Genomic DNA, 68,419 nt, shown 5'->3' with positions numbered 1-68,419 from the left:
CTCCACAGGAAATGCCTATGCCTCAAATCCTATAATGTCTGAGATGGAAGGGCCTCCAGCTTGCCTTGGTTAGGCACTTCCTGTTCAGGCTGGGGCTCTGGGGCCCAGAATGGACGGGGCTCACTCAGGGAGTCTGGGGCAGAGTTTGGCCTGGAGTGCAGGCCCCTGACCCTCAGCCCAGTATATTTTATTTTATTTATTTTATTTTATTTGTTTTTATTATTTCATTTTATTTTATTTTATTTTATTTTATTTGTTTTTAAAAATTTATTTATTTTGAGAGAGAGAGAGAGAGAGAGAGCAAGCGAGCATGAGCAGGGAAGGGGCAGAGAGAAGGAGAGAGAGAATCCCAAGCAGCCTCTGCACTGTCAGTGCAGAGCCCAGTATAGAGCTTGAACTCTTGAACCACGAGATCATGACCTGAGCTGAAACCAAGGGTCAGACGCTTAACCGACTGAGCCACCCAGGTGCCCCTTTATATTAACGTTAGAGAGAATGGGCTTGGAATAGGACTCTATTTTGAAATAAAACCTGAAGAATGGGCACTCCTGGTTTACTTGACACGGACAGGGGGTGCGGATCTTCTCCAGGGCTGGGCCGCCATGGAGTGGGGTGGGCAGATCCTTGAGGTTGTGCTGGGAGGTGAGCAGCTCTGAGAGTCCCAGGTTCTCTTCCCTGATGCAGGCAGAGCATCTGCTGCACGTGGATCTCACTTCGTCCTGTGGTGGCCCCTGCTTCCAGGTGGAAGGGAGCAGAGCAATTCCTCCGTGAGGCCCCCTCCACACTTCCCTCTGAGGGGTGGCCTCACAGTCTACAACATGGGGAAAGGCAGAGGACCGAGAGCCACCAAAAGCCCATCTCTGGCCCGCTTGTCGCCTGCTCCAAGAGAGGTACGTGCCTCTTCTCATAGCCTGGGAGACACCTGCCTGGACTCTGGCCCATGGCAGCCGCCCTGATGCACAGGCTGGGAGTGATGGGAACAGAGCAGCAGACAACTGTCTACTCGGCTGCCACGAAGGAAGCCTAGAATCATCTTCGGATATGAATTGCTCAGTGGAGGGGTTAGAAAAACCAGAAACTTCAGATGCCTGGTAGCCAGAGGCCCCAGAGAAGAGCCTTGCCCAGCCCGGGAAGAGCATGCTGTGTCCCACATAGGTACATTGAAGCTTGGGTGCCTTAGGGACTTGCCTGAGTGGGCCCCACAGTGACAGCCAGACTCTGCACCAGTGGTCCTAGAAGACAGAGGGTGGGGGGGGGGGGTCGGGTCAGAGTCCTTGTCCTGTCCTGACAGTCTGTGATTGTCAACTGGGGGCGGTTGTGCCTCCCAGGGGATCTTTGGCAATGTCTGGGGGACATCTTGGGTTGTCACGACTGGGGAGACTATTGCTACTGACATCTGGTTGTAGAATCCAGTGATGTTGCTGACAGTGTACAGTGTACGGGAAGCTCCCCACTGCACCTCATAAAGAATTATGTAGTCTACGATGTCAGTGCTGAGGTTGAGAATCCCGGAGACAGCCTCGTCCCAGGCTCTGCCAGCAGCGCAGGGAAGATGGGCCGCTGCATCCAGAGCTCTGGGGACCTAATGTCCCTGCTCTCACTCCTTGGGGGGGGGGGGGCGCTGCTCTCAGGCATCCTGTCGAGGTGTCCACTGAAGTGGGTGAGGCATGAACACCACAGCCAACCCTCCTGAGTAATTTGAGAGAGAAGCTTATAAAGCGTTTTAAGAGGTTGCTAAATTACAACTTCAGTAGCACATAAATGCTTCCATAAACGCCAGTCTGTGTGGGAGAAGAGGAAGCAGGTTGCCTGAGCCTTGGGAAATCCCACTTGGTGAGGCGGCAGACGGAGTTTACCTCTGGTGGTTAATTCTCAGGCGCTCCTCCCAGCTTGTGTAACTATCTGGAGTGCTTTGTTTATTTGTATTATTCCTTCCCTGTCCAAAGCGTCTGCATTGACCATCTCCGGTCATCTGTACTGACCCATCTCTCAGGGACTAAGGGGCCAATGTAGGCTGCCCCAGGGTCCTAATTCTACTCTCCTAGGTTCAGAGACCTGTGGGTCACAAAGGAAACTGTCCCTTTGAGGGCTCACATTGGCGATCCTTAGTCTGTCACAACTATAAACCATCATCAAAGATGATCCTGTGTAAGCAGTATTTCTAGAGCACACAGCGGTTCACAAAATACTCTTATGTCTGTTCCGTTTGATTCTCCTCGTATCTGTGGGAAGAGGCAGGGCAGGCTGATGACCTCCACTGCTCTGATGGGGACATGCCAGACGGTGATGGACAGTGATGGGCTCACATCACAGGGCTGATGATCTGCAGAGCCACCATTTGGATCTAGATTCTCTGGGTCCTAGATTCTGGGTGCCTGCACTTGACCTTGGATATGTGAGAGAAGCAGCGGGGACACCAGAGTATAGGGTTTGGGTCTGAGAGCCCTGGGCTCATGTCCAAGCTCTGTCACTCACTGCCTGTTCACCTTGAGCAAGCTAATTTTTAGCCCTTCTGAGTCTCTGTTTCTACGTGGGTGAAATGGAGACAGGACCGCCTGCCTCCCGGGATGGCTGTGAGGTATAAATGAAGTAACTCTGGGCCCTGAACATGGTAGCTCCGTGAATTGTCCTTCCCTTTGCCCCCTTTCAGCCCTCCCAGGGGCGCAGGCGCGGGAAGTGGATGGAGGTGACGAGTGGACAGACTGGGCTGCTCTGGGGAAGGCATGCGGAGAGAGCAGGAACCAAATGTCATGTGTGGGGCCACTCCCGATTTATGGGATCTGGTGCACAGACTTTGAAGAGGCAATAAAATTCATATTCTGACAGGAAATGACAACAGACAAAAGTCCTGACTTAGCAAACAAAATTCAAATTTTTTTTTATGAGGTAAGGAATTCTGGATGGGTAGCAAAAAAATCACGTTCTGATGAGATTAGCTTTCTGGAATAAGAATAGGCTTTCCCAAGAGAAACATGCCAACACCCCGTGGAGACTGTATATAAACACTCCAGAGAACCTTGAGAATCTAGAACCTGAGCTCCTCACCTCACTGTGACCTGCCTCTGCTAGGATCATGGCCACCCAGCTCTGCTCCCCGCTCTTCTCCTGTGGGTCTGTCAAGGGCCTGTGTGGCGCCGCAGGCGGCATCTCTCGGGTGTCCTCCGTCCGCTCTGTGGGCTCCTGCAGGGTCCCCAGTCTTGCTGGTGCCGTGGGGTCGGCCTCCTCTGTCAGGCTGGGCCTCTCCAGCCTCGGGAGCTGCTTGCCTGGCTCCTACCTGGCCGCTGGCTGCTACCCCTCTGGCTTTGTCGGGAGCGGGGGCTGGTTCTGCGAGGGCGCCTTCAACGGCAATGAGAAGGAGACCATGCAGTTCCTGAATGATCGCCTGGCCAACTACCTGGAGAAGGTGCGCCAGCTGGAGCGGGAGAATGCGGAGCTGGAGAGCCGCATCCGGGAGTGGTACGAGTCTCAGATCCCGTACATCTGCCCGGACTACCAGTCCTATTTCAAGACCATTGAGGACCTCCAGCAGAAGGTAATGGGGATCTGCCTTTCCCCAGCATCCCCAGCCCTAGGTGGGGGTGGGGTGGTGGTGATGGTTGGGGGGTAGATTCTGTCTCATCCCAAGGGACTACAGACAGATGGCAGCTCTTAGGGACTGCTCTGTTCAGGGCTAGGTTTTCTGGTGGGGGGGACCCAGACCTCTCTGTGAGTCTCTCGCTGTGTGTATCTGCCACCTTCCCCCTCCTCCCCTGGCTGTCTTAGCTACAGGAAGGGCAATAACATGTCCCCAGCCTCTATCGGATGCAGGCACAGCGCCTGATGCTCTCCCTTCTGTCGGATTACTTAGTCCTCATCTTGGTGAGATGGGTATTACTGGGCCCATTTAACAGCTGCAGAAGTTAAATATCCGGGAGTTTCGTGCCCAAGATCGCATGGTGATGTGAGTGTTAGATGCAGGATCTGAATCCAGGTTGGCTTGGTTCTTTCCACCTCACCCAGCAGCCTCCTGCTGTGCCATTCCAGGGTCTGCTTCGAGTGATGCCCTTCCTGGGGCTGATGCTCCCTCCATGTCTGGGCTCAGGGCTCAGGGCTGGGTGTGCTGGTGGTACTGAGAAGCATGCCCTCTGTGAGCTGGCCCTTGCCCAGCTCCCGGGACACCCTTTGTTCCCCAGATCCTGCTGACCAAGGCCGAGAACGCCAGGCTAGTCCTGCAGATTGACAACGCCAAGCTGGCTGCCGATGACTTCCGGACCAAGTGAGTGGGCCTCCTCGGGGAAGGTCCGTTGTGCCTTCCCTTGCCTCTGTCCCCGGCCTTGGGAGCTGGGGAGGTGGGAGTAAGGCCAGATGGAACTGTAAGTGGGAATGCGGCACAGGCCCTGGATCCCTTCCGGGTCAACGGAAAGGCCCATCGTGCCACGGACTCCAAATCAGTCACTGCAGCTGATGGAGGGCGGGGGACCCTGCCTGTGCGTGGCTCCTTCGCTGCTGACCCAGTAGGGTTGTGTGTGTGTGGGCAGGTACGAGAGCGAGCTGGCCATGCGGCAGCTGGTGGAGGCCGACACCAACGGCCTGCGCAGGATCCTGGACGAGCTGACCCTGTGCAAGGCTGACCTGGAGGCCCAGGTGGAGTCTCTGAAGGAGGAGCTGCTGTGTCTCAGGAAGAACCACGAGGAGGTGAGGTTGCTGCCAGGTGACCTTCCAGGGTCCCCTGGTGACCCTAGGGGCTAACAACTGTGAGAGCCACTCCCCCGGGAGCTCCTACTGACATTAGTTGACGTCACACTGTGTGCTTGGAGCTGTTTGAAACACTTTACATTTCATTCTCCTTTCATTTCGTCCTCACAATGAGCCCATTTTACAGTTGAAAAAAACGAGACACAGAGGAGTTAAGTCACTTTCCTAAGGCCACACAGATCAGATTCCACACTCCTACCCAGGACACTAAATCTCGCTCTGGATGCTATTGCCTGATAACATTTATTCTATTTGCCTGACATTTGCATCCTCTCACCCCACCCTCCCGAATCCCTAGAGGAGGCATGTGTATGCCTGTGAGGGGACCGAGGCCCAGAGAAGTTAATATCTTAACGTTACCCAGCCAGCATCTGAGGGAGGAGGGTTTGTACCCAGCCACTTGAACCCTCGATCTGGCACCCTTTCCACACCCCTGTGCCATCCTGCCTCCTCTCTGCAGGAAGTCAACACGCTCCGTTGCCAGCTCGGGGACCGACTGAACGTGGAGGTGGATGCTGCCCCGCCAGTGGATCTCAATAAGATCCTGGATGAGATGAGATGCCAGTATGAGGCCCTGGTGGAGAATAACCGTCGTGACGTGGAGGCCTGGTTCAATGCCCAGGTGGGGCTGGGGCCGCCGAGGGTGGGGGCCACAAGCTCCCGGGGCAAGGGGTTTCCCCTTTAAAGTGGCTTCACCTGGTCTGACCATGCTCTGGGCCGTCAGACCGAGGAGCTGAACCAGCAGGTGGTGTCCAGCTCGGAGCAGCTGCAGTGCTGCCAGACGGAGATCGTCGAGCTGCGACGCACGGTCAACGCCCTGGAGATCGAGCTGCAGGCCCAGCACAGCATGGTGGGTGGCGTCTGCCCTAGAGACTGGCCACAGCTGCTGGCAAAGCCCTGACCCCCTCAGCCTCAGCATGCGGGTTATCGTGGGGGTGTGAGCACACAAGATATGCAGATGCCCAGGGCTACAGGGTCCCTGGCTGGGACTCCCTCCATTGGCAGCTCTTCCTCTTTCCCCACACAGAGGAACTCCCTGGAATCCACCCTGGCGGAGACCGAGGCGCGCTACGGCTCCCAGCTGGCCCAGATGCAGTGCCTGATCAGCAACGTGGAGGCCCAGCTCGCCGAGATCCGCTGTGACCTGGAGCGACAGAACCAGGAGTACCAGGTGCTGCTGGACGTCAAGGCCCGGCTGGAGTCGGAGATCGCCACCTACCGCCGCCTACTGGAGGGCGAGGACTGCAAGTGAGTGGCTGTGGGCCCCGGAGAGCCAGGTGTGGGGACAGGGACCCCGGGACCAGCCCTCAGTGCCTCAGAGAGGGTATCAGTCTGCAATGGACGACAGGGGTGGATCCAAAAGCCTCTGCCTTGAGATCCCTTCCCATCCCAGCTTCGTCATCACAGGGGGATAAGCCGCCCCCCACCCCCTCACCCCTCCCACAGTGCTTTCCCAACCATCGAGCTTAGCTGGGAGTTCCTTGTCTTCACCCCTGCAGCCCTTGGGGGGGTTTCAGGGGCACCGAAGCCATCGATTGTTGTCGCCCACCTGTCCTCACTCTAAATCCGTTGAACATGAATCTCAGTCCGATGCCCCGACGTCAAGTGCACTCTGATATGATTTCATTTCCTCAGGCTGCCTGCCCACCCTTGTGCCACGGAATGCAAGCCTGCAGTTAGGGTACCTTACGTCCCGAGCGTGCCCTGTGCTCCGGCTGTGCCCTGCGGTGTGGTTCCCCAGGTCAGCACCCAGATCCGCACCATCACCGAGGAGATCAGAGACGGGAAGGTCGTCTCCTCCAGGGAGCACCTACAGCCCTGCCCGCTGTAGACAGCCCCCCGGAAGGACACCCTGTGGCTCCTGGCTCTAAATGACCCCCTCCCCCATTCCCTAGAGGAGTTCCCCGCTCAGCAGATTTTTTTTCTACCAAAATAACTTCTTGTGTTGTGTCTCTGGACTTAGCTGCCTTTATGCTATGCAACACTAGGTTCCCCTGGGATTATACCCAATAAACTGTGTTCTCTTGGCATCACAAACTTGACTGTGTTCTTATGAGGTTAGTTCGTGGGATGTCTGGTCAATGGTTACAGTGAAGCTGTGGGGTCTGGTTTCAGGTCTGTCTTCTCTGGGTCTGAGTGGTAGGAAGGGACAGGGTGATTAAAAATATTTAATAATGGGGACACCTCATGCCCTGGCCCATGAGAACAGACACTGACCCAATCCAGATGGGCACAGCCATTACCCACAGCCTCAGCCCTGCCCATGGGGACCCACCTGGGTGGCCCCGCAAGGGGCAAAGGCTCTCTCCGTGGTCACCCTGCCTGCCTCTGGTGTTTCCCTCTCCTTCCCTTTAGCTTCTCCTCCTCAGTCCAGCTTCCGCTGCCCTGCTGGGCCACCCTCAGGCCCAACACTGGTGACAGTTCAGGAGAGGGGTTTTCCAGGACCAGCCAGGGAGAGGCAGATGGCAGGCAGCGAGCCTGGGCAGACCACCTTGGGGAGGGGAGCTGGAAGATGAGGGAAGGGGGCAGGTGACCCTCTGTCCCCAGTCCTGGATACAGGGCTGAAGTGAAGGGTGGCAGAGACAGTGAAGTATGGGGGGGTCAAGTATGGAACAGAGGGGACGGAACCTCACTGTGGGGCAGAGGTCAGAGTACCCCAAAGCCTGCTGGCTGAGCTGCACCCTTCTAGGCATCCAGCCTATCTGTGCCAGGACCTGGGCATCCCTCTGGTCAGAGAAGCATGGCCTATGAGAACTCTGAGGGCCCCATGTCTTCTTTGTCCCCCTGATTTGTTCTTTAGCTGAGAAGACAGGCCCAGAGAGGACAGTGGCTTGCCTGGGGCCACACGGCAGTGAGTGGCAGAGAAGAGGCCAACGTCCAGCTATTCAATTCTGACTGTGGAGCTCTTCCCAGTGCATAGTGTCTCGCCCCACCCCTACCCAACCTGAATCATTGCTACCTGCTGGACAGGCCCCGCTTCCCTCTGTGCTCTGCGCTCCTGCTCTGGGGCCTGATGTCTGCCACTCCCCACTCTGGCCTGAGGCTCTGGAGACGGTGGGCGGAGAGGTGGGCAGCCGGGTGTGCACAGAGCACATCCCAGCCTTGCTTGCTGGCTCAGGGAGACGGCCAGGGAGCGGGCGGCCGCTGAGCCTTCTGTTCCGGCCGCCGCTCGAGTGGCGCTGCTATTGCAGGCCGACAGGCCACACCGGGTCATGTCTTGGCAGATAATCACACTGTCAATGCCTCGCTCTGTACAGCATGTCCCCTTTAGGTATGCACTCGACAGTTTGTGGAGAGCACTGACAGCCTGGTCTCAGGCACTCAGATTGCCCTGTGTGGTTGTAGGGAGGTGCTTTCTTTTCTTCTTGTTTTAAAGTTTATTTATTTATTTTGAGAGAGGGAGAGAGAATCCCAAGCAGGCTCCACCCTCAGTGTGGCACCTTATGTGGGCTCAGTCCCACAACCGTGAGATCATGACCTGAGTGGAAACCAAGAGTCAGTCACTGGGGCACCCAGGTGGCTCAGTAGGTTAAGTGTTTGAGTTAGTCTCAGGTCAAGATCTTGAAGTTCATGGGTTCAAGCCCCATGTTGGGCTCTGTGCTGACGGCTCAGAGCCTGGAACCTGTTTTGGATTCTGTGTCTCCATCTCTCTCTGCTCCTCCCTTGCTGTGCTCTGTCTCTGTCTCTCAAAAATAAATAAACATTAAAAAACAAAAAGAAATTCCAGAGCATCTGCACTGGTTAGGGAGCCCCTCCTATTCTCGACCTCATGCCCACACTTAACGGTGCTCCAGTTTAAATCACCAGCCTCTGTGCAAACCAGAACTCAGCACTTTTGCTCAGCACTACTGGGGACCGGCATTGGCACCCGAGGGGCAGGCTTCGGACATCCCTGCAGACTTTTCGACTCTTATGACATTGCTCTTTTCTCGACACCGAGAGAGGTGATACCAAACATTACATTTTATCAAATTTCCCCAGAGTGAACATAATCCTTTATTTCAAGGTGGTTCTGAAATTGTTTATACTTTGCAGAACTGGTCTCTGGCTATCTTTCTTCTTCACACACACTCCAGTCAATTAATCAATCATCACCTTGTGCTTGAAAATCCCAGTGCTAATGCAGGGGTACATCCAGGGAGAAGTGGGAGCAGGTGGATCAAATGGTGGGTCACAGGCCTCCAGCCCTCAAGAAGCCGACAGTCCGGCTGGGGGACAGCCACACAGCACCAGGCATGGCGGGTGTGGGTGTGGGGCAGGCTCTCAGCTTCTCAGGATGGGGAGGGATCACTGAGAGCTGGGGGGTTACAGAGATTTGGAATTAATGGAGCCTTTGAAGGATAGGCAAGCAGGATGGAGGAGGGCAAAGGGTATTTTAAAGCATAGCCAAGTGTACCCATGGCATGTTCTGGGGACAGTGCACAGCCCATCTCAGTGGAGTGCACGGGTCCTGTCGGGAAAGTAATTAAGATACTTACTGAGCAACATTCATTCTTGCTGATAAGGGGTTCTAGGTCATTATTTCGTTTTAATAAAAAGAATGCTGAGGAAGAATGGAAATAGACCAGAATGACTTAGAGGCTACTTCATAGCTTTAAAAATATTACTTATATGTCTTATAAAATTATCTAAAAAAAAACTTATCAGGAATGTTAAGCCCCAGAACAGGCTGGTGGGCCTGTCTCCTTTTGGCCCAGAGAACACTTTGTCAGTGTTCGAACGGGCAGGTGCTTCTCCCTACACAGAGCTACCCAATCTCTTTCCATCTCTGAGCCTCAGTTTCCCCATCTATAACAGTAAAGATAGTAAGTCTGGCTTTGGAAGGTTTTTCCCCCTCCCAGCTCCCTACCCAATTTTTTCCTCCTTCCTTCATTATCTGTCCCCCACCCCTCGCCCCTTTTATGTTCCTTTTCTCTCAAAATCATTTCTTTTCTTTCTCACTTAGCACAATTCACCATGGGCAAAGCATTCATTCATTCATTCATTCATTCATTCATTTATTCTTTCATTCTGAGACATCTGGGAGCTGGCTCCATGCTTGAACTATAGAGATTTCAGAAGAAGTCGGAGGTCTATCCTTGTCCCCCAAAACTTACAGTCTCCCTGGGAATACAGGGTTCAGACACAAGACAATTTGAGGGTACCAGTGAAGGGAGGGCCAGCAGATCAACCAGCAGTCACTGCCATGGGCGCGCAGAGCCAGTAGGGCAAAGCAAGCCTGGAGCAGGGGTAGGCTCCTGAAACATTCCAAGTCTCAGTTTACTCATTTACTAAATGGGGGGATATTGGCGATGCTAATCTCATGAGATTGTTGTAAGCAGTGAATGAAAGAACACCTGGAGAGAGCTCAGCATGGGACCTGGCAGGTACTAAGTGCTTAGTGAATGATGGCTGGTACCATCAGCCTCGCTATTAATAGGGCTCCATCAGGAGACAAACCCCTTCTGGGCAAAGGCCTAGGAACCCATGTGACCCCCAGGGGTCACATGTATAAACAGCATGGGGCTTCTCAGGCCTTTTTTACTGTGGTTTCTCTGGGCTCTCTGCATCCAGGGTGGCCCTTCAGCCCAGAGCATGGGAGGCTCCTCAGGGTTTGGGTGGAGCCCTGCACTCACATGATGGGAAACACGAACACCAAAAGGCTCATCCAAGTTCTCAGCTAAGCTGCGTCCTTTGCACTGAGGCATGGATTTCCAGGGAGGAGAAGGTGAGGCAGCCAATAGTCCCTGGAACTGTGTTGGGCAGGTACTGGTCACACCAGGCTCCTGGGTGTGGGAAGGGCAGGGTGACTCATGAAAGTTTTATATCTGAGGGCCCCCAAACGCATGCACCTGGCCTGTGGGATGGTGGCCTAGGTGTTCAGAGCCCATCTACACTCCCTAGTGACAACTTCTTAGCGTTGTTAGCTTGAGCACAGCAAGACTCCGCCCATGTGGTGACCGGTGTTCATAGCAGTTGGCGTTCCTGAGCACTTACCATGAGCAGGTGCTGTTTCTACATGCTTTTTAATCCTCAGAGCAGCCCTAGGAAGTAGGCATTGTTATCTTCTTTCCATTTACAGAGGAGGAAACAGAGACATGGGGAGAAGTTCAAGCACGCAGTTGGTACATGTTGGGGCTGGGATTTGAACTCTCAGAGTTCTGAGCTCTTTCTCCTGCGACTCCAGAAGCTGTTGGCCATCTGGTGGAGCCCACACTATCCCTCTTTCTGTCCTTTGAAGAGCCCAGCCACACCTGGCAGCCAGGGAGGGGTTCCCAGCAGAGGTGGAGGTAGGTGGTGTGGCGGAGAGGCCATCTTGGCTCTGCCAGTCACTAGCTGGTGGCAGTTCGGCAAGCTCTTATCATCCCTGGGTATTGGTGTCCTCAGCTCTGAGGTGGGGATGACAAGCCTGGGCTCACAGGGCAACATGGGGGTGAAGTGAGGCTTCATGTACCCAGAAGGCTGCCGGCGCTCAGCTCACGGCCATTCTCTAGATGGGAAGGTGAAACATGTCCCCAGAAGAGTAAGTGGGACCCCAAACTGCAAGGCAGACTGGAAGGCCGGTCCCACAGGGTTCTACCTGCCTGCTGGCTCAGCTCCCAGCCCCCACTCCCAGGCTTCACTTGCTTGGCAGATGGGATGTTCTAGAAAAATACACCCCACCCCTCGACACCAGTGCAGACAGCTCCTGCAGCAGGAGCTCTGAGGGTCAGACTGTGTCTCCAGGGAGGTCTGTGAGCTCCACCTCTGCCCCCAGGCAGCCAGCAAGAAAGGCTTCTCTGCTTTTCAGCCAGGGTGTGGGAAGACATACTTCCCTATACATGGGAAGTGTGACCGCGGACAGGTGCTCAGTAGGCTGACCTCTAGGTGTTTTGGCTGATAGTGGGGCTATACAACCAGCCATGTTTCCTGGTGAGGGAGGGAGTGGGGGTCTCACCCCAAGGCTCTGCTCTGTTTGGGGTGCCCAACTCTCCCATTTTGCATGGGACCGAGGGCTTTCCAGAGATATGAGGTTTTTAGCACTAAATCGAGAACAGTCCTGTGGAAGTTGGGGTCATTGGTCACTATTGCCATATTTCCTGGGCCATTCTAGAACCTTCTGTGTCCCCTTGGTGATGAGGTCTTTGTTTCCTGCAACAGCCAGGCTTGCTTTTCTAGCACCCAGGGGCCAACCCAGAGGCCTCTTCTGTTCCCCTGGGCCCATAAAAGGAGATAATGCTGGAGAAAGTCAAGATCATGGCTGTGTGTTCCCACACCTCCTAAGGTGGAGGCTGAGGCCTGGGCCGGGATGACAGGCCCCTTTGAAGAACTGACGGATACTTGGTCTTCCCGGCAACACAGGGTGAGGGAGATGTCTCGACGTGGCCACCAGTTCAACGGAGCTCCCATTTTATGAGGCCGGGAAATGTTCGCGGGAAGCTAAATAACAGGGTAATGAGGGGTTCTTCTAGAAAGTGGTATTAACTTTAATGAGGACAAAACCCTTTGTAAAGGCCAACGCCCACTGGGGCAGAGATATAAACATGGGGTGAAGAGCTGCTTCTCTGCATTGGGGGGCGCCTGGCCTTGAAGACCTATCGCTTGTGTCTGGGCTGCCGAGACCATGGCTTCCAAGTGCCTGAAGGCCAGCTTCTCTTCGGGGTCTCTCAAGGGCCCAGGAGGGGTTGGTGGAGGCTCCACTCTCGTGTCCACAATGTACTCCAGCAGCTCTTGCAGGCTCCCGAGCCTCTCGCCTGGGACCCGGAGTTTCTCTGCGTGCTCGGTGGGGCTGGGCCGGAGTGGCTGCAGGACGGCCAGCTGCCTGCCCGCTCTCTGCCTCCCGTACGGGGGCTATGCCACCAGCTACAGCATGGGTGGGGGCTGGTTCGGGGAAGGTGTCCTCAGCGGCAGCGAGAAGGAGACCATGCAGTTCCTGAACGACCGCCTGGCCAGCTACCTGGAGAAGGTGCGCCAGCTGGAGCGGGACAATGCCAGCCTGGAGAGCCGCATCCGGGAGTGGTGTGAGCAGCAGGTGCCCTACCTGTGCCCCGACTACCAGTCCTACTTCCGGACCATCGAGGAGCTCCAGAAGAAGGTGAGGGGTTCAGAGTGGCTTTGGCTGCCCAGGAGTCTGATGTCACCAGCACTGGCTGGGAAGCCAGAACAGCTGTGGTGGGAGCCCTGCTCCCATGGGGAACTTGAGAGAGGTCACAGGGCATGTTCCCCTCTGTGGCCTCATTTGCTCCTCCCGGTCATCTGATGAGAGAGGTATCACTAGCCCATTTTACAGAAGACAACACTGAAGCTCTGGCTGGTTAAGTGACTTATTCGAGGTGGTCCAGATAGCAGTTGGTGGAGCCAGAGGTTGAACACAGGCTCTATGGACTGACTGTGTAACCTTTGCTAGCATGGCCTTCCTCTATGAGTTTTAATTTCTTCTCCTCTTCCTCCTTCTCTTCCTCCTCCTCCTCTTCCTCCTCCTCCTTCTAAGGTGAGGGGATCGGACTTGATTTGTTTGGCACAGATCAAGTTTTCTATAAAGAACTCAGGGAAGAAAGGGCCTATCAGACGTTTCCTTCTTGCCCAGCCCACATCCCCTGAAAGTCCCAGCTGCCTCTTGGAAGGGACCATTTGTGACGAAGGAATCACAGAGTATGCCGTTGTTCCTGACCCGCCCTGAGCCCCCAGTGGCTTGGAGACAGGAAGACGAGAGGCAGCCTTTCCCTGTCCACCTGTCCACACCAGGTTACAGGTCTCAGAGGCGCCGCAGTGCGAGAGGCTGCAGAGGCCTCCTCCTCTGCTCCCTACGGCATGCTTGTAATACACCTTCATGGAGCCTCAGAGGCCAGGAGTCCCGGGATGGCCCGAGGTGGCCCTTGCCAGCTTTGGGGAACTCCAGCCAACAGAATGTCCTTCCTTGCACTGATGTCATGTCTTTATTGCCCCAGACCCTGTGCACCAAGGCCGAGAACGCCAGGCTCGTGGTGCAGATCGACAACGCCAAGCTGGCTGCAGACGACTTCAGAACCAAGTGAGTGTCCTGCTCGCTCCTTGGTTGGGGGCTGGTAGAAGTGGACATGGGTGATGCCAGGACTCAGGGTTTTGGCTGCACTAAAGTCACTGAGGCATGAAGATGGGACACACAGAACCAGGCCGGCCTGGGGTGGGGTCTGACTTGGGCATAAAAAGGAGAGGTAGCTTCAGGCGCCCTGCTATGTGTCTGCCAGGTACGAGACAGAGGTGTCCATGCGGCAGCTGGTGGAGTCAGACATGAATGGCCTGCGCAGGATCCTGGATGATCTGACCCTGTGCAAGGCCGACCTGGAGGCCCAAGTGGAGTCCCTGAAGGAGGAGCTGCTGTGTCTCAAGAAGAACCATGAGGAGGTGAGCACAGGGGAGGAGGTGAGCTGGTGAGCATGGGAAGGAAGGTAAACATGGGGAACAGGTGAGAACATGGGGAGCAGGTGAGAGCATGGGGAGCAGGAGAGAGCATGGGGAGCAGGAGAGAGCATGGGGAGCAGGAGAGAGCATGGGGAGCAGGGGAGAGCATGGGGAGCAGGAGAGAGCATGAGGAGCAGGTGAGAGCATGGGGAGCAGGTGAGAGCATGGGGAGCAGGTGAGAGCATGGGGAGCAGGTAGGCACATGGAGGAGGGTGAGTGCAGCAGCCAGCTGGGAAAGCCAGAGCTGACCCTGATCTGTGCCATAGGAAGTGAACTCACTTCGCTGCCAGCTTGGTGACCGGCTTAATGTCGAGGTGGACGCTGCCCCGCCTGTCGACCTAAACCGTGTTCTGGATGAGATGAGGTGCCAGTATGAGACCCTGGTAGAGAATAACCGCCGTGATGCTGAAGAGTGGTTCAACACCCAGGTACGTGCCTAGAAAGTCAGTACAACAGAGCCACAAGGTGGGTCAAACAAGCCGCAAGGTGGCTCTGAATCAAGAAGCTGAGTTTGAGCCCCAGATCTGTTTTGACCTCACTATGCACGTTGGGCAGGTTGCTGTCCTCTTGGCAGTTATGTCCTCAGGGATGAAAAGAATGGGTTGGACTGGTGTTCTGGAAGGTCCTTCTTGGCTCATAATTCAATGTGGCCTCTATAGACCTCTGCAGCTGAGTCCCCAGTGTTCCTGACCGGGTCCTGTGTGTGTATGTTTCAGACCGAGGAGCTGAACCAGCAGGTGGTGTCCAGCTCGGAGCAGCTGCAGTCCTGCCAGGCGGAGGTCATCGAGCTGAGACGCACGGTCAACGCCCTGGAGATCGAGCTGCAGGCCCAGCACAGCATGGTGAGCCCGGGGGCTTGAGCAAGGCTGCTGGGGGACCAAACCTGGCAGCACATGAGCCCCCTGGGCCTCCATGCTTGGACCACACAGGCAGGCTCCAGGCGTTCAAGTTCTTAAGCATCAGGGACTTCCTGTGTAGCGGGAATGAGGTCCCAGCCCCCATTCACAAGTGTCCCAGTGGGAAAAGACAGGAGACCTGTAGCAACCAACATGTCCTGTAGCGGCTCTTGTAGATTCATTCTGAGTACTTATCAGTTACTCAGAGATGTCATTAATGGGGGAGATACTCTCTAGATCGGGCAGGCTACGGGGGCCACCTGACTATTTCAAATGAGATGCCCAACTGTGGTTCGTCCTGGCTCAAAGTGATTCTCTGAGCTTCTGTCCTTGGATTCTGAGGCCTCACTGAGACCCAGCTGGATTAAGTGCATCTCCTCTGCTCCTTCTCGGACCTCTCACCTTCGCCTTCCCTACCCAATCCTCGCCCTTGCAGAGAGATGCTTTGGAATCCACCCTGGCGGAGACCGAGGCGCGCTACAGCTCCCAGCTGGCCCAGATGCAGTGCATGATCAGCAACGTGGAGGCCCAGCTCGCTGAGATCCGGGCTGACCTGGAGCGGCAGAACCAGGAGTACCAGGTGCTGCTGGACGTGCGGGCCCGGCTGGAGTGCGAGATCAACACGTACCGGGGCCTGCTGGAGAGCGAGGATGGCAAGTGAGTGTCGCCACACGCTCCCCAGTCTTCCAAATGCGGTCGACAAAGCTCTGGGCAGGCAGCATGGTGCCTGGGGACAGCCCGGTATTTGGAGTCAGGAGCCCTGGGCTTTTAGTTCTGGTCTTACTACAAATTCATCACGTGACCCTGGCAAGTCCTTTTGCTCTCTGGGCCTCTGTTTCCCCATTGATAAAACAGGGAGGTGGGATTAGGTGATTTTTAAGGTGCTCTGAGTTATTGAAAACAGCAACTGGGAAATCACAGTAATCTGCACTTTTTCTTCCTCTTAGGCTGCCCTGTAACCCGTGTGCCCCTGATCACTCGCCTTCCAAGCCATGCCTCCCCTGTCTTCCGGCGGTCTCCTGCGGTCCCGGCGCTGTCCGCACCACCTGCAGCCCCCGCCCCATCTGTGTGCCCTGCCCGGCGGGCCGGTTCTGAGAGTGACTGGCCGTGGTCTCCAGGGCTTAACTTGGCCTCTTTTCAACCCTAATCCTAAAGCCCACCCCCCACCCCCCCTTGTGCGGAGCCCAGGGCCCTGGGGCCTGGCCCTGAGAGGGCTCCCTGCAAATACACACCTCAAAGGCTCTCCTAGCCTGTCACTAAGGCTGGTCACCCCTGAAAGCCTCAGCTCCTCATCATTTCAATGGGTGCCAGCCCATCTCTGTCCTCAGGCTGCCTCCTGGGTCAGGTTTTTCTTCTGGGCACTCTTCTAGTGGGTTCTGAAATGCAGTAGAGGTCTTATGTGGGCAGAATAATAAAGTGCATTTGCTTTGGCTCTCGATGCCTGACTGGCACCATGCTGGTATTGCTGTTTTGTGTCACTCCTGGGTGAAGATGGCTGACTCCTAGGTAGACGAATAGGGATGTTTGACCATGTATGACCCTGGGGATGACAGGGTCCCTGTGACCCTCTTTGGGGGGGGGGGTATGTGCGTACAGCGGGGTTTTTGCTCAGCTGCTCTGCTTTCCTGATGAAGACGCTTCTCCAAGGTTCTGATGTGGTGGCCCGTGTTACCAGCCCTCTCCTACTACTCTTCTTAGTCTACTTGGGAGACTACATCCCAGAGGAGGGTGGATAAAGCCAAGACCAGGGCTGTGTGAAGGATCTAGGTAGCTTTTCATTTCTTGCCTGGGGTTCTCATAAGAGCAACAATATGGAAATCCCACATCCAGGGGACTTTTGTTTCTTTCTTCCATGGCAGAACTTTCCCACAGCCCCTCAGTCCAGCAAGCACCCTAAAAACCCATACCCCATCAAAAGCAGGAGATGGGAGAGTGAGCCTGCCATTGTGCCTTCCAGCCACAGTTTAGAGATTCTTGTCCATGAGAGATTCATCATGTGCTGTGTGCCTTTGGGACCCGCAGTACCTTTGAGCATTTCCGCACGGCTGTGGGCTCTCCCAGCGTCTTGGCCCAAAGGCTCTCGTTTATGTCCAGACTGTTCTCCTCCTCAAACAGACCAGGCAGATACCAAGCTCCATGGATCCCATGGGAAATGGAGATGAAGGTAGAACTTTCTCAGGCAGAAAGGAAGGCGGTATCTCCAGAGAAGAGCCCTGCACTCTTCATGAGATGCCAAGAGCACCACTATGAAACGTTAGTGATGTTGAGAGAGTTGCAACAACACTAGGGGTGGAGAACTGATTGGGGAAAGACACTGACCAAGGTGGGCCTGAGACCCCCGCCCCTTAAGGGGGCCTGGTATAATTCACCCTGATTCAACTTTAGAGTTGTCCCCTTTCTTTTAAAAAAAAAAATGTCTGAGAGAGAGAGAGACAGAGAGTGGGCAGGGGAGAGGCAGAGAGAGAGGGAGACACAGAATCTAAAGCAGGCTCCAGGCTCTGAGCTGTCAGCACAGAGCCCGACACGGAGCTCAAACTCACAAACTGTGAGATCACGACCTGAGCTGAAGTCAGATGCTAAGCAACTGAGCCACCCAGGTGCCTGAGCCACCCAGGTGCCCTTAGAGTCATCCCCTTTCTAACCCCTGTAAAGGAGGGCCTGGGGCTTTGGTGTCTCCCAGCACCTGACCGCTAGCACCTGCATCAACTCCGCGTTGGCCTTCTTGGAACACTTGGCTACTTTGTTGAGTCTCAGCCTCCTGAAGAGGCTGATGGTCTCACAATCATTCAGTTTACTCAGCAAACCTTTGCTGGCTGCCTCCCTGGGCCAGACAGTGTGTCAGGTGCCAAGAGCAGAACTGACCCTCGTCAGTGGGAGACCTTGGGATGGGAAAGGAGGGGCACCTACTCCCTGCCTCAGTGGTAGGAGGAGGCCCGATGAAGGGGCCTTGGCGTTATGATGATGAAGACGGGCTCCAAACATGAAATCAGACCGACCTGGGGTTCAAATCCTGACCCCACCACTTATTGCCTATGGGAGTGTTAGCATGGGGTGGCCCCTTGCTGAGACCGTTTCCTCATCAATAAAACAGAGGCCATGACACTGTACGATATATAAGGTCTGTCCTGCTTCGCTGAGCATATGCTGGGCCTTGGAAAACGGCTCATGGTGTTGACTATCTATTCTAGCTGGAGGCCCGGATCGCTCTGAGGGCGGGCATCTACATTTTCCCAGCCCGGAGTTTCATTTCTGAGCTTTCCTTCCAAGCAGCCACGCCTAGCAGCCAAGGTGGAGAGGCAGTTCCATGACTTAATATTTTTTCTGACTCGGGGGAAAGTCGGGTGTAGGGCAGCCACAGTCAGTAAGCAATGCATGGGTGCTCCCTTGAGCGCACAGGCTCCAGGTAACTCTGTTAGGAAGACACATTTCCTCTTTAGGACATTCCTTGTGGTACGAACCCCTTCCAAACCCATCTTAATTCCCCTCTAAGATGGAGAGAACCAGACCCTGTGTAGTCCTGCCACTTATTATTATTTACTTATTACTTATTATTATTTACTTCAGCTTTGAATATAATGCTATTGCCATTAGGTCGGAGATTCTCAATCTTGGCCGCACATTGGAATGACCTGGGGGGTATACGGATGCATGGTTGGTCTGGGATATGGCCTGATGTTGGGGTATTAGAACGCTCTCCCAGTGATTCCAGGGTGCAGCCGAGGTTGAGGGTAAGGCAGCTGGGAGTTCCGGGAACGCAGGGCAGCTCTGACGTCACCCTGAGCGGTAGGCGACTCCTGAACTGTACTTTTGGACTATTCCTCAGCTCTGGTTTTTTTCTCTCTTTTAATTTCAAACATCTGTACTGAATTTTAAATTTCAGTTACCATAGTTTTAATTTCAAAGAGTTAGGTTTTTGTTGTTCTCTGTTCCTCTTTCATAACATTGTTTCAAGACTGCTGTTCTCATCCCCGAGGTTATTAAAAAGCATACACGCATGTACGCATGTATTAATAGATTGTCTTAAATTCTGCCTTGTTTCAGGTTCCCACAATGTCCTCTTCACCAATTTGTTTGTTGGCTTGTTGTATCTCTGTTTGCGATGCTAGAAACTTCTCTCAAATGTCTGGTGATCCTTCTGCTTATATTTGAAGAGATGACACTAAAAAGTTAATGGAAAGTGCTGTGCATATAGGCGGGTTGGCAAGCTGGCTTTTTTTTTTTTTTTTTAGTTTATTTATTTGAGAGAGAGAGAGAGGAGAGAGGGAGAGAGAGAGAGAGAGAGAATCCCAAGCTGTCTCCACACAGTCAGCACAGAGCCCAATGTGAGGCTCGAACCCATGAACCGTGAGATCATGACCTGAGCCAAAACTGAGAGTTGGATGCCCAACCAACGGAGCCACCCAGGCACCTCCAGGAATTGCGTTTCTAACATGTTCCTGAGCAATGCTGGTGCTGCTGGTCTGGAGGCCACATGTTGAGAATCCCTGGTATACTTTATTACAATAATAATTATTTTACAGGTTTTTTTTGGGGGGTGAGGATTAAGTAGGCAAATTAATGCCAAGCACCCAGCACAGTGCCTGGTACTTGTATAGATTCAATAAATGCTGGTTATGATTTTGAAGACGGGTCCAATGCGTCTCGTTCTGTTGGGTTGGTACTGTCGTCATACCTCCTCCCATCTGATTCTGTTCTCTAAATAGTTCATCCAGACAAAGGAACTAGAATTGACGGCTGGTGCAGGAATTCAAACTGAGAGATGATTTAATCGAACCCTTTCAATTTGCATGAGGAAATCGAAACCCAGAGAGGTAAAGCAATTTTCCCAAGGTCACACAGCAAATTAGAAGGTATCTTTTTTTTTTTTTAATTCTCAAGAATTCTTCCTTTTATTTGAAGACCTGTTAAAACAACATGGTCAGCCTTGTTTCTTGCTCTCCTCCTTTAGACCAAAGCCGTTCTTGCCTATTTATACGTGTGTATTGCAGCCAGGTCACCAGCCCTATGTAGCACCTCTATCTTGACTTCTCTTAAGCAACAGATTTCAGGGAACAGGGCTGCATGGCATTTTCCCTTCTCTGCCCTTTCGGCATAGAGATATATGAAAGGAAAAGACAAATGCTTACACCCAAGTATTATATTGGGAAGATTAATGAATAAATAGTGGCCATATAACACCCATGGATTAAAACGTGAAGTGTGTGAGCCTACAGGTACTGCATGTGGGACAGAAAAGTGCTGAGCTTGCACGTTGCTTTCTCACGCAATGCCCAAGGCTTCTCTACCTGGAGACGCCTGCTCCAGTCCCTTGGCTCAGCTCGCGCCAGGGCTGCAGGGCACTACTTCTCAGCGGGGCGGATTCACTCTGCCTCCGTCTCTGAGGTCCCGCAGGAGCCCTGTGATGCAGAAAGTGAAAAGAGAGCCTATTCCAGCCTGTCCACCCCTGTCCTTTCCACAGACGGTCAGTGAACTCTCCACTTCTCTGGGGGCAGTGATGAATGAAGGGCGGGTCCAGAGATGGTCAAGATAGAGTGTCTGCCCCATGGGGGGAGAACGTGATACTGATCTCCTCTCCCGAGAGTGGCATCCTCACGTCTCAGCATCATCCGGCTGAAAAGATGCCCCTGATTCTTAGGCTTCCTGCCTTGTCTTGAGTTCGTTCTCTTCTCCCTGATATCACTACCCCCCTGGGTAGGGAGATGATGTAGGTTTAGGAGCCTCTGATCGTCTGTCTCCCAGCTCCTTGGATTTATAGCACTGGCAGTATCGGTGAAGCTTCTGGAACCCACACATTTCCTCCTTAAGGGGCAGGCCTCTTCCCCCAGGGAATGCTCTCATTAAAAGGAAGAGTGGCTGCTCCACGGGACTGCGGCCTTTCTCAGGGCCGGAGCCAGTGGGGGCGCAGTGGCCGCTGGCGGCATGGGGACCAGGTGCTGTGGGGTCCTGGCAGCCCCGCCCTGGTAATGAGGGGCCAGGCACAGAGCCGGTCCTTTGAAGATGTGTCCTGAAGCTCTCCCCTGGCGATCAATGACAGGAGCCCAGAGTCCTGCTTTGGCCAAATGATTGGCTTGGCCTCTTTTATGGGGAAAGGAACTCCTCATTGGAAACCAAATTATAAATTAATTAGCAGCTTCCTCTGGGGCTGTGTATAAACATCAACACCACCCCACGGCGACTTTCTAGCACGAGTCCCCTCATTCCGGGGGTATAAAAAGGCCCGAGTGGGATGGAGTCTGTAGACCCTGGCAATCCAGGTAGCTGTGGCTGTGAAGGGGCCTCTCTGACATGACATCCAGCTGCTCACCCATTTCCATCAAGAGCTGCCCACGGCCCCCCTCTGTCTGCTCCAGCAGCATGAGCTGCCGGCCTGAGCTGTGCCTGGGTTACGTCTGCCAGCCCGTGACATGTGTGCCTTCTGTCTGCATGCCGACCACCTACCGGCCAGCCAGCTGCCTCTCCAAGACCTACCTATCCACCTCCTGCTGGCCCGGCAGCTGCCGGCCGGCCAGCGGTATCTCCAGCTCCGTGGGCAACTGCAGCTGGTACTGCGAAGGGACCTTCAACGGCAACGAGAAGGAGACCATGCAGTTCTTGAATGACCGCCTGGCCAACTACCTGGAGAAGGTGCGCCAGCTGGAGCGGGAGAACGCGGAGCTGGAGAGCAAGATCCAAGAGGCCTGCCAGTCTGCGGTGCCCACCATGTGTCCTGACTACCAGTCTTATTTCAGGACCATTGAGGAGCTCCAGCAGAAGGTGAGGGCACGCAGTGAACTGACTCACCGGGAAGGCAACCAGAAGGGCTGGCCTTCCAGATTTGAATCTCATTAGTTTATTAAGCCTCAATCAGGGGAAGAGACTTCCCTAAGGCATACGATTGTCTCATAATTGGAATGTTCAGCTAGAGTCCTTATCATGGAAAGAGATCTGGGATCTAGAATCAGTTCTACCACTGTATGGCTTTGGGAGGGGCCTTTCCCTTCCCCAGGCCTCAGTGTCCCCATCAATAAACTGGTCACAGTAATGGTTCTCACCTGAGGGGTCTGTCAAGAGGATTCCATGAGCTGCTGCAGGTGAAGTGTTTAACACAGCCTCTGGCGCATGGTGAGTTTCCAGTACATGGTAGCGTTTGTTAGGATCTGCCTGTCCCAGGAATGACTTCAGACTTGACAGCATTCTCTCCTTCCACATTGTTCACTGCAACCAAAGTGGGGTGTTTGGATTTATGAAGACCTAGGCACTTAAAAATTAAATCCCACGTTCTCCAGGGACTAGCAGTTCACCAAATATTCCCCAGAGTTCCAGGAAAGAGGGGCTCCTGCAGGAATGGCCACCAGGCTGCCGAGCCCCATCGGCTACTGGCTTCTCCTTTGGGCTCTTTTTCCTTCTCCTTCTCCTGAACGAACCCCCTCTTGTGCCTTGGCCCCCAGGTTCTGTGCACCAAGGCAGAGAACGCCAGGATGGTCGTGCATATTGATAATGCCAAGCTGGCTGCGGATGACTTTAGGACGAAGTGAGTCTGGCCCAGGGATGGTGGGGGCGCCCCCTGTTCCCCGCACCTCTTTGGGGCAGCTCTCCATTAGTTTCAGGGAGGGCTGGAAAGGCGCCAGCAGCTCCGGGTCTTCCCTGAGTGCTGCAGTCAGTTTCAGCCCTCATTTGCTGACCGCGTCCCTGGGCAGGTACGAGACGGAGCTGGCCATGCGGCAGCTGGTGGAGGCCGACACCAACGGCCTGCGCAGGATCCTGGACGAGCTGACCCTGTGCAAGGCTGACCTGGAGACCCAGGTGGAGTCCCTGAAGGAGGAGCTGCTGTGTCTCAGGAAGAACCATGAGGAGGTGAGCCCTAAAGTCAAGCTGACGCGGCCCCCAGCGTGGGAAGCATGTGAGGGTTTTGGGTCGGATGGACTTGGGGTGAAATTCCCAGGCTTGCCGTGTGCTGCTTCTGTGACTTGCCCACTTCACTGAGCCTTTCTGAGCCTCCTTTTCTGTAACACAGAGCAGCGCTATGACACGGGGCTGCTGTAAGCATTCAGTGAGGTCATGGGTATGAAACGCCTGTCGCTCGGTCCCCCGCTCAGACTGCGAGCCACCGCCACCGTCTCTTCTGTGTTTCCTGGTCTCGGGTGACTGCCAGATGCTTGTGGTGACTGCATGTGTTTTTTTCACGAGAGCCACTTTCTGGTGGCAGAGTGGTGTCTGAGGGGCAGAGAGCGGTTGTGCTCCGGAACCCACATAGAATGGCCGGTTCTGCTCTGGAAGGCTCTGCCGCTGCGGCCGACCTCCATCTCTTTCAAGGGAGAGTCAGCTGCCGCGCTTTTCTTTATTTCCTCATCCTGCCCTTCTTCCTTGCTCCTGTTTGCATATAATATACAAAATCCACACCTCAATCCTTTATTTTCTGACTTTCTCCTCATCTCCAGCAGGTCTGTGGAGGGAGATTTCTCCACCCTGGGCACCTGGGTGCTGCAAAGGTCACAGAGCTCTGGTGCGCCCCCCCCTCCCCAGCCCCTTCTCTGACTTGGCTCTCGACCTCTTGAGCTGGGATTTGAAAGAGCAAGTGCCTCTGAATCCTGGCTGGGTTTCCTTGGGCTTAAATGCGAAGGAACAATCAGTCACCACTACTCACTGGGTGCCCTAAGGTACCTGACTCATCCTACTTAAATCAGAGAATTGGGAACTGCACCAAGAGACCGCTAATGAGGCATTATCACCCACTCCGGCAGCCTCCCAGACAACTTTCTCTTTGGCAGCCAAGCCCGGAGAGGTGCCTGCCCTCACTCAGGCCTTGAACGAAGCACAGCCGGGCTCCTGCTGTCCTCCCTCCCAGACGAACATAGGCTGGGATGGTGGCTGGGAAAACAGGGGCGTGGGTTTCCCATTTTAGCCCAAGGAGGACAGATACACCCTGGGGTTGCTCTTGGCTTCTGCCAGAGTGACAGGAAGTGTGCTGGAGCGTTCCTGCCATTATGGGGGCATCTGGCCGGAGCCGGACGACCACAGGGCTGCTGCACGGATGGCAATCCTCCAAGGGCCCCTCTAACACGGACATCTTAGCATCTTTCGTTCCATCATTCTGTGTCTCCCTGGGGTGGTGAGTGGGGTCATGTGACCTCACCTTCGTGCCTTTTCAGGAAGTCAGTGCCCTGCGGTGCCAGCTGGGGGACCGCCTTAACATTGAGGTAGACGCTGCACCACCCGTGGACCTGAACAGGATGCTGGAAGATATGCGGTGTCAGTATGAGACTGTGGTGGAGACCAACCTCAGGGACGTGGAGGAATGGTTCAACATGCAGGTGGGCCTCTCACAGGTGGGCCGGGTCTCCCTAGGGTCCCTGAGAAGGCACCCCTGCCCGACTCTCGTCTTGCCCCTTGCAGATGGAGGAGCTCAACCAGCAGGTGGCCACGAGCTCTGAGCAGCTTCAGAGCTACCAGTCGGACATCATCGATCTGAGACGAACGGTCAACACGCTGGAGATCGAGCTGCAGGCCCAGCACAGCCTGGTGGGTGCTGCTGGGTGGTCTCTGAATCCCAGGTTAGGGTTAGGATTAGGGTTAGGGTTAGGGTTAGGGTTAGGTGCGGGCATCCAGGTGGGGGGAGGAGGCTCAGATTCCGCCATCAGGGATGCTTGCCCAGCTTACCTCTCCTAGCTTGAGGTTCCTCTTGAGCCCCAGCACAAAGTACAGCCAGGGCTGAAGACCACAGATCTAGATGATGCTGAAAAGGGAGGAGTCTGCTGAAGCTCAGGTCCAAAGTCTGAAGCCAGACTGAGGCTGAAGAAGGAATAAGGGATTTAGGGTCACATGGATCTGGGTTCAAATTCTAGTCTGCTACCTACTAGCTGCTTAAGCTTGAACAAGTCACTCAACCTTTCTGAGCTTCAGTTTCCACTGTGACTTAGGTAGGGAGTGGGTCATTTCTATCCCCAAAGACAGACTTGGCTCTTTTTTGGTTCTTTCTGAACCAGGAGAATATGTCTGCTCCTCAGCTATTTTGTCTTTCCTTTTGCCTTAGAGGGACTCTCTGGAAAACACCCTGGCGGAGACCGAGGCACGTTACAGCTCCCAGCTGGCCCAGATGCAGTGCATGATCAGCAACGTGGAGTCCCAGCTCGCTGACATCCGCTGTGACCTGGAGCGGCAGAACCAGGAATACAAGGTGCTGCTGGACGTCAAGGCCCGGCTGGAGTGTGAGATCAATACGTACCGGGGCCTGCTGGAGAGCGAGGACTGCAAGTGAGTGGGCCCCACTGAGGCTGCGCACATGGGTGCAAGGTTTGGAGGCGGCTATAGGAAGCAGTTGGGCTTACCCACGAGATAGAGCCCTGTTGTGATTAAGAAGCAATTAGGAAGCTGGTATGAGCCAAAGAAAGGCAGGCAGGTTTCATGCTGCCATCCCAAACCTGGCCCACTGGAGGCCACTGTGCTCCTTCCCAAGTCAACAAACTCCTTCAAGGGCTTCCCATGTACCGGGTACCACTGGGGATGTGGAGACAGATGATGACAAGGCATCCACAAAGAGAGAGAGGGAGACACAGAACCTGAAGCAGGCTTCAAGCTCTGAGCATTCAGCACAGAGCCCGGTGCAGCGTTCAAACCCATGAATGTGAGATCATGACCTGAGCTGAAGTCGGATGCTCAACTGACTGAGCCACCCAGGCACTCCCTGTAGGTGGTTTCTTATTCTGCATTCAGCTTTGCTTCTCTGTCATTCAGTCTCAGCCTCTGCAGCAAGAGCTGCGAAGTCAAATGCTTTTCATGGAGCAGGGTGCTAACGCACGTGTGTGTCGTGGGTCACGGTGGGACTCTGGGGAACCAGAGAGCGATGTGTAGTCCAGTGAGGAAGCCACCCCCGAAGAGGGCCGTTTCTACAGTGTGAGGGGCATATACAGTATTGTTGGGTCTTTTGATTGTTCAAGAGAAGCTGGGAATCTGGATGTCTTTTAAATGTTCATTTCTTCTGATTTTTAAACATTTTCAACAAATTAAAAGAGAATACAGTTCTGGCCAAACAAAACATATTTCAGGCTGGAGGTGATCTCTGCACTGCCTGTCTAGTTTCTCGGCTATTTGGCTCCCGTCTACTATCCAGGCTGTTGTTTCTGGTTTTGAGCCCACACCTGTCAGTCTCTGAGATCATCCTTTCTCCTTTAGCCATGTATTCCTTCTGTTTTAATTCCTGAGTTCATCTTATTCAACACATTCCTATTGAGTGCCTGCTTCAGGCCAGGCATGTGGGGTGTGCTTTCATACACGGCTGTTGACCTCACTGTTTAAGGGGGAGACAGACTACATAACAGGACAATCACACATCACTCTGGGAAGAGGCACATGGCACCTTTTGGGGATTTGACGAGGAGAGATCATAAAGGGCTTCAAGGAGGATGTGACAGTTGAGTTGAAGGAAGCTGCTCTCCATCTTGGCCTAAATGGGAGCCACCAAACATTTTCGGCAGGCAGCAGCACGCTTCTATTTGTGTCTGTAGAAGATCGCTCTGGCCACGAAGCTGACGGTGGTTAGGAGGGGCAGGGGTGGGGCTGCGGAGGCCAGTTAGGAGGTCACACAGGCAAAGATGACAAAGGCAGGTAGGAAGCCACATGGAGAAGGTGAGCAGTGGTTGAGTTTTCGAGGCATCTGGGGGGCAGAACCACCGCACTTGTTGCTGACTTGGGCTTTTCTCTCCCCCCACCCCATGTGCCTGTCTTCCGCAGGTTGCCCTGTAACCCATGCTCCATTCCCTCCTGTCCTCCTTGTGCGCCTGCCCCCAGCGTGCCCCGCACAGTCTGCGTGCCCCGCACCGTCTGCGTGCCTTGCGTGCCCTGTCCTCAGGTCCGCTACTGAAAGCCTCTCAGTGTCGGTGGATCCTGGGCAGACCGGAGCTGGGAGGCTGGAGCCTCCTCAGGCGGCGTCTGACTCTCCAGTTCGGTGGCCAGCAAGGGAGCCCTCCAGCTGGGAGGTGGGCTATGTGCTACACGCTCTGATCATCAGGGGGCGCCCCGGGCCCCCGCGGCTTGGGAAACTGCCTCTCACTTCCACGACCAGATTGCTGTCCCAGCTGATGTTTCTGGTTGTCTATGCTGCTTCAGGAGCATGTGCTCCTAGTAAACTGGCAAATAAAGCCTCAAACACATCTTTCTCTATTTGTCGCTTTGTGGCTGTATCCGCCAGCCAGTTCTACTCAGTTGGGTTCAAGGGGCAAGTGGCCAAATTCTGTATTTATTTTTGGGCCCCGTCTGTTTCCACAGAGGCTTGGGAGACATTCACTAGAAAGGCCTGCATGCCATAAGCTAGTTAAAGCTAGTTAAAGCTAGTTAAAGCCGGTCCAGAGTCAAGTAATAAAAGAATAAAGAGAAGAGGGAGATAATTAATGCCAGAAACCTAGGCCAAAGTACTGTAATCAAGAAGAATACTGTTATGACCCCCCCTCTTCACCTCAAGTTAAAGCTAGTTAAAGCCGGTCCAGAGTCAAGTAATAAAAGAATAAAGAGAAGAGGGAGATAATTAATGCCAGAAACCTAGGCCAAAGTACTGTAATCAAGAAGAATACTGTTATGACCCCCCCTCTTCACCTCATTACAGCTGTTACAATGGGATCATTCATTCATTCATTCAAAAAACCTTCACTAATGGCCTGCTTACTAAACCCCTGGGATCGTCCCCAAGACACTTCATTAGTGCCCCATTAAATGTTGCAAAAACTTGTGAAAAAAGGTACCATTCTTTTCTCCCCTTTGTAAATGAGGACACTGAGAGCCAGAGAGGTTAAAAAACTTGCCCAGCATCATACAACTAGTAAGTAGTGGACCCAGGACTGTTAGGCCCCAGGGATAAACAAGCAAGTCATATTCTGAGTCCTCATATTTGCAAACTACAGCTCTATGCAGGGGCTACAAAATAATGCAAGTGATCCCCACTGTCCAGATGCCTATGACTGGTGACAGAGCTGGGGCTCAGTGTGTGTAAATAATAATAACCAAGACTAGCACTTGCTGAGCACATATGGTGCACATGGTACTGCACCGAGCACACAGTATAGACCAGCCTATGCAGCTTGCCCAATCAGCATGTAAGGTAGGCATCGTGTCCATTTTAGAAATGGAAAACTGAGGAGTGCAGAACAATTGCCCGAAGTTACATGCAAGGACCAAGATTCGAGCCCAGGTCCAGCTGTGTCCTCTGAAACATGTATTCGATGCACTCTGCTGCATGGCAAATTGCTACCTAGAAAGAGCACATGCGGACAAAGGCTGGGAGAAAGTGCCAGGCTGAGGCGAGCAGGGAAGGCTTCCCGCAGCTGGTGGCATTTGAGATGGGCCCGAATGTCTACAGAGCAAAAGAGAGGTAGAGGTGCGTGGGGCCTGCATGGAAGCCAGGGTCCTGCTCCAGAGGCCCTGAGTGGCCTTGCTGGCTGGAGGGGCGGGTCCCGGTGGAAAGCTGGTGGGACTAAAGCTCATGTGGTAGGAAGGTGTCAGTCAGATCATGGGGAGGCCTCGGGTACCCCACAAAGAGCCTAGACTCCATCCTGCAGGGGGACGGCAGCTGCAGGTTCTGAGCCCAAGGATGGCATGGCCGGAGTGGCCTTTTAGAAAGTTTCACCGAGGAGTGTAAAAAGGATGGCCGAGGGGCAGGGACAGAGCTGATAACTAGTATGTGGAAGAAGCTAATGGGGTCTCAGCTCAAGTTGTGACAGTGGGAAGGAAAAACTAAGGGCTCAATCTGGAGGCTCCACCGAGGACCTGACTTGGCGAGACCGGCCATGGCGCATTGAGAGGAAAGGGCCAGAAGCAGGAATCTTGTACACCTTTCTGAACCTCAGCCTCCAAACATGCTGTTCTTCCTTAATGAGCTGAAGTGATGTTTCTATTCATGATCTGCCCTCTGGAATTGCCAAGAAATGGCGAGAAGTGAGATTGGCTCCTGAAGGCGCCTGGGGCTCCGGGGCTCTCAGGACAGGATCCTGCACGCAGACTTGGCAGGCAGGGCCGTGAGCCTGAGTGGAGACACAAACACACGGCTTAGCCAGCTGTGGCTCCTGAGTGGGGAGGTGGGGGTAGCATCTCAGTGAGCTGGAACGCCAAGGGAGAGGAGCTTCTGGCCATCTGGATAGTCTCATAACTGAGTACAACCCGGCAATCCCTCTTCAGTTCAGTCCCTGTGTAAATTTGTCTAGAATGTGCTTAGCTTGATAAACACAATAGACTGAACAGAACCAGATCTGTGGTTCTGAAAGCCTAGGCCTGTTCCGTCCTGTCCCATACAGTAGCCACAAACTGCACGTGGCTATTGAATTTTTAATGAAATAAAATTGAAAAATTCAGGTCCTCAATTATACTATCCACATTTCAAATGCTCAGTACCTACATGTGGCTAGGGGTCCCATACCAGAGTGCAGCTGTAGAATATCTCCGTTATTCCAGAAAGTTCTATTCAACAGCACTATCCTAAACTGTGAGAATCTTAAGGAGCCTTCCAGATGATCTAGCCCAGCCTCTTCCATTTATGGATGGGGAGCCTAAGGCCCAGAGAGTTGGAAAGGATGAGGTCACAGACACACAATCAACAGGTGGGAATCAAAGTAAGCGCTCTGACGCCAGCCTAGCGGGTCTCCCTGAGCCCTTTGTGTTTTCTCCAAGCACTAAGGTTTATTATTATTTCAGGCTAATAAATACTTTTCTTTTTGCCTTCTTTCCTGTCCCTAAGAACAGAGACCTTTTCTCTGAGATGCTGAAACCCCTTCCCGGGACTATAGTTCCCAGTTAAAAAAATAACTGGAAACCACCAAACTCAGAATCTCCTTATCCTTGGAGCATTTGACTCAGTAAGATCACAGACCTCAGGCTGAGGCCAGGAGGAATGACACAGGGGCTGTAGGCCAGGAGTCCAGGCTCCCTGGGCCCTCTGGGGACTTGCGCAGGCTCCTTTCCCCTCAGAGCATACTGTCCAATCCAACCTGGTCCCCGTTTCCACCCTGTGTGTCATCCGACTGGCCAAGACCTGTCTGACAACCCAAATGCCTATTAAAGCTTTTTATAGGAAACCAAGCCCCAAGGCTCAGGCCCAGCGGGTACTCCCCCCTCTGCTGGCCACGGACGGCCACCATCTTGTGTCGGGATGATACTTCCAAGCTGGGGAGGCTGACAGCTATCCTTCTGGCCCATCTCCACTTTGTGAGGGATGCAGAAGCCATGGGTGTAGACGCTAGCAAACACTTCTGCCCACCAGCACCAGGACCTCCCGGAAAGTGGACCCAGAGCTACACGTATGGGGATCCTCAGAGGAAGTCTGTCCTCATATCAAAGCATTTGGATTTAATGAACTCCAGTTTATAGGAAAACTTAGGCAGGACCACGGCAAAGTAATAAAAGCTGTCTTATTTGATGTGTGGGAGAAACTCCCACAGGGAGCAGGATCCTCCCTGAGTGGGGACTGGACAAGAAAGAGGATGTGCATTTCATAGATGAGACTTTCCCTGAGGCCATTAAGGAGACTGGTGCGCAGCCTTGGCTCTGCGTCTCACTGTCCTAGGGAGACGCCTCCTCCTGGGCGTGGGAGTGAAGGCCCACGGGGCAGAGCTGGGCTCGGGGCAGCTTGGCCAGAGGGTGACGGCTTCTAGAGAGAAAGGCCCAGCAGCTGGACACAGTGACTGGGAGCGCCACCGAGACAGTTTGTGGACTGAATTACACTGATCGGAACCCTCCCTCTTATATTGGGACCGCTTCTCCAGTATGATCAAAAAAAGGACATGCCGGGTGGTAACTGGGAAGATCATTAGCAATAAAACAATTCTCTTCCCGTGTTTCGTAAATTGTAGCACTTGAGCGTGATGATCTCAATTTTGCTAAATAGAAATTTCCTAAGGTCGTTTGCCTCTTATCCTTTGGAACAACTGGTTGAGGTAATTTATTTCCAAAGAGTCCCTCTCCCTTAGCCCTAAATAAGTGACCAAATTACACAGATGAGCCTCTTGCCGTAATGGAAACCATCAGTGACTTCGGCTTCAGAAATCCCGTGCCGCTGGGTCTTATATGGAAACCAACCTGACAATAAACTATTAAAAAAAAAAAAAGAAACCCTGTGCTGGAATCCCAGTTCTGCCGCCCCACGCCATGTGATTTCTGCAGGTCTCCTACCCTTCTGTGCCGTGTAGGCTCCTTCCCGTCTGGAAAGCGGGGTAATTCTACCTCCTTCGCCGAGTCACTGGGACACAATGCATCTGAAGTGTCTATCATGGTATCCGGCACTTATAAGTGCTCCATTAATGCCGATGAAAGAAAATCTGCTTTGTCTGGCACACGAGTCCCCTCGTGTTCTGACTCCCCCCGTGACTATGCAGCCGAGTCACTTTCTGGAGCCATTTGACACCCAAGTTTCAGAAAGAACAGGAGTGGCAGCAGTGGCAATGCCATCACACCAACCCCCTCCCCACCCGCCCCTACCCGGGCAGCTTTGCTTTGCTCTGAGCTTAAAGGGCATCTGGACGGACTACCAGTCTCAGTTTAAATGCCTTGGTGCAGGGGAGGGTCCAGTGTCCACTTCTGCAGTCCACCTGGGCGATGCCCTTCCCCTGCCCCAGCGCCCTGGCTCCAGGGCAGGCTAACGGTCTCCCCACGTGCTGTGAGGGAGCCGGTTTTTAGGCCTCATTTGCTGTGTCGCAGAGAGCGGGGTTAGCAAGCTGCGGCTCACAGGTCGCACCCAGCTGCTGTCTGTTTCGGTGAATAAGTTCATACTGGAACATGGCCGCACCATCTGGGTCTGCCCTGTGCCCCAGTGGTGGGGTCGAGCAGTTGTAGTGCAAATAGCCTGTATGGCCTGCAAAGCATGAAATATTTACCGTTTGGCCTTTTAATAGGAAAGATTTGGCGTAGAGGGAAGAAAATGTGCTGGCGTCAGGAGCCCTGGGCCGCAGTCTGGACCCAGTGGCTGACTTGCTCTGCATCCCTGAGGGACTCACAGCCCCTCTGATCTCTGGCTAAAGTGGGAAGGGGTTGACATCACTCTAAGTTCCTTTAGTTCCAACACGGCGGCACCCCTCCGTTCTATTGCCCCTTCTCTCGGGGGCTCCTGTGCTGAGATTCAAGGCCCCCGCTCTCAGTGAGCTCTACCTCTTGGTGATGGCTGCTGCGCCTTCAAGGCCGTGCGGCTCCAGGGAGACGCGAGATGGTCACTCAGGGAACAGAACTTAACTTCTCCAAAGAGATGCCCTGAAAGGCACTGACAAGGAGCGCAGTTCGCCCTCTCTTATTTGAGGAGGGGAACTGCTCATGGAGACTGGTCCCTGCATAATGGCAGTTCCATAGGACAGGGCTGGGTCTGGTGACCACTGGAACCAGCGGTGATCCAGCTTCTGACGGGAGTGTGGAGGCCCAGGTGGCCGAGGTCTGGGCTGACCTGGAGAGGCAGAACCGGCAGCACCAGGTGCTGCTGGACATCAAGCCCAGCCGGAGGGCGAGATCACCGCATGCTGGAACCTTCTTGGAGCAAGGGCTGCAGGTACACGTGAGGCTGAGGAGGGCCAGTGTTTGTGGCATCTCCAGGACGCTGATGCATCATGCATTGTGACAATCCTACATCACACACCTGCCCAGAGCACTTGAGCTCCTTCCTTCTCAGCCATGGGTGCTCCCCTGTCCCAGCGGACACTTGGCTTTTTGCTTCCTCAGAGTGCCCAGCTGCTTTCATGCCTGGCCCTTCATTTTGGTTCTTTCCTTTTAGCCAGTGGCCTTGGGCCATGAGCAGGGTGAGGGAGAAGGAAGAATATCTGTGGATGGAATGTTCCTGATACGCTGGGCACTTTGTTTTCCTTCACTGAATCCATGTGACATGATAAGGCCTACCTTAAATATATATATTTAAAGATATGCCATTTTTCTTTAATTAAAAAAATCTGGCTGGACTCCCCTGAACTCTATCAGGCCTAGTCAGTTCTGCTTGTGCTATAGCTAAAGGAGTATGTGGGGGTCTAGGGGCCCCATTTTGTAATCGAAGAAACTGAGGTTCAGAGAATGATGGCAGCAAGAGAACTCATGTGGCAGCAAAGTATTTGGAGTGTTGCGTGTGGTAAGATCACCTACGTGTGAACAGAAGACCGATCCTCTCTGGTGAGCCCTGTTTTCTCTCTTCCTGTGGATTTCAGCATTATTTCCCCTGAGACTTAATACCAGGCCATGCAGTTAACGTTACTGTCCTTGTTATTGCAGATGAAGACATGGGGCTCAGAGAACGTAATTTGCCCCGGGGCCTGAGCTAGTAAGGCAGGTGGGCAGAGACTCAGCCAAGTGTGCCTTTACTTGGTGGCTGGGCTTGAGGATGGACCATCTCTGTGCATCTGGGTTGCAGAATGCCTTCAATTCACACGCTGCTCCCTCAGGCGACACACAAGGGGGTCCTATGGCCTGCACCCAACAAGCCCCACACAACACCTCCTCCTTGAGCCCACCCTGTGTGTCCGAGGCTGCTGGGGTAGCGCTGGACCCTGTACACAGGGCATTGGGGACCTTCCCGATGCCGCATGTGAGAGATGCAGGAAGCCAGAGACTCCCCGATGGCCGACACCCACCTTACAGACGGCTCATCTCTGAGGTGGGGCACCCCTGCAGCTCTGTGGCTTCCCATGATTTCCACCTGTGTTTTGATGTTCAAGTTCTCTTAGTGGGGCCATGTTCCTTCTGTATCGCTTGAGGAGCTACATCTCTCTTCTGGTTCCTGCCCAATAAATTAAAAGAATAAATTAATAAATGAAGGTGCCTGTTGAATGTGTCTACTGTTGTAAGATTACATCACTGAGTTATAGTGGGCACTGGTGGGGTGTATTTTAAACTATGGCTGTGATCCACTGAAGGTCTGTGAAGTCATCTTAGTGGATTTTGATCAGCTTGAGACAGGGAGGGAGGGAGGGAGAGAGAGAGACAGAGAGAGAGAGCAAGAGAGAACAGAATAGAAAATGATATGTGTGTCTTGCACATGTACAGTTGCAAAATGTGCAGTGTAATTCTTACTTGGGTTGTGCTCAAGAGTTCAAGCCCATGGTCTGTTCCAGAGCTTGCATTTTCAGTGGGGAAACCAGGGACCAGAAGAACTGGCTGGCTTGCTTCGGGCCACCCCGCTAGTGAGGGGCAGCGCTGGGAGCAGAGACTGTCCAGAAACACCCCCTCCTTAAATGAAAACACAGCCCTAATCCTGCCTTGTCAGCCCTAGAAGGAGGCTCTCCTGGGGTGGAGAAGGGGCCAAATAATTGGGCCCTGCCTTCTGTGTCCTGTCCTCAGGCATTAAGTACCACGGCCAGGACTTGGAAGCATTCTGTCACTCTGATACTGGTTAAGAGTGCATAAGGCACCCCAGATTCCCTGGGGCTGGGTGGAGGATGGGTGATTGAGAGGGGGTTCAGCTCCACCTTGATGATAGCAAAAGGGATCTATGGGTCATGAGTCTAGAAGACCCAAGTCACAGCCTGCTTGTGGGACACACAGACCTGTCCTGATCTCATGGGTCTGGGAGGAAAGGGATCTTGTCTGAGACCCTCTCCTTCTAGCTCCCATTTCCCTCTGTCTGGTGGATGCCACACCCAGCCCCTGCGCTCCCAGAAGCTCCTTCCCAGATGCTAAGCCAAGGAGGACCTGAGCCTTTGAACTTCTTCTTTCCTTTCTGTGAATGCCTCTCCTCTGCAGGTGAGGGACATTTTGGATGGGTCCCCACGTTGCCCAGGGGAGTGGCTCTCCCCTCACAGGCTTCAACTACACACTAGACTCAATGTTCTGATCCTGACCCACTCTTCATAGGTACCCGAAAAGTATGAGAAGGTGGATTCCTCATAGAGTCATTCTCCATCCCTCCCTCCCCTCCAACCAGTGGCTGGGTGCTCTTTCTCCCAGACCTCTGATGGCTGCGGGGAAGATCTTGTGAACAAACTCCTTACTGATTCTGCCATGAAGTGTATGGACAGTTCTGCTGAGTGGGATAAATAATCACCGTACAAAGACAAACGAGTTAGGAGAAAACTTGTTTTTCAGAATGTTTTGGATGTCAGAATTACAGATAAGGTTTTGTGGCTTCGTACTGCTTTATGAGAAGTAGTTTCATTAGCCACGGAATGCTGATTTCTAGGGCTGTGAATCCTCTTGAGTAACTCTCAGGGCAAATTTCATAATTGCACTTTCCACAGGAGACTATGAAGGCTCTGTGGCTTAGGAACCTTAGTAGAGCCAGAGCCTGCAACTGTGTGACTCCACAGTGCTGGGTTTCAGGATACCACAATGGTTTTCCCATTCTCTCTCTCCTTGCTCTTCTAAGTCACTGCCTCTTAGTCTCAACTGCACATTGGAACCACTTGGGGAGCTTAAAAAAATACGTCTGAAGAAGACCAAAGGGAGAGGCCTTACTTTCCCTGATTTCAAGCTATATTGTAGAGCTGTAGATACAGAAGCCCTATGGTAGTGGCACAAAAACAGATGCATAGACCAATGGAATGGAATCAAGAGATTCAAGAACTAAGCCCATGTATATGTAGCCAATTAATAATATTTGACAAGGGAGCCAAGAATACTCAATGAGAAAATGATAGTCTCTTCAATAAATGGTGCTGGGAAAAATGGATGGTCACGCCTATCTTACACCACTCACAGAAAGTAACCTGAAATGGATTAAAGACTTAATTATAAAACCCAGATCCATAAAACTTCTAGAAGAAAACATGGGGGAAAAATGGGTTGTGGCAGTGATTTCTTGGATATGACACATAAAGCAGAAGTAACAAAATAAAAAAAAAATAAAGAAGTGAGACTACATCAAACTCTAGCATACATTCATGTATTTATAAGCCATTCTGATTTTTCAGTTCTGAAAACACTAAGATTCTTAACACATATATATTTTTTAAGTTTACTTATTTATTTTGAGAGAGACAGAGATAGCATGAGTGGGGGAGGGGCAGAGAGAGAGAGAGAGAGAGAGAGAGAGAGAGAGATATTCCCAAGCAGGCTCTGTGCTGGCAGCACAGAGCCCAACATGGGGCCTGAACTCATGAAACTGTGAAATCATGACTTGAGCTGAAACCAAGCATCAGATGCTTAACCAACTGAGCCACCCAGGCACCCCATGAAAACACTAAGCTTTTTAAAGGGGGGTGATGGTGATAGTTGGAGACCCTGCAGGGGAAGGGAACTGATATTTATTAAGTGCTTACTCTGTGCTAGGCATTATGTTAGTTCTGTCCACCAGATAGCCTTTACTCTTACTAGTAGCCCTGGATATAAATATTATTGTAAGCATTCATAGGAGAAAGCAAATGCATTTGAAGGTTACATAAACTGGTTGAGATCAGGCAGTTCAGAAATTAAGTTTGGATATTTTCTAAAAAATATATATATACATTGGTCTCTGCCCTCAGTTCCTGGCACAGGGCTCCTAAAGCTCTGTAATTTCCTAAGTGGTAAGAACACTAGGAGCATCTTTTGTTCTGTTATTTGGTTTTTGATCCTGGTTCCTGACACAGAGCTCTTAAATCCCTTGGGATTTCCTGGGTGCTAGGCATGTCTTTTGTTCCAATGAGGCCACTCTTGGTGGGCTCTTGGATGGGGATTGGTCACCACAAAGAGTAAGCTATGATTAGAATCTTGGCATTGTCCACCTCACTCACCATCCTCTAGGAAGGAGAGAGGGACTGGAGGCTGAGTTAGTGATCGATCATACCTATATAATAATGCCTCCATAACAATCCCTGAAGTACAGGATTCAGAGAGTTTTTGGCTTGGTGCATGTGTGGAGGTGCAGGGAGTATGGCTTGTTCAGAGAGGGCATGAAAGTTCTGCACCCCTCCCCACATATCTTGTCCTATGTGTCTCTTTATCAGGTTACTCATCATGTCCTTTATAATATCCTTGATACTAAATTGGTAAATATGCATGTTTCCCTGAGTTCTGTGAGTCATCCCAGCAAATTATCACACCAAAAGAAGGGGTCATGAAAACACTAATTTATAGCCAGTTATTCAGAAGGACAGGTGACAACCTGGGACTTATGATCAGTGTCTGAAAAAGGGCAGCCTTGTGAGGCTGAGCCCTTACCTTGTGGGATCTGATGCTAAATCCAGATAGATAACTTAGGAATTAAATTGAACTATAGGACACCTAGCTGATGCCACAGAGAATTACTTGGTGTACAGAATAGACAGTTGCAAAGGAAAAAATAGATTCTGCTCTTGGGCCATTCTCAGGGTAATGGTAGTGGGAAGGAAGATGATGACATGACTGAAGAACTCAGAGTGAGTGTGGCACCACCATCATAGGCCACTGTGATGCCTTGTCACAAATGTCTCCCTCACTCTAAGGCAGGGACTGTGTCTTTTATAGATGCACTCCTAGGGTCTAGAGGATGTCATCGTAGGAGGAAATCAACATTGATTAAGTGAATAAACTTTGTGGATCCATAGAGCTGTATCTGATAAACCTGATGATAAAATACTATCTAATTTGAATAAACGTATGCCTTTTCCATTCATCAAAGCCTCTAGAGTTGCATATCTAGAATAATAGATGAGTTATTACTTATTATTATTATTTGTTTCTCTTCTCTTAAGAGTCTTCCTGAATTTATTTGACCCACAATTTTCTTTGGCACCATTTCCTAACAGCTAGAAGACATGGCAGTATGAGGCTCCACACACAGGAGCTGTCTTCAACGTATGCATCCATTGTATTATGTGATGGGCAATGTTCCCATGACACAAACCCTTGGATGCTCTCCATGCATCTTCCTGCAGCAGGAGCCACGGCATAGAAAAAGTAGGCTGGGGGTTAGGTGCAATTTCTGGGTACTAGTCTATAGGTCCATGCCTTTCCCTCTCACTGGTTGAGATACACCCATCTGTAACAACACCATCTTTGAAAATAGCATCCCAAGGCCACTGCTCTGCCTTCCCATCTGCAGTAGGCTTCCTGCCACTAGAGACTAGTATTGCTAACGTCAGACTCACAGAGAGAACTGTGTGCACACAGGTGAGTGAAGAAGGGCTGAAGGCTTCCATCTCTCACACTCTGTCTTCACCACATCTTGTCACTGAATCTGGCTCATCTTTGGTTACCAAAGGCCAGAGGGACTCTTTTTAAAGGGTTGGGAAGAAAGGCAGTCTTAGATATGAGGACAAGGATCCTCACCCCACACTCATCTCCTTTGAGAAAAATGCAAATCAGCGGAACCAAGCAACTTTACAAAGAGATGCAACATCAGGGTCATTATGCAAAACAGCACGCTCATTAGAAGCCCAAGCCAGGACCATGATGAAGATTCCGTAGAGAGGAGCGTCATTCAGACATAGAAAGCCTCAGCAGTGATGTTATGCAGTAACAAGTGTTGTGTATTTTGAGATGGAAGAAATCATGAGTTTTCAGCTAATGGAATGAATCCTGCCAGAGAATAAAGTCAAAAGATAGATTCAATTTAGCGGGTCAAAAGAAATGACTTTATAAGTCTAGTTCTTTGGTTTATAGAGAAGCTTGTTGCTATGTTATGAGACAGAGGAGAGTAACAAAGGGGTGTTTGAAGATGCAACCTATGCAGATTGCACCCAGAGGCCTCTGAAGGATGAGATGGGTTGGTTCTGGTGAGATCTTCTAATTATCATGTCTATAAAGAGTTATTCATTGATGAGCTCTGAGTAACCCTTAGGACAGAGCTGACCACTAGTTACCTTTCCTGGGAAACCCAATCTGGACAGAAGTCTCAGACTTCTGTATTTCTTCTTGATAGAACTCCAATAGCTTATGTTTCATATATACATATCTGGTCCCTATAGAGATGTCTATTCAGCTTTGGCTCAATGCTTAGAGCACTGGAAAACATTCATTTTTTCAAAGAGTTAGTTATAACCCCCATACTGACTCTGATAACTTAGTTTTACTCCATATTAGGTCTGTCTCAGTCCTAGGGACAATCTATCTCCTGCCACAAGTTTTGAGAGAGAACTTTTGGGACCTTAGTAGTCAGCACTCTTGGTTCTCTGATACCAAAAGCTAGTGGGGTATAATAATTTTGGAGATGGAGATTTCTCCTGGACATCCTTCTACATGGTCCTTGGAGAAACTTTGCCCTATTGCTCTGGAATCCCAACATTTGTATTTTCTGAGACACAAAGAATAAAATAGAATGTTAAATTCTTATTTTATCTCTTAACTTCAACTTCTTGTCCAATTTCTAGACCTTATAATCCTTATTAGTTCTGGCAATGACACACTTATTCTTCTATTGGGGGGTGGGCAAGGTGAAGAGAACAAGAATGGGTTCTGGAGTAGAATGAAATGATGCTGACACCAGGCTTTGCCACTTTGTAAGGGGGTTGATCTTAGAAAAACAACTTCATGTCTCTGGTCCTCAATGTCATATTTCTTTCTTTTGTAAAGTTTTCCTAAGAATATCCACCTTACAGGATGGTAGGAAGGATTAAACAATATTATTGATAAATACCCTAACACATATGCAAGGGCTCAGTAAAGAACTTTAGAATCAAGGAAGTAAGGCAGGAAAACCCCCCATACTGACTCTGGTAACTCAGTGTCCATTGAGTTTCACAGCCTTGGAATTTAAAAAGATTATTGTTCATTTTGCTTGTTTCTGGGTTAACTAAGCTTACCTTTCCTGGTCCAGATCAGGCAAGGTTCAGGATCTCCCTAATGCTGATGACCTTCTCAGACAACCTATTTAAAATATGTATGGCTACCTAAGTTTGGGTTGTTTTCTGGTGGGCAGGAACTATGTCAGGCTTAACTAATTGTATGGCAGGTGCCTGGCACAGTGCCTGGCACATAGGATGTGCTAGAAGATGCATGTTGAATGAACGGACTTATCAAAGTTGTATCGCCCCCAAAGTGAGTATGAAAGGCAAAAGAAGTAAGAAGAAATGTGAAATTTTTGATAACCCAAACCCATAACATTTATCAGCAGGAACCAGGCTCTTCCCTGGATAGAGAAGGCTGGTTTAGTCTTAACCCAGGCGGGCACCATTGTGGTCATAGGAGTTCATCCTATGACCAACAGGAACAATCATTCCTTCAGTGTGGGCACATCAACTCTAGTCAAGGTATAAACATCTGATGGCTAAAAGGATTTTGTTCTTTGAAAAATAATAAAAGTTTCTGACTTCCCATCAACAGACACCCTGATATCAAAGAGCCAGGAGGCACCTCAAATTCATCAACATTCCTTTAATGAGGCAAAGAACTCTTAATGGTAAACTCAACAGCTGAGTAACAGGATGACGGTACAACAGGAGGTAGAGAATCAAGGCACTGAGGTCAAAGCATTGAGCCAACACCCACCTGGGATGGGGTATAAAAGGCCTAGCAGGGAAGGGGATTGTCACACTCAGTGGCTTGGCCTTCCCAGCTGCTCTGAAGCTCCTGTATTACCTCAGCCCAACACCATGACCTCCTGCTACATCAGCTCACCTCACTGTCTGGGCAGCACCCAGATGCCCGAAGCCACAAATGTCTGCGGCTCCACCACTGACATTGGGGGCCAGCCAGGGGCAGAGGCCAAGGCCGCATCCCTGTGCCTCTCTGCCACCTGGGCACATGCGAACCGGGTGCGTGTGGGGGCAACCCCTCTGGGCCGACCCAGCCTCTGTGTGCCCCACAGCTGCCAAACTGCTTGCCCCTTGCCAGGGACCCGTGACATTCCCGGCAACATTGGAGTGTGTTGGAACTATGGGGAAGGCGCCCCGAATGGCCACGAGAAGGTGACCATGCAGTTCCTGAATGACCGTCTGGCCAACTACCTGGAGAAGGTGCGCCAGCTGGAGCGGGAGAACGCGGAGCTGGAGACCAAGATCCGAGAGTCTAGCAAATGCCACGAGTCCAGCATGTGTCCAGACTACCAGTCCTACTTCCGGACCATCGAGGAGCTCCAGCAGAAGGTGAGGTCTGAAGTAGCCTGGGGTATGCTGGGTCTGAAGAAGGCAGAAGGGCATGGCAGTCTCAAGTAGCTTTGTGTTCTTGGGTTCTTTTGAGCATGAGTATAGATGCCAGTGTAGAGCTAGAGCCCAGAGTATGATGTTTTGTGTATGAACTGTCTTCCTGGTTTTCCTCAGATCCTGTGCAGCAAGGCCGAGAATACCAGGCTGATTATCCAAGTTGACAATGCCAAGCTGGCTGCTGATGACTTTAGAATCAAGTAAGTATGGCCAGAAGAGGGCTCAGAGTGACTCTTTTCTTTACCTTAAGTCCCAATGTCCAAATACTTTATTGACTGAATTACTGGCCTGTTTCTTCTTTCCTAAATTTCCCAAATAAAAATATGTATTACAGACAAAACTAATAGAAGTTGGCTGAGAAAAAAACAACCCCATCAAATTCAGTATGTATGGTATAGCGTAGAGTTAATTCCTCCTTCATGTATTTCCCTAAAATGGAAGATAAGGCTGTCTGAGCTCACTAATCAGGAGCAGAATAAGGTGATTTCAGGAATAAACTGAGCAAGGACAGTCACTGAATTTCATATATAAGTTAGAGGGACCATTTATGGATGGGTCAGGATCCAGATTTACCTATGGGATCCTCAAGTACTAGGCATTTCTACCCAAGGTCAGAGATAGAGAAGTGGCCCAACACAAGGAATAAGGAAGCAAATCATTGATCAGGTACCTGGATGTTGCTTAACCTAGTGGTGTGAGTTCTGTACTGGAGCCTGAGATACATGATCTTATGCAAGCTAGTTCATTTTGGAACCAAAGTTTCTTCAATGCCCAGTGGTAAAAATGATACCTACTATGAATACCTTGCTAGACCATGAGCCAATTGAGTAGAGTGGCTTATTCATCTCTGAGGCCAGTGTTGAGCACAGCAAGCAAATGAGGATCCCAATTGGTAAAGGAAATGGAAACCAGGGGCAGCTGAGAGGGGCTGTCCTCGTTATCCTGCTGACCTTTCGTCTCCTGTCCTGGAAGGCATGAGAGTGAGCTGTCCCTACGCCAGGTGGTGGAGGCTGACATGTGTGGGATGCACAAGCTCCTGGATGACCTGAGCCTGGCCAAGGCCGACCTGGAGGCCCAGCAGGAGTCCCTGAAGGAGGAGATGCTCTGTCTCAAGAGCAACCATGAGCAGGTGTGGGCTTGGGGCTGCAGACTCATGGGGGAGGGCACTGGGCAGAGGAGGGAGCACCACCCATCCTGAGGCTCTAGGATAAGAACTCGGATGCCCACTTGGCATCAGGATGAGGGGCTGATCTGGGTGTGGGAGTCAGGCTGACTCTGTAGGATGTGGCAGAGGCGGAGGTTCCTTGTCTCTAAAGGTTTGCCTTGTCAATTTCGGAAGGCATCCAAATGGACTCTTCCCAGTGGATCCTGGGCAAGATCTTTCACTTCGTGCACAAGTGGGGGATTGCCCCTCATGCTGCTTGTCAGAGGAGGGGTTCAGGTACCATCTGCTCTGTCCAAAGCCCTTTCTTTCCTCACTCGGGGTGTTGGTCCTTCTGTTCCTGCAGGAAGTGAGCATTCTGAGGGCCCAGCTGGGGGACAAGCTCCAGATTAAGCTGGACGCAGAGCCCACCGTGGACATGAGCAGGGTGCTGGAGGAGATGCGGTGCCACTACGAGGCCATGATGCAGACTGGCCGCAATGATGTGGAGCAGTGGTTCCAGGATCAGGTGAGGGTGCTGCCTTGGGGCAGGGAGGGCCCCCCAGCTTGCACCCTGGCAGCGGGGTGATGTGATGTCTCTGTGCACTTGTGCTTCAGTCTGAGAGCATCAGCAAGCAAGACATGTCCTGCTCCGAGGAGCTGCAGTGCTGCCAGTCGGAGATCCTGGAGCTGAGGCGCACGGTGAACGCCCTGGAGGTGGAGCTTCAGGCCCAGCACAGCTTGGTACGGTCCTCTGCCCTCACCATGCTGTTGGTGCCACGGGCCATGGCCTGGCAGCAGTGTGTATTAGAAGTCCCACTAATCAGTTCCACTAATAGTCAGAACTCAGGGGCTGGATCCCTCTCTCCCTGGTGGAGATGCCTTGCCATCAAGGTTGGTTTGACCCTGAAAAATGGTTCCTTTAAAAAGTCAACTTCACTTCTTTTAGAATAAAGGATGGAGGTCCAGGCCCTCATTCCACAACATGTCCTTGGGTGTCTACTTGGTCAGGTACTAGGAATACAGGGATGAACAGTTCCTCCAGGTAGAAGTTTTGTGAAAAGTCGTGGTGATATGGGCAGTGATTTCTCCAGAGTTCCGGGAATGTCCTATGACATGGTGAGGTTGGCCATGATTTCCACTGCTGAAATTTGGGACACTGAGGTGTCTTACCCAGTTATTTGCCACTACAGAAGGACTGCCTGCAGAACTCGCTGTGTGAGTCGGATGCGCGCTTCGGCACCGAGCTGGCCCAGATGCAGATCCTGATCAGCAACGTGGAGGAGCAGCTGTCTGAGATCCGGGCTGACCTGGAGCGGCAGAACCAGGAGTACCAGGTGCTGCTGGATGTCAAGGCCCGGCTGGAGTGCGAGATCAACACATACCGGAAACTTCTGGAGAGTGAGGATTGCAAGTACGTGTGATTTAGGCACTACTTGGCCAATCATTTGCCCAATTCTTAGTGATTTCCTTATGGTAATAGTAGTGCTATCTACAAACAAGAAGGCAGTGTATGCTCCAGCTGAGTGACCCATTGCCCTGTCCTTGGCTCACACTCTGCCTCATTGACAGAATATGAAGTGAGTGACTGTCTATTGGGATCCATTGCCAGGTCTCTAGTGCTGCTACTTGGCATAGCCATTCACTGGTGAGAGTAGAAACATGGCTGTACATTGAACAGGGGATTTGAGTATAGATCACAGAAGATTTGTTGAACTTGTTTTTGCTCTCTTTTTAATCCTTATTTGTATTTTCTATCTTGTTGGCTAGACCCTGATTCTCATCTAGAAAACCTTAATTCTGGAAGGCATTTCAGAAATTCCTCAGTCTAGCGCTACGGGTGCACAATAGGGGGTCAATGGCCAGGGCTTCCCTGTCCTGTAGTGTTGAAGAGGTGACTCCTTCCTTGTGCTCTATCACACATCATTCGTTTCCCGTCCCTAACTGTGTTCACCTTTTCTCTCTTTCCACAGACTCCCTTGCAATCCATGCTCCACCTCTGCTGCCTGTGTGGCTTCCCCCTGTACGCCTCGTCCAAGCTGTGCCCCCCGCACCACTTGTGGGCCTGGGTCGGCCTGTGGAGCCGGCACTGGAAGCCGATTCTGAATGCCGTGTGCCAGCAGGGGTGGTTAGAGCAAGGGGATGCCCAAAGAGAAATGCTTGTTATACATCCAGGCAATATGGCTTCTAAATATTGATGACTTAGTGTATGCAGAGCCTGTCCAAAGGCCACAAGTGGAATCTTCGTCAGTAGCGTTCTTTAACAGCTCCAGTTTTTCCCAAATTAGCTCCATGTCCTCAGTGGCCAGATCCCAACCACCAGCGGTGGCTGGGAAATATCTACCTTGGAGAGACTCAGGCATTGGATCAGATTGAAGAAGTATCATGGGGTGAGGATGGGGCAGGACCTGAAATTGCATTTGCATTTCAAGTGCCAACTTTAGCTTGGAAAATTCCCAGTTTGTGGTCAGGAGAGTGAGAAACAAACTTCACTGTTTGTTATTCTCCCTGATGTACTGATTCTGTTTTTAACATCTGCAGCCTCAGATAATGGCCCCAGTGAGGGGTCAATGGAACTGGATACTACATATCTGAACACTTGCTCATCCACTTCCTTCCTCCTTTCCTCCTGCCACCCTGCCTTGGGAGTGGCTCCATTTCCTCTCTGGTAAGGTAGGGGCTTCCCTGTATCAGATCTGAGCTCTCTCCACTCAGAGTTCCTTTCTCTGACAAAGGACCAGGCTTGCTTCTTGCTGTCTAAAGGGAAATTTCAGAGTAAGAAATCTCTCCTCTCTAGAAATCTTGACTCTTATAACTATTGTCTGGCTATACTCTCTTCATCTAATTTTACAGTAAAATTTGGACAATGACTTTACTTTTTCTAGTAGTTTCTCCTGAAATACTGAAACCATTTCTGGGCCTGATGATTTAGGGTAATGGGAAATATATATCATTACAATATTTTCAAAGTTTTTATTCTTGTTTACTTTCTATGCTCCCACCTTGTGTCTTCCCACCCTCCCCCTTCCTGACCACAATGCCACCACATTGGCTGGTGCATTCCATCAGACGTCCCTGAGACTGGGCCCTGTTCTTCCTCCTCCATGGAATGCCTCCCCCCCTTTCTTGTTATTCAGGCCTCAGCAGAAATGTCACTGCCTCTGCCAACTCCTGCTTGGCCATCAGTCCACGAACTCACAGCCTTGTCACTCTCTGTCTACTTACTGTCATCATCAACAGCTCAAATTGCCTGCTCTTCCATTGTTTCCTCACTGAAATGCTTACTGGAGATGAGCATTTGTGCCCTGATGCTTCCCCAGTGCCTAGCTCACTGCTTGGTACAGAGTAGATGCTTAATAAACATCTGTTGAAAGAATGAATGTGTCTTCCTGACTTTATCTCTGATTTGTTACGGGGCTTGAGAATCATCACTTAACTCGGTGTTTTCCCCTGCCCTATAGGGAGGGTTGTGTCATCTTTCCCACTCACATCCTAGATCTGTCCAGGATTCTACGGTTAAGCGAGATGATAGGAATTTAAAAAGTCTGAGAAGGAGAAAGCACCATATTGACCTCACTCAGAGCCAGTGTCATATAATTAGGGGTGTGGGTGCTGAGCCAGACTGCTCACAGTTCACACATGGCCTCAGGCTGTTTCCTCTGGGCAGCTAGAATTAGTTTCCTTTAGCGGCTACAGGCAATCAGAAATGAAATGGAGCACTTAATAACTTGCATTCCAGAGCAAATTTATTTTAGTATCTGCATTAGTTCAAAGAATGAGAAAATTTTACCTTGTAGGGTGGAGCAGTTAGCAACTCCCTTATATTGAATCCATTCAAGGAGCTGGGGCCTAGTTGTATGGGTGCTTTCATTTCCTTTTTCCTCCTTTGGGTCCACCAGTGGTGAAGTGATGGGAGACTGCACCCTGCTGCCCTGAGGCACTCAGTAATTCTAAGGGCCATTGGTATTCTTGTAGAACTTCATTTTGGAGCCTACGTTTTGGGGGAATGCTTATTATGTCCATTTGCAGTCCTGATTTCTAAATGTGGTTGACAGCTGCTTGAAAAAAAAATAGCTCCTGTTAGCCTCCCTTCTTCTCAGATCTTGTGCCATCATGCAAGAAAGGGCAACATGAGGAAATGAAATCACTTTACCCACCTATGTCAGACCAAAGACTGGGATGGTTCAAGGCAGCCTAGTCTTCATGGGGACAAAATGCCTCTTGGCATTTAGGGGCTAAAGTTTCCAATACTGAATGTGGTCGTGGTGGTGAGGGGTGACCTTCAGGAAAAACTTCTCATGATAACAAGTCACCATCTTGCCTGAAGTTCATTGACTGGCCTGTGTTGGAGGCAGGAACGGGAGTCTTTCCAGAAACTCGCTTGGTTTTTGTCCATGATCTGAGCTAGAAAGCTTCCTCTGCAGCCTTGGCTTTTTCTGAGAAGCAAAATGAATGAAATGGGGCCTGTTGTGTTGAGGCCCGCCTTTGGAGCACCGCCTTTTAGGAAAGACCCAGGTTCCTGCTTCTGGCCAGCTTTAGGTCCCCTGACTCTGTGCCTGGTGCATTTCTTTAGTTCTTGTGAACAGCAACATCTATGTCAAACACAGAGCCTGCTTTGCTCTCTTCCTCTTTGATGGTTAGACATTTGATTAGAACTGCACAGTTTTTAAACTTAGTTAAAATTTTTTTTAATGTTTATTTATTCTTGAGAGAGAAAAAGAGAGTGAGACAGAGCATGAGCATGAGTAGAAGAGGGGCAGAGAGAGAGGGAGACAGAATCTGAAGTAGGCTCCAGGCTCTGAGCTGTCAGCACAGAGCCTGATGTGAGGCTCAAACTAATGAACCGAGAGATTATGACCTGAGCTAAAGTTGGATGCTTAACCAACTGAGTCCCCCAGGTGGCCCAAAATGGAATTTTATATGGTAGTAGCTTCCTCCTGCCTGGTGTTAAATGTTTCCTTTTCTTCCCAAGAACAGAATACCACTCTCTAGCATTCTTCTATGTCAGATATTATAACTCCTTTTAAAATATGAAGTAGTGAAGAAATGGGCAGAAGTTATGAACAGAAACTTCTCCAAAGAGGACATCCAGATGGCCAACAGACACATGAAATGATGCTCAGCATCCCTCCTCATCAGGGAAATACAAATCAAAACCACACTGAGATACCACCTCACGCCAGTCAGAGTGGCTAAAATGAGCAAATCAGAGGACTCTAGATGCTGCGAGGATGTGGAGAAACGGACACCCTCTTACACTGTTGGTGGGAATGTGAACTGCTGCAGCCCCTCTGGAAAACAGTGTGGAGGTTCCTCAAAAAATTAACAATAGAACTCCCCTATGACCCAGCAATAGCACTGCTAGGAATTTACCCAAGGGATACAGGAGTGCTGATGCATAGGGGCACATGTACCCCAATGTTCATAGCAGCACTCTCCACAATAACCAAAACATGGAAAGAGCCTAAGTGTCCATCAACAGACAAATGGATCAAGAAGATGTGGTTTATCTATACGATGGAATACTACATGGCAATGAGAAAGAATGAAATCTGACCATGTGTAGCAACATGGATGGACCTTGAGGGTGTTATGCTGAGCAAAATAGGTCAGGCAGAGAAGACAAATACCATATGTTTGCACGTATAGGAGGATTAGGAGGAACTTAACAAAGGACCATGGGGGAGAAGAAGGGGGGAAATAGTGGGGGAGGGGGAGAGAGGCAAACCATGAGAGACTCTTGAATGCTGAGAACAAACTGAGGGTGTGGGAGGGGAGGGGGAAGATGGGTATGGAGGAGGGCACTTGTGGGGATGAGCACTGGGTGTTATATGGAAACCAACTTGACAATAAACTATTTGCAAAAAAAAAAAAAAAGGAATAATAAAAAAAAAGAACTCATATTTGAAAATGGCAGAGGCTACAGCAGCCTAAATGGCTTCCTGGAAGAAGACCACCCCACTCACCTGTTCATCCGGGAGTACTGTTACATGAGCAAGAAATAAACTATTGTATTTGCATCACTAAAAAATAAAAATAAAAAAATATGAAGTAGTGAAGCTCACAGAGGTTAAATAGCTTGTCTAGGGATGTGATTTGGCAAGTGGCTGATCCAGGACTCAGACCTAGATTGCTTGGCCACAAAGCAACTCTTATTATATCACTTATGTATTTATCCTCTGTTTCTTTGAGTGATTGAGCTGCCTTTTAAGGGGAGACACTTCTTCCTCAAAAAATTAAAAATAGAATTACCATGTGATCCAGTAATTCCACTACTGGGTATTTACCTAAAGAAAATGAAAACACTAACTGAAAATATATATGTATCCCTAAGTTCACTGCAACATTATTTACAATAGCCAAGACATGGAAGCAGCCCAAACGTCCATTAATGGAGATATTCCATATACAATGGACTATTAGCATTAGAAGAATGAAATCTTGTCATTTGCAACAACATGGATGGATCTAGAGGGTGTAATGCTAAGTGAATTAAATCAGCCAGGGAAAGACGAATACTGTATGATTTCACTCACATGTGGAATTTAGAAAACAAAACAGATGAACAAAGAAAAAAAAGACAAAAAATCAGACCCTTAAATACAGAGAATAAGCCGGTGGTTTCCAGAGGGGAGATAGATGGGGGTGATGGGTAAACTAGATACAGGAGATTAAGAGTACACTTATGATGAGCACTGAGTAATACACAGGATTGTTGGATCACTATTTGTACACCTGAAATTAATATTATACCACATGTTAACTACACTTGAAAAAAAAAAACAAAACAGGTAGACCCTGCAATGTGAGACTTGGATGTCCCCATTTTTCACACTTAGGGTCACTGACAGTGTAGTTTGGAAAGGGTCACTGAAATCATGTCATTTGCTTGATCGATTTAATACAAACCTTACCGGACAGTGTATTGTCAGTTCCTGAACCAGCTAGTCTGCCCCAAGCTCACTGCTGTCTAAGTCCTCCTAAATGCCTTATCTGTGGTGAACATTGCATAGGTCAATATCAGTATCTGAGAAGGGATAGAGGATGACTTTTGAGGGGAGAGTATGTCATTAGCAGAGAAAGACTAATACCAGTACAAAGAAAGCAGCTGATTCTGTCATTGAATAATTCTATTCTTGGGGTGCCTGGGTGGCTCAGTTGGTTAAGCATCTGACTTCGGCTCAGCTCATGATCTCACAGTTTGTGGGTTCAAGCCCAGCATCGAGCTCTGTTCTGATGGCTCAGAACCTGGAGCCTGCTTCAGATTCTGTGTCTCCTGCTCTCTCTGCCCCTCCCCCACTTGTGTTCTCTTTCTCTCTCTCTCTCAAAAATAAATAAATATAAAATTTTATTTTAAAAAAGAGAAGAAGGTAATTCTATTCTTTTTCCAAAAGGACATGGGTTAAATACATAATTCAGTGTGATCTACTTTTGAATGCTCTGTTGGGCTTTTCCTAGAAATATGTTCCTAGATGAAAACAAATGTCAACCTGACTTTGATTTGATGTAGACTACAGGGTTTAAAAGTCAAGGATTTTCTGTCGTTGGAACAATAAGCTACTGTCTGGTTTCATATCACATTCGTTCGTTCATTCATTCATTCATTCATTCATTCATTCATTCAACACACACCTGCTGAACATCACCATGCACCAGGCACTGTGAAGGGTAAAACTGGGTATGATTTGCTCCATAGCTGAGCTCATTTGGTTCTTTCTTTCATGTTTACATTGATTGAGCATTTCATGTGAGTCAGATGCTGTGTTGGGAATTGCAGAGATGAACAAGACAAAAGGCATGAGGCAAAATCCTTGCTTCCAAGGGTCTTCCACATAAACCAACAACAGAGCACACTAGCAGGAGGTAAACTGAGGATTCAGTGTGAGTGGATAAGAGGAACTGACAAAATACCCATGAAGCTGGAGGAAGCTTTCACTTGAAGGCAGCTCTTGAACTGAGAAATATGAACTCCCAGGAATGGACTTGACCTTCAGAATGTTTCAGAATTAGGGTATTTAATAATGGATTGTCAGTGTGCAAAATAAAGCAGAGTTGTCAATATTTCCCTATTTTTATTGCATAAAATCTGTGAAGTGGGCCAAATAAGTAGCTCTATAATGACTTATTCAGAATTCCCTATATTCCCAACTTCCTAAATCATCCGCTCTACAAGTTTCTACAATTGCATTTTCCTCCTTTCCATTAAATGCACCTTTGCCGCAGGACTGTCTCCAGCCAGATCAGGGAGATTTATTAGTGTCACATCCACAGGTTATGGTCCCCTGAGAAGCTCAGAGGAATGGACTCCTACACTGAGGGGAAATCCGCAAGTCTTTGGGGGCACAGGATGAAGGAGATGGCTCCTAGTCCAGTGCTCCAGGGACTCCATTAGCCAGAATCATCACTCAGAGATGAGGCTGTGGGGCTGTGGAGGACTGAACACTGGGACAGAAGACATCTGAACCCAACTGGTTCAGCACAAAAGACGTAGATTCCTGAAAGGGAAAATGGAGCCCAAGGGTATCCAAACTCTCACAAAATACCAAGCATTTTAATTTTTTTTGTAGAAAGTCTTTTTAAAAACCTGGCTTACAGAACTTATACACATGGAACATACATCCTATAAAAGCTGGAAACAGAAGTGAAGGCTACCCATGCAAATAGTCCTCCACAAATCAGTTTCCATATGTTACAAGGGAAGAGAGGGGTATTGTGAGGTTCTTACAGATGATTCTCACTGTATTACCCCAGGGCCCTTCTAATAGCTGTAGCCCAAGAAGCACTCAGTGATTTGGGAGAGGGATGGCAGAGCAGAGGGCAGGGAAGAGGCTTTTGAGTCTCACGAGTCCAAGCCCTGAGTTGACAAAAGAATGAACGTGGATGAGATGAGTACGGGGAAATGCCCTGCCCTCTGGTTAGAAGAAGGCGTGCTAGGATCAGGGAATGAAGAGGAGGGGAAGGGAAGAGGATTTAGATGCTGGTGGGTCCCCTGCTTGCTGTACCCCTTCTCCCGGGCTGGGATAGAGAGTCAAGGGCAGGAAGATAATAGGTTTGGGGACGTAGGAGCAGAGGGTGTTTGTTCTCCCTTTCCCAGGTAGAATGTGGAGAGGCACCAAGACCCCATGGGAGTCTGGACAGAAGGTCCTGAGAAAGAGTCATAGACTATCTTGAGACCCAGGGTGGGCCCGAATTTGAATGATGACTCTGTACATCAGAGAGTAGCATGAACAGAGCAAAGGGAAACCTGACAGCTCAAGGTCCATGTGGGTCAGAATGAGGACACCCTGGCCACACTGGGGAGCTCTGGCAGCTAAGAACTGGGCAGGAGGACCCACATGACCTCCATGGTCTCTGCGGTCATGTGGATGGATGCAAATGCTAAGGGCTGAGACTTGCCCACTTCCTGTCTCCCAACAACCTGGAGCAAAGGCTTCTGGTACTTGGGGCGACCTCTCAGAAAGGGGTCCTCAAGATGACTGAGATAAAGGTTCTGCTACCTGGTGTAGTGTGAAGATTAAAAGTACAATTTGGTGTAAGTATAAGAAAATAAAGGTATATATTTTTCACAACTGACTTTATGGTCTGAGATTCATTCTCGCTATAGATGTGAGCCCACATATGTCCCCTTTTGGGTAAATATAAAAAGCAGCATACTCGGTATCTTGTGCATTTGGCCTTTTCTTCACAGAAATCTCCATTGTAGGTATACATTTTATGATAGTATATATGTATGTCTATGTCTATATCTATGTCCGTCTATATCTGTGTCCATGTCTATGACTATGTCTACATCTGTGTGTGTCTGTGTCTATATCTATCTATATCTATATCTATCTATGTCTATATCTACCTCGGTATCTGTGATGGCTATAAGCTTTTCACTATATGCCTATAGTACAATTCACTTAACCAGGTTTCTTTTGGTAGATGTTTCATTTTCTCTTTCATCTGCTATGACTCCCCAAATATTGCCATAAATACTATTATTATCCTTGTACACATGTAAGTGTGTCTGTGGGATAAATTCCTGGAAGTGGAATTATCAGGTCATGGGGTATGTGCAATTGTAATTTGCATAGATATTGCTAAATTGCCTTGAAGAGGCTGCATGGTTCACTACCCCCTCCACAGTGTTTGACGATGCCTGTTTTTCTATACCTTGCCAACATTGTGCCATTAACCTTTTTTTTGATCTTTGTTAATTTAACTTAAATAGGTGTAAAATGGTAATTTAATAAGCATTTTTGAATTGTAAATGATGTGAGCATCTAAACCCACGATTAAAAGCCACTTGAGATAAAACAGTCAACACTTACTGTGTACTGTGCCGTGTGCCGGACATTATTTGCAAGGATTTACAGAGATCAAATTCCTTAATAGCTAAAACAAATCTATGGGCTAAGTACTATTACTGCCTCCAGTTTGCATATGCAGAAACACAGCCCAGTGAGGTCAAGCCATCAGGCCAAGTTTTCACAGAGAGTAAATGGTGGAACCAGAATCTGAATCCAGACAGGCTGGTTCCAGAGTTCTTGGCCTTAACCATGCTACTATGCTGCATTAAAGGGCTTTGTCATGGGCCCACGTAGGGAATAAATAAGGGCAGATGTGCTGCCCTAGAATGTGGATCAGGGAAGCCTGGCATCAGCGGAGGAGGGAGAGAAGGGAGACAATTATTTTTGCCAGCTAGTCTCTGATGACCTGGAGACCTGGGACAGGTATAAAGCAGACTGATAATAATAAAGACCCTTAAAATCAAACTAAACATTTCCAACTAATCATATTATAAACTGCCATTTAATAGAGAAGATCGCAGCAGTATTTGCTGTATTTCAAAGCCTCTCGAGGTGGTCTTTTGAGGTCACAAAGATCCCTGAGGGTGTCCTTCCTGGAAACCCCATCTCCTTGTCAGTGTCTGAGGGTGTTGCAGGCACAGCTGTGCCAGGATGGACCACCTGCTGTGGTTTGCCAACTTCTTCCGGGTGCACATAGTCCAGGCTGCATGTGGACAGCACCTGCTTCCTTAGACGACTTCAGAGTCATCCCTTTGCAACAGATAAGGTAGCTACAGGTCAGACCCTAACCCTGTGGGCTGCTCCGAGCTCCCTGCTTTCTTTTTCACTCTGAGTCGTCTCAGTTGGTCCCATCACCATGGCATCGAATGATGCTGTTCTGGACCCAGTGACCCGCCCCTACCCTGAAGACAGACTGCAACTCCAAAACTTTTACTCCTAAAGAGAGATGAGGTGGCCCCTGTGAGTGAAGGAGGGGCTGCAGGACTGCCTTGCTCTTCACACCTCATTCCCGGCACCTCCTTTCATGCAGTCTGGATCTCACGTTGTTCTTAGGGGCTGGCGATTCTTCCCTTACAGGGAGTGAAGGAGGCGGTCTGGGGTGTCAGGGATGGGCTCCTCCTCCTCAGTGACATGGCAGAGTGCATCTCAAACACCTGCCTCATGCCTTCCACTTATTGCCAATTCCTTTGAGAAGGAAGAAAATCAGCAGAACCTACTTCTCTACAGAGCCACTGGGGGGTGGGTATCAGTGTCATTATGCAAAACAAACCATGCTGAGCCCAAGCCAGGGCTTTACAGAGGGGTGTCAGAGAGGGCATCAAAACTTCAGCTGTGGAGCCTAAGAAGTAACAAATGGTAGGTGTTCTGAGATGCGAGGAACCACAATTTTAGTCAATGGGACAAATCCTGCCAGGTTGTAGGGTCAAAACATGGAGCCTATTTAGCAAATCAAAGGAAACAGTTTTAATGGTCCAATTCTCTGGATTATAGTGATGCATTGTGATGAGGCAAGAGGGAAATAAAGGGGTGTTTGAAGATGGAACATATGCAGATTGCACCCAGAGGCCTCTGAATGATGGGATGGTTTGGCCTGGTGAGGTCTCCTAATTTATGGCATTTGTAAGGGGATTATTCATTGGTGACCTCAGGGTAACTGGCAATGACCCCAGAGTGGGTTTTCCTTTTGGGAAGAATTCCAGATCCCTTTATTTCTTTTTGAGACAAATCTAAGAGTCTAGGTTTCACCAATACTCACACCCTCCCATTTGGTTTTTTTGGGGTTGCTTGTTCTTGAATTTTGCTTAGAGAAGAGATCTATTTATACTTTTCTGGGGTCTTCCTCCATTAGATCTCTCTCAGTCTTTTGGTCCCAACACTCTGGAAGGCCACTTACCCATAGCAGCTGATTGCCTTGGTCCCTTGGCTCTAACAAAAACCTCTGGATTTGAGGTCTATTTTAGACTCTTGATTTTTGAGTATAATTTTTCTATGTTGTCCTCTGTGCTCTATGTCTAAACATCTTCCTTTGCTGGAACACAAGGACCCTCAGATATTTTATTTCTTTTCATGTCAGCTTCTTGCCCAACAACTCAGCCTTCTGCGTTCCCCTGAGCAACTACACAGGCAGCACACAGGTCGTTCTAACTGGGGGTCATGATGGGTGGAAAGAGAGTGAATGGGCTTTGCAGACATGAGACAAAATCGAGTCCTTGCTAATTTATTTCTCTGTGAATCGGAAGATGGACTTTAGTTTCTTGATCTGCACACAGAGGCTTCCAAGAGCTACATCACAGGTAGTAAGGATTAAGTAGGAAAGAACACCACAGAATAGTGATTATACCTACATCCTCATAAATGTTACTTCTTGAACTTTTGTTTAGATATTCCTTGAGGTTTGGGCCCAGTTCCCTTTTCTGGATCAAACAAGGATTTTTAATTTTATTTTTTATTTTTTATTTTTATCAGCAGCTTCTCTCTAGGTACATCCTTGATCAGGACCATGGATCTTCTGTCTTTCACTAACCCCCATTGATCTATGGTTCTCATTAAAGTTAAAGATATGCTGAGATTTCTGGGGAACTGTTTTTTCCTGAAGGATAGGGGCCACTACATGTTCAAGAATCAGCACACTGCCTGAACTCAAGGGAATGTTCAGGAAACATGCACAACAAGTGAATGACTGAATTCGATTCTGACTAGTCAACCAAAACTTAGCTAGCACTAATGTTTTGGGATGCATTGATGTTTTAAAGATTCTCAAGAGGAATATGTAGTATAAAGGATAGAAGAAAAAAGAAAGGGACCTTGCAATAATCAATATCTGTAGATTTTCCAGTTTTATAAACTGGTGTTTTCTCTTCAAAGGAAATGCTGGGTGAGTCTAAGCACAGTGACAGATTCACTGTCCCTCATGCCACACAGATCAGTGACTGAAAGACTCAATCCTTGAGTGTGGCTACATCCACAGAGAGACTGACCCAGTCCAGAGACAGGTTATCTGGAAGTTGAATTAATTGCTGGTGATTATTGAGTAGAAATATACATCTTTGACCTTTCATCAACAGGCAACCTGATATCAAAGAGCAAGGGGCACTTCAAATTCATCAACATTCCTTTAATGAGGCAAAGAACTCTTAATGGTAAACTCAACAGCTGAGTAACAGGATGACGGTACAACAGGAGGTAGAGAATCAAGGCACTGAGGTCAAAGCATTGAGCCAACACCCACCTGGGATGGGGTATAAAAGGCCTAGCAGGGAAGGGGATTGTCACACTCAGTGGCTTGGCCTTCCCAGCTGCTCTGAAGCTCCTGTATTACCTCAGCCCAACACCATGACCTCCTGCTACATCAGCTCACCTTACTGTCTGGGCAGCACCCAGGTGCCCGAAGCCACAAATGTCTGCGGCTCCACCACTGACATTGGGGGCCAGCCAGGGGCAGAGGCCAAGGCCGCATCCCTGTGCCTCTCTGCCACCTGGGCACATGCGAACCGGGTGCGTGTGGGGGCAACCCCTCTGGGCCGACCCAGCCTCTGTGTGCCCCACAGCTGCCAAACTGCTTGCCCCTTGCCAGGGACCTGTGACATTCCCGGCAACATTGGAGTGTGTGAGAACTATGGGGAAGGCGCCCCGAATGGCCACGAGAAGGTGACCATGCAGTTCCTGAATGACCGCCTGGCCAACTACCTGGAGAAGGTGCGCCAGCTGGAGCGGGAGAACGCAGAGCTGGAGACCAAGATCCGAGAGTCAAGCAAATGCCATGAGTCCAGCGTGTGTCCAGACTACCAGTCCTACTTCCGGACCATCGAGGAGCTCCAGCAGAAGGTGAGGTCTGAAGTAGCCTGGGGTATGCTGGGTCTGAGGAAGGCAGAAGGGCATGACAGGCAAAAGGTCACTGAAGTCTCAAGTAGCTTTGTGTTCTTGGGTTCTTTTGAGCATGAGTTTAGATGCCACCCATAGAGCTAGAACCCAGAGTATGATGTTTTGTGTATGAACTGTCTTCCTGGTTTGCCTCAGATCCTGTGCAGCAAGGCCGAGAATACCAGGCTGATTATCCAAACTGACAATGCCAAGTTGGCTGCTGATGACTTTAGAATCAAGTAAGTAGAGCCAGAAGAGAGCTCAGAGTGACCCCTCTCTTCTGTTTTATTTCTAGGTGCCCTTCATGGTACTGGCCCAAAATAGGTGTTAGAAAGCAGTTACTGACTAGAAACTAGAAATGGTCCTTATATAGGATGAAAGAGAACAAAAGCATTGAAACAAAAGAGGACAAATCATCTAGATGGGTCAAGTCCTATGTCATATTCTCCCCACATCTAGAAGAAAAGAGGGTTTTGTGTTATAGCCAGAAACAAAATCAAATCAATGCAAGAATAAACATTCAGTGCATTGGTCGTTGATAGAGTCACTGACTCTTGGCCAAATTTATGAGTGGGAAGAATTGTCACTGTAGTGTCTTCGTATCAAGAATTGCAATTGAATGAATGAGAAAGACATACAGATCATCTGAAATAATTAATCCAAGGGGTAAACTAGAAAACCATAGGTCCAGAAGGCTTACTTTTAAGCCATTCTTTTTCCTAGCTAAATGACTCCTTTATAGCAGAATGAATACTGCATTGATTTGACCACTTAGGTTGAATCCATGTATTTACTATTAGCCAGGATATATAATCCTGGATAATCTACTATTCTTTCTGAGCTTCTGTTTTCCATTTACTAGCATCCAGTGAGCATAATGATATTTCTCCCAACAATGAGTTCTGTAGCTACACGATCCAACACAGTGGATGTTCATTAACCAAGGAAGTGAGGATCCAAGTTGGTGGGTACAGGGAGCGGATGAGAGGGACTGTCCTTGGCATCCTGCTGACCTTTCGTCTCCTGTCCTGGAAGGCATGAGAGTGAGCTGTCCCTACGCCAGGTGGTGGAGGCTGACATGTGTGGGATGCACAAGCTCCTGGATGACCTGAGCCTGGCCAAGGCCGACCTGGAGGCCCAGCAGGAGTCCCTGAAGGAGGAGATGCTCTGTCTCAAGAGCAACCATGAGCAGGTGTGGGCTTGGGGCTGCAGACTCATGGGGGAGGGCACTGGGCAGAGGAGGGAGCACCACCCATCCTGAGGCTCTAGGATAAGAACTCGGATGCCCACTTGGCATCAGGATGAGGGGCTGATCTGGGTGTGGGAGTCAGGCTGACTCTGTAGGATGTGGCAGAGGTGGAGGTTCCTTGTCTCTAAAGATTTGCCTTGTCAATTTCGGAAGGCATCCAAATGGACTCTTCCCAGTGGATCCTGGGCAAGATCTTTCACTTCGTGCACAAGTGGGGGATTGCCCCTCATGCTGCTTGTCAGAGGAGGGGTTCAGGTACCATCTGTTCTGTCCAAAGCCCTTTCTTTCCTCACTCGGGGTGTTGGTCCTTCTGTTCCTGCAGGAAGTGAGCATTCTGAGGGCCCAGCTGGGGGACAAGCTCCAGATTAAGCTGGACGCAGAGCCCACCGTGGACATGAGCAGGGTGCTGGAGGAGATGCGGTGCCACTACGAGGCCATGATGCAGACTGGCCGCAATGATGTGGAGCAGTGGTTCCAGGATCAGGTGAGGGTGCTGCCTTGGGGCAGGGAGGGCCCCCCTGCTTGCACCCTGGCAGCTGGGTGATGTGATGTCTCTGTGCACTTGTGCTTCAGTCTGAGAGCATCAGCAAGCATGACATGTCCTGCTCCGAGGAGCTGCTGTGCTGCCAGTCGGAGATCCTGGAGCTGAGGCGCACGGTGAACGCCCTGGAGGTGGAGCTTCAGGCCCAGCACAGCCTGGTATGGTCTTCTGCCCTCACCATGCTGTTGGTGCCACGGGCCATGGCCTGGCAGCAGTGTGTATTAGAAGTCCCACTAATCAGTTCCACTAATAGTCAGAACTCAGGGGTTGGGTCCTCTCTCCCTGGTGGAGATGCCTTGCCATCAAGGTTGGTTTGACCCCGAAAAATGGTTCCTTTAAAAAGTCAACTTCACTTCTTTTAGAATAAAGGATGGAAGTTCAGGCCCTCATTCCACTTCATGTCCGTGGGTGTCTACTTGGTCAGGTACTAGGAATACAGGGATGAACAGTTCCTCCAGGTAGAAGTTTTGTGAAAAGTCGTGGTGATATGGGCAGTGATTTCTCCAGAGTTCCGGGAATGTCCTATGACATGGTGAGGTTGGCCATGATTTCCACTGCTGAAATTTGGGACACCGAGGTGTCTTACCCAGTTATTTGCCACTACAGAAGGACTGCCTGCAGAACTCGCTGTGTGAGTCGGATGCGCGCTTCGGCACTGAGCTGGCCCAGATGCAGATCCTGATCAGCAACGTGGAGGAGCAGCTGTCTGAGATCCGGGCTGACCTGGAGCGGCAGAACCAGGAGTACCAGGTGCTGCTGGATGTCAAGGCCCGGCTGGAGTGCGAGATCAACACATACCGGAAACTTCTGGAGAGTGAGGATTGCAAGTATGTGTGATAGGGTCAATTTCTCACTAAGCCACATACCTGACTATAAGGCAATTCCTGACAGGTAACTGGCGTCGTTGTGGAAGGATATCTCAGCATGAAGAGCAAGTCTCCCTGTGCACACTGGCTTAGTGATGCATTCACCTCTTCTGGTGTATGTGGATTGCACTGCGGATTGACTGTTACATAAATGATAGCTAGTTCCAAAGCCAAGTCCCTCCTGAGGACTCTTGGACATGGAGAGACACAGATGGGACTGTAAGAGGAACTATTCATACAGATTTCATTATGCAGTGTGACTTGGTGGCAGACTTGTCCTTTGCCCTTTTTGGTCTTGCTTCTTCTGTGCATCACTGAGACATGTTTGTACTCCCCGTGTCTAACTCTTCCTCTCTCTCTCTCTCCCTGCAGACTCCCCATCAATCCCTGCTCTACAGCTGCCTCCTGTGTTCTTCATCCAAGCTGTGGCCCTTGCCCTCTTTCAGCCAGTGGCATCTGCGGTGAGAAGTGAGTCCGAAGGCCTGAGTGCTGGTGTAGGAGGTCAAGGCTGGTTGCACTCAGGCTAGGACTGCCTTCACCTGCTCATTAGTCTTCCTTCTAGGAAGACTGAACTCACTGGAGGCATTTTCACTGAATCAGAGTATAACAGAAACTTCTAAGCAGTAGTTCCTTATGTGTCCCCACACTGCACACCCCCATCCAAAGCTGTAATTGTCTTTCACTTAAGCTATTGTTTGTTCCTAGTACCCCTTCTGCAATTTACATTGTAGTCCAATGCTTCAGAGTCTCCTAATATGTAATTCGGTTCCTGTAGGAAACGATCAATAAACTTCCTTCCTGTACTAAGTGCTACACTTCTGGTGCTTGCAATGTATGTGGTGTGATAAAGAGCTCTGGTCCTCAAGACCTTGGGTGGTCATTGGCCCCAACATGTCTTGTCACTGCCAGGATCTCTCATTGGGCACTGGGGTCTTAGCCTCTGGATGAAGGCTCTTTGCTGACACTGGATTTGTACTTACCTTGCCCATCAATCTCTATGCGCTGGTGAAAGGAAGACATGTTGGTTGCCAAGGTTGAATTCCTTCAGAACAACTCAGAACTAACATGTCTCTGCCATGCTTTTGGTATCTTTAGCATCTTGGTATTTTGTCCAAGAGCAAAATCGCACAATTTAGAATTCTAATCTAGCCAAAGGGAGGTCATGCTGAGAACTGCGCTGGCCAGGTTGCCAAGTTTTTTTTTTTTCTCATTCAAATTGTCTTCTATGGGGAGGCACGGAATTACCACCTGCTCTCTTAGCTTGAATACTGGGGACAGTTGACTGGGTCCTGGTCATATTTTCCTCCTGAGAGATGTGTCCTTGTCTCCTCTCCTGTTGCCTTTGGAGTGCTCAAGGTGAGGAACACAGTAGGCATGAGTGCTCCAAAGGCATGAGTCTGCCTCTTGGACATGGCTCTGACCCAGGCCCAAGTGGGTCACAGCCAGACACGGTGGAAGAGCACCTAAGAGATTATGCGCCTCCTTTGCTGTGCTAGTCAATTTTGCTTCTGGCATGTGCTGGGCATGCCTAGAAGAATGACACTCTCAGGTTTCATCTCACCTGTGGAACTTGGTCCCAGTATCAGTGCAAATGCAGATCTTGTACTGAGTAGCATAGTATGGTGGGAAGGTCACTTGCTCTGGAGTTGGGCAGATCTGGGCTCAAATTCCACCCTTCGTGTCACCAGTTAAGTGAAGTTGGCCAGGCCACGATGCTCTCTTGAGACTTTTTCTTCAGTTAGAGAAATTCTATTTCCCCTTCACTGTTGCTGAGAGATAATCCATACGATGCTCCAGAGAAGGTGGATATTGGTTTATGAGGCTCCCTGGGAATTGGCAGGGATAATCTTTCCCTCTTAGAAGGAAAGAGGGACTAAGGAGGTGGTAGCAGAACCCATTAACAGTATCCGGGGCCATGTATTTCTGAGTTGATGGCCTGGAAGTTTGACCAACCTCCTTGTCCACTTATAAGGAATAATGAAAAAAATGAAAAACAATCACTCTGTTATTGGAGCTTAGTTTTGCACTCTAAGTGCCTAACCAACATTAAAAAACAGCATTCTTTGGGGGCTCAGAGGACAAAATTGTCCAAATGTCCAATGGGCTCTTGTAGGCTTTTGGCTATTGGGTGTGGCAGGAAAGGCTATTAAGATTGGGGGGGTGTGTGCCACAGGCTAGGGAGGATGGCAGGTGGCTCTCCAGCCTGGCCCAGGGCACCTGGATGCTGTGGTTTTACCTCCATCTATAATCATGGCCTGAGGGCTCAGGGTGCCCTCTGGTGCCCAAACCTAAGTACTCACAGAGTGACTCTCCCATCTGCACCTTCGCCTTGGCAATCTGGCCTTCCTACATCTCGCTGTCCTCACTCACAGATTGGACTGATAGCCTAGATGCAGTATCAGGCTTTGCTGTGATCACAATAATTTCAACCAGGTTGATTGATTCTTTTTCTTCCCCTGAGACTTTGGCTTGGGACCAGTCCCAGTTTTGAGCCACCTCATAAGTCCTGAGTCTACTGGTCTTCTTATTACCACCCCTGCACTACCAGTGTGCTGATTTGTAATATTTTCTTCTAGGCTTCACATAATGACATCCAGCAGGACTCTGCACTCATTGTCTGTTTTGCTTTTTTTTTTTTAATTTTTAAAAAATATTTTTATTTATTTCTAGGAGAGACAGAGACAGCGTGAGCAGGGGAGGGTCAGAGAGAGAGGGAGATACAGACTCTGAAATAGGCTCCAGGCTCTGAGCTGGCAGTCAGCACAGAGCCCGACGCGGGGCTCGAACCCACGAACCGCGAGATCATGACCTAAGCGAAAGTCGGACGCTTAACCGACTAAGCCACCCAGGTGCCCCTGCTTTTTTCACTCAAATGCCATTTCTCCCAAATACTAGGAAAGTGGAAGGAGTAAGGGTGGCTGGCTGCCATCCTCAGGGGCAGATGCTGCCATCACTGAGCGAGCTTTGGGGAAGGGCCCACACTTCTGCTTCCATTGTTTACGCCTGGAAGCCAAGAATATTGAGACGGAATTCTGGGCTTTCCTGAACAGGAGTATTTTTTATTTAGGTACCCATTTTCGTGTGTTGGGGTCCATGATGGATACCTAAGGCTACACCTCGCCACACCCACATCATCCTCCCTACAAAGAACAAAATCAAACTCACCCCTTCTGATGGCCACTTATACTCATCTTCACAAGTTCATCTTATTGATTCATTTCTTTGTCTTTCTCCACCTAATTTAGTGCTTCTCAACTTTTTTTCTCATCCATGCCTTCTCATTTGACACGTATTTAAAAAAAAATCCCTCACTTCGGGGTGCCTGGATGGCTCAGGTGGTTAAGCTTCAGACTTCTGCTCAGGTCATGACCTCGTGGCTCGTAAGTTTGAGCCCCACACTGGGCTCTCTGCTGTTAGTGCAGAGCCTGCTTTAGATTCTCTGTCTCCTTCTCTCCCTGCCCCTCCTCCACTTGTATTCTCTCTCTCTCTCTCTCTCTCTCTCTCAAAAATAAACATTTAAAGCAGAAATCCCTCACTTCTCACTTAATGTTGTTTTAGCTTTCAAAAATATAAATACTAAAAAAAAAATAAATACTGAGCTCAATCATGGCTAAAAGACAGCTCATTTAGAATACAGTTTGTATTTATTTTTAAATGACACTCCCTCTAGCCAAATTATCTTCCTTGACACCTCCCTTCTGGTGGGGGGGGGGGAAGAGGGGGAAGGAGGGGACGCTCCCTTTGAGAATTGCTGCCCTGTTCAGGTATGAGCCTCTGGGCTAACTCAACAACAGCCCTACCTGCTTGCCAGACGTAAGAAGAAATCTTAGCTGCTCAGGAGAGTTTCTCAACGGGTTCAAGCAATTCAGGCCTTTCTCTCCAACCTCCTGGTGGGCAGTCCCACTTGGGTGTATTTCACATTCTCCGAACTTTAATTCAGACTCTCCCCCTTGAGCCTGCTCTTTGCCTTGACTTCCCAGCTTCCTTTCCCAACACATCATTGTCCCAGGAACCCAGGGACCTCAAGAGCACTTTTGGGGTCCCTCCTTCCTTTGACACTCATATACAGCAAATCATTCAGCCTCATGGAGTCTTTTGGCAGGGTTCTCTTGTAACACCTCTGCCTCCCATCCCTTCCTTTCTGTCGGCACTACTTGGGGTGGGATTTGGATTCCATCACACGCTGCCGAGGGTCTCCTAAGAGTCTCCTCCTCTTCTGTCTGCCCCGCCTTTTCTGTGCCACGTTTATCCTGCACACACCCTCAGCCTTTCTTTCACTCTCTTGCTTACTAGTTCCTGAGTGTGTATTACATGCGAGGCGCTGCAGTACGTATTAGAGAGCACACAGATGGAGACTCAGCGGTCCCATCCCAGGGGTGCCTAATGGGCACTACTTTCCCTAAACTGCTACTTTGGTCATGTCTCTTGTCTGCCCAAAACTTTCCAGAGGACTGTGTTCTGTTCCCTGCTATATTTCCAGCTCTTTGGACGAGGGTGCATCCCAGGGGAGCGGGGGGGGGGGGGTTGGGACGGGACGCGGGACCTGTTTGTTAGATGAAAAGAGTGCATGGAACAGGGGTCTGGACTCCTGGCTAGGAGCTTGAGCGTCTGGCTAATCTGAGCTAATGTTTCACGGACTCCCTCTTCTAGTTTTGTGAGCTCAGACAGCACACAGTTTTGTGTGCTCTGAGCTTTTTCTTATTCTACAGTGGGATATTGGTAACTACTTTTCAGTGTGGTTGAAAGGATTAAAGCACGTGGTACAATACTGGGTAGCACGTAGTAGGTGGTCAAATGTGATAGTGTGTATCAATTCTGGATATACAGTTGTGTGTGTGTGTGTGTGTGTGTGAGAGAGAGAGAGAGAGAGAGAGAGAGAGAGAGAGAGAGAGAGAGAAAGAGAGGGAGGAAATCCTGTGTAAGTGCCAAGCCAGACTCCCAGCACCTAGTAAGGTTAATAAGTATCATTTCACTTGACCTTCATCTATCCCCTACATTGTTTCATGCTGGCAGGCTTCTCACCCACTGGCTTAACAAACACTGTATGGGTTTCCCCTTTGGCCCCTCCCTTCTCCTATCTTAGATGTTCTTATAAAACAAACCTCTATGAAGAAGGGTAGACTAGGAAGAAAACAAACAGAACTTGCTTATCATATTGAGGAAAACACACACTCACAGATTTCCAATGTGTCCAAACATCGGCCCCTCCCGATCAAATACCATTTTGCTACGTTGTGCTTCATTCACATAGGATGACAGCCACTGGAGGCTCTTCTCCTTCCCGGAGAGCAGAGGTCCTGTTTGCAAACTGTGCTCCCCAAAGTCAGTATCACCTGGGAACTTGTTAGCAGTGCAGGCTCTTGGGCCTGGCTCCAAACCTACTGAATCAGAAACTCTGGCACGGAGCCTGGCAATCTGCATTTTTGCAAGCCCGCCGGTTGATTCTAATGTGGCCTCAAATTTGAGAATCACCTGTGCAGAAGTTACAAAAATATAAGGAGACCACATTTTTAGCATAAATGAGCCCACATTTCACTTTTATAAGCTTCAACATGCGGTTTGACTCTCGAGATGTGCATTTTTGTGTCATTTGAGGTGGTTTCTTTTCAGGCGGGGCTCTGTTGGCTGCACACCCACATTCCTAAGCTTGTACCCCCTGCTTCTTCGGGGCCCACTACGCATGTCTTTGCTTCTGAGTGTGTGCCTGTGCATATCTTTTATTTTTTTCTAGAAAATTCTCTCTCCGTCTTTTGCCCGTCCAAATCTTATCTATCTTTCAAGAGATAAAGTCTCTTTGATGTCCGCCCCTCACCCCAGCTCTTTCTGTGACTCCTCTTTCTTCTGAGTGATGTGACCTATTTCTCCTTCTGCTCTGTGCTTTTTTGCAGACGTGGGAATTTCTCTGATTCATCCCTACAATCCTTATGGTGCTTTGAGAGGGCTTTGAATATTGGAGCGAATATGAATATTGGATCACTTGGAGTGGCTCAGTGGGACAAGTTCACTGATGGTGGGAAACCCTGCCTTGGTGAATACTGCCCATATCTCCACATAGAGTAGTTATGGGGGAGTGTCCTCATGGGTCTCACTGATTATATATGGGACCAGCTGATGGCTGGGGTGGGTATCATGGTTGAAGAGTTGGTGGCACCAGCATACTCACACAAAAGTCCTGGCAAGAAGGTTTGCTGGGCCATCTGCTGGTAGACTCTTAATTCCAGCTTATCCGAAATTCCATTCTAGGGCCCTCACTTAAGAGTGGTAGAGACTCCATGGAATGTATATACAGAGGAATGTATTCAGGATGTTGAGGGCAATTAGAGCCATTTGTCATGAAGAGCTGAAGGTCTACCATTGTGTCAGAATGATTGGATTTATCCTGTATGGGACCCCATGGGTAGAGCTAGAAAGTAAATTAGCTAAAGGACAAACTCTGACTTACTTGCTAACATACCACCAGCATCCAGCATCAGCGCCTGTCTGGCACAAAATGCGTACTCACTCACTATTTGTTGAATGAAGGAAGGAAGAAAGAAATGAAAGCAATGGACATAAATAGCATGGAGGTAGATAGTTTTCTGCATAGTCTTTCTAATAGTCCCATATATTTTAAGCCCCTGAAGACAAAGCTGGCCACTATTTATCTCTTGACCCCAGCGTCTTGCACAAAGCCTGGGAAACTGTAAGCCACGGGGGCCCAGTTGGCAAATGATGGGATGGGCCTTCTGGAGAGTGGTGGACTGGATGCTGAGTTGGAAGGTTATCAGAAGGGATTTAATGCCAAAGGGCCTTAGACTAGAGGACTTTGAGACCCTTTTTGGCTCAGACTAAAGGACTTTAAGACCCCTTTTGGCTTAGATTCTATGTTTTAGAGCCACCTAAAACACATACTGATGCCTCAAGGGCCCTCCTGGTGAATTCATTTATCTTAGAAATGGGGTCAAGGCGTCTTCGTTAGCATAGCCTGGAAGCTGGCAGGCTGCCCTTTTCCAGCGCTTACTGAAAAACCGGCCACTGGCTTATTTGTTTAAGAATAGAGGAGGCCATAAAGCTTCTGATGCTCTGAGTGTGTCTGAAGATTAAGGAAATTTAAATTTATTCTAGAGTCTGCTAAGTAATGGACAGTCAAGGTACGTGTATTTCTTTGAAATGCACGAAGTTTCAAAAGATGAAAGATCAAAGTTCTTGAGTGTGTATCTTAAACAAGGTGAAGAGGGAGTCAGTCGGTGGGATGACCAGTGTCTTACAAGGGAAGATGCCAGAAAGGAGGGGGAGGTGCCTGAGAACAGACACCATAAAGTGCTAATCACTGCCCGCTTTAATTAGCCTATAGACTCTAATACACAAAAACATAATTTTATTTCTTGGGAATCACAGATTATCCCGTTTCATTCATGAATTTTTCCCCCACTTCCCAAACTACTTATCTGTTTCACACTTGCACAGGAAAAGTCTTAATTGACCAAATCAGTTTGATAGGTTGTATTTTCATTTTAATTCTGCTTAAAATACTTTAATTTCTCATTTGATGTCTCCCTTGACCCAGGGGTAATTAAAAAGTGCCTACTCAGTTTCCAAACACCAAAATCAATTTGGAAGTTAGGTTTCTCTTTCATCGTTCTGGCCCAGTGGTGTTCTTTATACAGGAAACTTTCATCTCTTTTCTGTTATATTGCTTCAAAAGGAACCTGGATATTTATTTTTCCTCACATTTGAAGAGAGTCAGCTTCCAGGGGGCATATTCCTACCTTTGATTTACCTTTACCTGAAGACTATATATGGGATGGTCCTGGCATTCAAGGCTTCCCACAACCTGAACTAAATGTAATTTTCCAGCGCTGGCAAATGTGTCTTTGTTATAAGCGTCAGCATAGCTAGACTGTTTTTCATTTCCTAGACACGTTCAATTCTATTCATTTTGGTCTCTATGAGATGCTTTCTCCCCCAACCCCTCCCGGAAACCATCATCCAAAACATATTTTAAATGCTCCCTGTTCCATTAAGTCTTTTTCTGGTCACTCAGTGTGCTCTCTTCTTAAAATCTATGCAATTTTTTTTCTTAACATCTTCTCTTATTAAGGCCATTTGCTTTCTTATTCCCCTTACTAACAATCTAACCCCTTCCCTCCAAGCAGGCTAAGCCATGTCCCACTTGGACACTCCATACACATACCCTGAAACAATCTAATTGTGATTTGATTTTCTTTCCTCAATGTGCCTGATTACTATCATAGACTTTGCCAGGATGGGAATGTTTGGAGGCAGGAAGAGAATATAGAGTGGGGGAGATTTGGGGGGCTCTTGGGAGTCTCTATGTCTTGATGATCTCACAGACGTAAGCTGACTGAGGGGAAAGGAACATAAACCATGGAACATGGGCCACTTGGAGGAGACTTCATTTTCTCTGTGTTCTAAGACCCTGCAGTGAGGGGAAGCTTCCTGTGTGGGTGAAGGCCTCTTTCATGAGCTCATTAACTCTTTATGAGAGACAAAATCACTGACTAATAGAGTGATTGTATGAGAATCAACATAAATATTAATGAGGAAAATGCCTATTTTCTTGCACCAACACCCACTGCAGGCCTATATAAGGTCTGGAGGAGAAAGAGAGCTTCATTTTTAAAGCAAATCCTACTGTGGGCGAAGCATGAGTCTGGCCTGTAGCACCATGACTTCTAATCATTGTAGTTCTCTCCTCAGTGGACAGGTTTCAGAGCCCTCGACTGCCCCCCTGTGCCTGTCGGCCACTCTAGCACACGCCAAGCGGGTGCGTGTGGGGGCAACCCCTCTGGGCCGACCCAGCCTCTGTGTGCCCCACAGCTGCCAAACTGCTTGCCCCTTGCCAGGGACCCGTGACATTCCCGGCAACATTGGAGTGTGTGAGAACTATGGGGAAGGCGCCCCGAACGGCCATGAGAAGGAGACCATGCAGTTCCTGAATGACCGTCTGGCCAACTACCTGGAGAAGGTGCGCCAGCTGGAGCGGGAGAACGCAGAGCTGGAGACCAAGATCCGAGAGTCGAGCAAATGCCACGAGTCCAGCATGTGTCCAGACTACCAGTCCTACTTCTGGACCATCGAGGAGCTCCAGCAGAAGGTGAGGTCTGTGGTGCTCCAGATTAGGGGCTGCTAAACTATGGCCCCATTTGGCCTACTGACTGATTTTGTAAATAAAGTTTTATTGGTACATGGCCATGCTCATTCATTAATGTATTGCATACAGCTGCTTTTGTGCTATAATGGCAGAGTTGTGACAGAGATACATGGCCTTCAAAGCCTTAAATATTTACTGTCTGGCTCTTTACAGAAAAAGATTACTGATACTTGCATGGAATTTTCAGGGCACAGACTGATAGTGGAAATAGTCACAGGTGAAACTTTTCTTTCTTTCTTTCTTTCTTTCTTTCTTTCTTTCTTTCTTTCTTTCTTTCTTCCTTCCTTCCTTCCTTCCTTCCTTCCTTCCTTCCTTCCTTCCTTCCTTCCTT

General features: G+C 49.7%; 6 protein-coding genes and 1 long non-coding RNA gene across 7 annotated transcripts in view; 6 read left to right on the top strand and 1 right to left on the bottom strand.

The window, feature by feature from the left end:
* LOC120248421 overlaps nucleotides 1-5,831 on the bottom strand; it is a 21,219-nt gene extending 15,388 nt beyond the window's left edge. Inside the window, exon 1 of the long non-coding RNA XR_005532570.1 lies at nucleotides 5,768-5,831. This is a non-coding gene — a long non-coding RNA (uncharacterized LOC120248421). The remainder of the gene's footprint in view (nucleotides 1-5,767) is intronic.
* On the top strand, nucleotides 3,074-6,565 carry KRT36 (keratin 36). Its single transcript, XM_039256766.1, has 7 exons — nucleotides 3,074-3,532; nucleotides 4,173-4,255; nucleotides 4,518-4,674; nucleotides 5,195-5,356; nucleotides 5,459-5,584; nucleotides 5,762-5,982; nucleotides 6,370-6,565. Exons 1-7 carry the CDS (start codon nucleotides 3,074-3,076, stop codon nucleotides 6,563-6,565), a joined length of 1,404 nt encoding a protein of 467 aa, XP_039112697.1.
* Nucleotides 6,566-11,860: 5,295 nt separating this feature from the next.
* Nucleotides 11,861-16,467, top strand: KRT35 (keratin 35). Its single transcript, XM_039256829.1, has 7 exons — nucleotides 11,861-12,787; nucleotides 13,641-13,723; nucleotides 13,920-14,076; nucleotides 14,400-14,561; nucleotides 14,850-14,975; nucleotides 15,466-15,686; nucleotides 15,977-16,467. Exons 1-7 carry the CDS (start codon nucleotides 12,317-12,319, stop codon nucleotides 16,122-16,124), a joined length of 1,368 nt encoding a protein of 455 aa, XP_039112760.1. The 5' UTR covers nucleotides 11,861-12,316; the 3' UTR covers nucleotides 16,125-16,467.
* A 4,847-nt stretch (nucleotides 16,468-21,314) lies between these two features.
* KRT32 (keratin 32) lies at nucleotides 21,315-26,865 on the top strand. Its single transcript, XM_039256774.1, has 7 exons — nucleotides 21,315-21,782; nucleotides 22,457-22,539; nucleotides 22,706-22,862; nucleotides 24,158-24,319; nucleotides 24,402-24,527; nucleotides 25,039-25,259; nucleotides 26,736-26,865. The coding sequence occupies exons 1-7, from the start codon at nucleotides 21,315-21,317 to the stop codon at nucleotides 26,863-26,865; spliced, it is 1,347 nt and encodes a 448-aa protein (XP_039112705.1).
* A 13,567-nt stretch (nucleotides 26,866-40,432) lies between these two features.
* Nucleotides 40,433-44,228, top strand: LOC120248403 (keratin, type I cuticular Ha8-like). Its single transcript, XM_039256742.1, has 7 exons — nucleotides 40,433-40,924; nucleotides 41,099-41,181; nucleotides 41,954-42,110; nucleotides 42,490-42,651; nucleotides 42,741-42,866; nucleotides 43,316-43,536; nucleotides 44,096-44,228. Exons 1-7 carry the CDS (start codon nucleotides 40,433-40,435, stop codon nucleotides 44,226-44,228), a joined length of 1,374 nt encoding a protein of 457 aa, XP_039112673.1.
* Nucleotides 44,229-55,750: 11,522 nt separating this feature from the next.
* Nucleotides 55,751-59,406, top strand: LOC120248401 (keratin, type I cuticular Ha8-like). The gene is made up of 7 exons (XM_039256740.1): nucleotides 55,751-56,242; nucleotides 56,435-56,517; nucleotides 57,314-57,470; nucleotides 57,850-58,011; nucleotides 58,101-58,226; nucleotides 58,675-58,895; nucleotides 59,307-59,406. Exons 1-7 carry the CDS (start codon nucleotides 55,751-55,753, stop codon nucleotides 59,404-59,406), a joined length of 1,341 nt encoding a protein of 446 aa, XP_039112671.1.
* An 8,196-nt stretch (nucleotides 59,407-67,602) lies between these two features.
* The window catches only part of LOC120248400 (keratin, type I cuticular Ha8-like), a 5,225-nt gene continuing 4,408 nt past the window's right edge, over nucleotides 67,603-68,419 (top strand). Inside the window, exon 1 of the mRNA XM_039256739.1 lies at nucleotides 67,603-68,031. Within this exon, the coding sequence (XP_039112670.1) occupies nucleotides 67,603-68,031 (429 nt within the window). The remainder of the gene's footprint in view (nucleotides 68,032-68,419) is intronic.

Source organism: Hyaena hyaena, unplaced genomic scaffold (genome assembly GCF_003009895.1).
Source record: "Hyaena hyaena isolate Hyena2069 unplaced genomic scaffold, ASM300989v1 scaffold_589, whole genome shotgun sequence".
In the NCBI taxonomy this organism is placed as follows: Eukaryota; Metazoa; Chordata; class Mammalia; order Carnivora; family Hyaenidae; genus Hyaena; species Hyaena hyaena.
This window is presented reverse-complemented; position numbering and strand designations above follow the sequence as displayed.

Coding starts and splice junctions, on each gene's coding strand:
- LOC120248403 (XM_039256742.1), top strand. CDS start 40,433: ATGACCTCCTGCTACATCAGCTCACCTCACTGTCTGGGCAGCACCCAG. Junction 40,925..41,098: donor TCGAGGAGCTCCAGCAGAAG/GTGAGGTCTGAA, acceptor GGTTTTCCTCAG/ATCCTGTGCAGCAAGGCCGA. Junction 42,652..42,740: donor AGCAGTGGTTCCAGGATCAG/GTGAGGGTGCTG, acceptor CTTGTGCTTCAG/TCTGAGAGCATCAGCAAGCA.
- KRT35 (XM_039256829.1), top strand. CDS start 12,317: ATGGCTTCCAAGTGCCTGAAGGCCAGCTTCTCTTCGGGGTCTCTCAAG. Junction 13,724..13,919: donor GCAGACGACTTCAGAACCAA/GTGAGTGTCCTG, acceptor TGTGTCTGCCAG/GTACGAGACAGAGGTGTCCA. Junction 15,687..15,976: donor CTGGAGAGCGAGGATGGCAA/GTGAGTGTCGCC, acceptor TCTTCCTCTTAG/GCTGCCCTGTAACCCGTGTG.
- LOC120248401 (XM_039256740.1), top strand. CDS start 55,751: ATGACCTCCTGCTACATCAGCTCACCTTACTGTCTGGGCAGCACCCAG. Junction 57,471..57,849: donor TCAAGAGCAACCATGAGCAG/GTGTGGGCTTGG, acceptor CTGTTCCTGCAG/GAAGTGAGCATTCTGAGGGC. Junction 58,012..58,100: donor AGCAGTGGTTCCAGGATCAG/GTGAGGGTGCTG, acceptor CTTGTGCTTCAG/TCTGAGAGCATCAGCAAGCA.
- KRT36 (XM_039256766.1), top strand. CDS start 3,074: ATGGCCACCCAGCTCTGCTCCCCGCTCTTCTCCTGTGGGTCTGTCAAG. Junction 4,675..5,194: donor TCAGGAAGAACCACGAGGAG/GTGAGGTTGCTG, acceptor TCCTCTCTGCAG/GAAGTCAACACGCTCCGTTG. Junction 5,983..6,369: donor CTGGAGGGCGAGGACTGCAA/GTGAGTGGCTGT, acceptor TCATTTCCTCAG/GCTGCCTGCCCACCCTTGTG.
- KRT32 (XM_039256774.1), top strand. CDS start 21,315: ATGACATCCAGCTGCTCACCCATTTCCATCAAGAGCTGCCCACGGCCC. Junction 22,863..24,157: donor TCAGGAAGAACCATGAGGAG/GTGAGCCCTAAA, acceptor GTGCCTTTTCAG/GAAGTCAGTGCCCTGCGGTG. Junction 24,320..24,401: donor AGGAATGGTTCAACATGCAG/GTGGGCCTCTCA, acceptor TGCCCCTTGCAG/ATGGAGGAGCTCAACCAGCA.